The sequence below is a fragment of the Nerophis lumbriciformis genome, linkage group LG12 (genome assembly GCF_033978685.3).
Source record: "Nerophis lumbriciformis linkage group LG12, RoL_Nlum_v2.1, whole genome shotgun sequence".
NCBI classification, from domain to species: domain Eukaryota; kingdom Metazoa; phylum Chordata; class Actinopteri; order Syngnathiformes; family Syngnathidae; genus Nerophis; species Nerophis lumbriciformis.
The window spans coordinates 4,782,615-4,841,000 of record NC_084559.2 but is presented as its reverse complement, the minus strand read 5'-3'; the positions used below and the strand labels follow the sequence as shown (position 1 = coordinate 4,841,000).

Genomic DNA, 58,386 nt, shown 5'->3' with positions numbered 1-58,386 from the left:
AACACCCAACTGTGCCCAAGATCCAGCCTCCGGGGTGATGATTTTAGGTTGTCCTGAAGAATTTGGAGGTAATTCTCCTTTTTCATTTACTCTCAGTAAAGCACCAGTTCCATTGGCAGCAAAACGGGCCCAGAGCATAATACTACCACCACTACAACACCTTCAAACACCTCAACACCAACACCCCCACATCCCCGGATTGTAAATAACCAAGTGTAAATAATCAAATGTATTTCTAATGTATATACTTGTTCTTATACTATCTGAACTCACTATGTTCTCTGCTTGATGTACATATCCTACCAAGTCAGACCTACACTGTTTCAATGTCCATTTCTCAGATGATGCAATTGTTGATGACTGAAGTGCTGATATCAACCAAACCCACCTCATCCCACCCCCCGGATTGTAAATAATTCAATGTGTATACTCTGATGATTAACTTGTGTGATGACTGTATTATGATGATAGTATATATTTGTACCATGAATTGATTAACGTGGACCCTGACTTAAACACGTTGAAAAACTTATTGGGGTGTTACCATTTAGTGGTCAATTGTACGGAATATGTACTGAACTGTGCGATCTACTAATACAAGTTTCAAACCACCACCATGCTTGACGGTAAGTATTGTGTTCCTGGGATTAAAGGCCTCACCTTTTCGCCTCCAAACATATTGCTGGGTATTGTGGCTAAACAGCTCAATTTTTGTTTCACCTGACCATAGAATTTTCCTCCAGAAGGTCTTAACTTTGTCCATGTGATGTCAGATGAAACAAAAATTGAGCTGTTTGGCCACAATACCCAGCAATATGTTTGGAGGAGAAAAGGTGAGGCCTTTAATCCCAGGAACACAATACTTACCGTCAAGCATGGTGTTGGTAGTATTATGCTCTGGGCCTGTTTTGCTGCCAATGGAACTGGTGCTTTACAGAGAGTAAATGAAAAAGGAGGATTACCACCAAATTCTTCAGGACAACCTAAAATCATCAGCCCGGAGGTTGGGTCTGGGACGCAGTTGGGTGTTCCAACAGGACAATGACCCCAAACTAGGGATGTCCCGATCCAGGTTTTTGCACTTTCGATCCGATACCTATATTGTTTTTGCATTTCCGATCCGATACCGATACTGACCGATACCGATACTGACCGATACTGGCCTATTCGAGCATGTATTAAAGTTTAAAGTTATTTAGCCTACTTAGTTGTCAGAATCATGTTGAAAAGGGTTTTAGTACTCTTGATAACAACTAGCCAGCTGAATTAGGGGAGTTTGAATAATACACAATGGTTGGTAACAAGAAACTGACCTGTTTATTCAAGGATAAACACAAAATAGACAAAATTATACATGACAAACAGAAATGGCATCATTGAAACTAGGGCTGGGCGATATGGCCTTTTTTTAATATTGCGATATTTTAAGGCCATATTGCGATACACAATATATATCTCGATATTTTGCCTTAGCCTTGAATAACACTTGATGCATATAATCACAGCAGTATGATGATTCTATGTGTTTTGATTGATTGATTGAGACTTTTATTAGTAGGTTGCACAGTGAAGTACATATTCCGTACAATTGACCACTAAATGGTAACACCCCAATAAGTTTTTCAACTTGTTTAAGTCGGGGTCCACTTAAATTGATTCATGATACAGATATATACTATCAGATATATACTATCATCATAATACAGTCATCACACAAGATAATCACATTGAATTATTTACATTATTTATAATCCAGGGTGTGGAGGGGGGCGCCGGATGTAAGTGTCAAAAAGACAGCCAAAAGAGTTTGATATGAGAATAAATCTAAAGTTAAAATATAGGGTAGAAATGCACCCATTTGCAGGAAATGTAGTCTTGATTTTCAAAATTTTCTTTCAAGGCTTGCATGTCTACATTAAAACATTCTTCTTCATACTGCAATAATATTGTACTTTTAAACTTTCATGCAGAGAAGGAAATCACAACTAAAAAAATCACTATTTTTTTCATACGGTGTTGATGTGGAAATTTTTGCCTCGGCATTTTGATGGTGTGGGCGTGTGGCACCGAATGGAGATAAGCGTCTCGACAGACATTACAATATTTGAACAATGATGACGAAAACTGTTTTCTCTGTCGTGTCCGTGTGTCGAAAATTGTTATGCGCTTATTTTTTTATTAGATTTTGTGCGTGGCACAGATTTGCTATGCGCAGAGGACGTTTAAACAGTGCACAATTGCACAGGCGAGCACCTTAGAGGGAGCGTTGCTCGCACGGCTGCGCTAGCATCACAGCTAACGTTAGCCATGCTGCTACCTCTCTGCTCGGGGAGGATGTATACGTATGTGACGTATGACGTGACAGTATGTGACGTGTGTCGTGACAGTATGTGACGTGTGTAAGAAGGTGCACTTGCTGTCTGTGAGAGGGAGACACAGGAAAGAGTGAGAAGAGCCTGTCGTGTAATGCTAGCAGCTAAAAGCAACTGCGTGAGAATTCACAGACGTGGATATGTTGAAGGTGTGCTGGAAAATGCGGAACAGAAATTACGGAGCAGCAGAAAAGTGGAATGTATTATTTAAATCGGTGCGTTGGAAAACACGGATCGGAGTTGTTTTTTAAACTGGATCTGGATCAGCATTTTCCCATGCCTTGCAGATATGCAATTTTTGGCAAATATCGGCAGCCGATCCGATCCAAATATCGGATCGGGACATCCCTACCCCAAACACACGTCAAAAGTGTTAAAGGAATGGCTAAATTAGGCTACAATTAAGGTTTTAGAATGGCCTTCCCAAAGTCCTGACTTAAACGTGTGGACAATGCTGAAGAAACAAGTCCATGTCAGAAAACCAACAAATTTAGCTGAACTGCACCAATTTTGGTGGTCAAAAATTCAAGCAGAAGCTTGTGGATGGCTACCAAAAGCGCCTTATTGCAGGTAAACTTGCCAAGGGACATGTAAGCAAATATTAACATTGCTGTATGTATACTTTTGACCCAGCACATTTGCTCACATTTTCAGTAGACCCATAATAAATTCATAAAAGAACCAAACTTCATGAATGTTTTTTGTGACCAACAAGTATGTGCTCCAATCACTCTATCACAAAAAATAAGAGTTGTAGAAATGATTGGAAACTCAAGACAGCCATGACATAATGTTCTTTACAAGTGTATGTAAACTTTTGACCACGACTGTATGTAGGAATATCTATGCGTCCCTCTACTCATCTCCTCATTGTTCTACTCCTGAGCTTGATCATTTTTTTTGCCAATCCGGACTTGCCCTCGGTTGATCGGTCTGCTGCGGTAGAGTTAGAGAACAGAAAACAGAAAATCTTCGGGACCAGATGGCCATCCTCCAGAATTTGGCATAAGCTAGCTCCCCTTTTATTGGACATGTACAATGAATCGTTTGAAATCTAGCCGCCTTGCTCAAACACTAAACCAAGCTTTAATATCTCTCTCCTCTTGGAAAAAGGCAAGGACCCTTTTTTGTACACTTTGAGCTGTGAGTACCACTAAATACTTAACACCACTCTCTACCAGGAGCTAAAACCAATTTTTCTGCAAAATCGACTTATCGTTCACATTTCACTGTTGAATATCCCGTTTTACTTCAGAAAAGAGCCGTGCTGTCTTAATGACACAAACAGACAAATCCATCGGGACCAATCAGCGCAGCAAAATATGATGACGTCATCCAACATCAGCAGCAATTAGAGATGTCCGATAATGGCTTTTTTGCCGATATCCGATATTGGCTTTTTTGCTGATATCCGATATTGTCCAACTCTTAATTACCGATTCCGATATCAACCGATACCGATATATACAGTCGTGGAATTAACCCATTATTGTGGCTAATTTTGTTGTGATGCCCCGCTGGATGCATTAAACAATGTAACAAGGTTTTCCAAAATAAATCAACTCAAGTTATGGAAAAAAATGCCAAAATGGCACTGCCATATTTATTATTGAAGTCACAAAGTGCGTTATTTTTTTTAACATGCCTCAAAAAAGGCAGCTTGGAATGAGGGACATGCTCTCCCTGAGAAAGCATGAGGAGGTTGAGGTGCGCGGGGTTTAGGGGGGTGTATATTGTAGCGTCCCGGAAGAGTTAGTGCTGCAAGGGTTTCTGGGTATTTGTTCTGTTGTGTTTATGTTGTGTTACGGTGCGGATGTTCTCCCGAAATGTGTTTGTCATTCTTGTTTGGTTTAGGTTCACAGTGTGGCGCATATTTGTAACAGTGTTAAAGTTGTTTATACGGCCACCCTCAGTGTGACCCGTATGGCTGTTGACCAAGCATGCATGGCATTCACTTGAGTGTGTGGAAAGCCGTAGATATTATGTGATTGGGCCGGCACGCAAAGGCAGTGCCTTTAAGGTACGCCCCCGATATTGTTATCTGGGTGGAAATCGGGAGAAATTCGGGAGAATGGTTGCCCCGGGAGATTTTCCTCCGGGAGGGGCACTGAAATTTGGGAGTCTCCCGGGAAAATTGGGAGGGTTGGCAAGTATGACTGCTCTGCACTTCTCCCTACGTCCGTGTACCACTCCGTACAGCGGCGTTTTAAAAAGTCATCAATTTTACTTTTTGAAACCGACACCATACCTGCCAACTTTTGAAATCAGAAAAACCTAGTAGCCAGGGTCCAGGGGCCGCAGGCCCCGGTAGGTCCAGGACAAAGTCCTGGTGGGGGGTTCAGGCTTCACCCCCCGACGCAAAATGATTATTAGCATTCAGACAGGTTAAAATGTTGCTAAAACCATCACTTTTCTATCAGTCACAGTGACTTTTCAAAACAAAAATATTACAGCAAAAATCATATGGGTTGATTGACATGTTTATTCTGTAAGCTAACTTCAATAGTTTAAAATTATTTTGACAGTTAATGCCAGTTATCCTGTCAACCTTTCACAAGACTTCAATTTGTTAATTGAAAGTATAAACAGTATAAACACTTTTTACAGTAAACAAATGGTAAAACAGTACTAAACAATTCCATTAAAAAAAAAATTGGTGTCATTATTAACTTTCTGTCCAAGCTTGTATAATCTACTGCCTTGTTCAATTGTAAAAAATATTCTGTGCCTAAAATTCACATTTCTATCACAATTATCATACTGTAAACATGGTAAGCTAACTTCATTAAAATTAATAGTCCTGTCAATAGCATGGAATTACAATTCAAATGTAGTTTTTTTGTAAGCCTTTCAAAAGAATTCAAAATATGAAAAATTAATGAAAATTAATTTAAGCCATCAGACACTTGAAAAGTGGCACATCACATCTCTAATGTAATCATTTTAACTTTTCAACAGAAATAGCACTGCAAAAATATTAAGGACATACTTCTGTATTTTGGTAGTTATGCTGTCAACATTTAACAAGATTTCTTCAACTTGGACTTGAAAGCATAAATAGTATAAACACTTTTAACAGTATAACAGTACTAAACAATTCCAATAGATAACATTGGTGTCATTACCTTTTTGTGGCTAAAATCCGAAAAACGTTGAAAGTTTTCCACTTGTATCGCTAGCAACGGCATTAGACTTGTGTTTTTTTGTCCCAACGTGGTCTTTTACATCGCTAATTCCTCCGTGTCTGATCGAAAAATCTTGTCTGCACAAGGTGCAATTCGCGTAGTTTTCACCCTTTTTGGAACGGATAATTATTCCCGGATAGGCTTTTGAATATTCTTCACGGAATGACTGCAGTTTTCTTTTCGGTTTAAGACTCGTTTGCGATTTTTCTCCGGCTGATTCCATGATCGTTCGCTCGTTTGGAAACAATGGCAACTGGTGCCTCGTGCTTGGCAGCAGTGCTATAAATAGCCTCGCGCATGGCATTCGGAATGGCTCGATAGGAAGTTACGGGAAGCAGTGTCGATTGTCATTGTTGTTACGCGATTTCGTGAATAAAATTTAAAAAAAATTTTTTTTTTTTAATTAATGAAAAACCGTATTTTTTATCACTGCAACCGTAACCCGGAATAGGTTGATGAAAACCGTACTAATTACGGGAAAACCGGAGTAGTTGGCAGGTATGTAAATTAACAATTCAAGGAGTTTTATTTGTCAAACTCGCATTTGCAAATATACGGTACGAAATTTGGACTCAGGCAAATAGTAAGAAGGCAGTAATAAATAGGCAGTAAAGGAGAACAGTAATAAATAACAAATAGAAAATAACAGAATAATTAGTTTATTCTTGAATTTTTTTTTTTTTTATCAATTCAACCTTAAATGCACGTTGTCCATCATCTTCTTGAAAAATTTATGTTTTTAGTGCATGTTTTTTTCAAGCCTAAAGTATATTAAAAACACTGAAGTAGGTTATCATTATCCATGCGTCATAGGGTTCATAACAGGGTTACGGGCTGTACTAAATTGTACTGGACATGGTAGACTGTTGTCGTCACAAAGCTGCTCAGATGTTTCCTGATGTGATAAAAAAGCCTTTTTCCCCGATGGGAAGAACATTCCTGCCCAACGCCTAAACTCACATGCCACCCTGCGACAGTCTGTCATTCCGCAGCTTCTTTGTGCGACCCGCAGATACACTCGTGACTGCAATGTGTCACCGAAGCCGGGAAGGAATACGCTTTTCCCGCGTCCGCCACACATCTGCCAGGCTGACACTTGACAGGCGTGCTCTTATCTGCTGCATTGTTACACTGACGTCGTAACAGACCATCGCATCTTCCTGATGACCCAACCAAGGTTTGGTAATGGCCTACAGCGCGCAGACTCGCACACACAAACACACACTTGCAGGCTTGCAAACGAGAAACGTTCCATCAGAAATGTGGCTAGGGGATTTTGGAAATATTCCATAGTTGAAAGCATGTCCTTCCAATGGCCAACGTTAAACAGAAATATGATCGACATATTTCGACAGAAGAGGACTCCAGTAGTCTAGTAGTAAGCATGTCAGCCTTATAGTCTGGAGATCCCGTCACTAGGTCTGAAGAACAGGTTGTCATTTGATTTAACCTAGCAGGCAACTTGCAAACAGGGAAACGTTGCACAGATGATAGCAGTGTATACCAACTTGCACAGCACTACAGAGTTGACCTAAAAACAGAGAATGTTCTGGTGGAAAGAAACTTTCTTGCCTGGAAAACGGGGGCTGGATGTCCACCCAAAGATATGTTGTCTGTGCACAACCTCTTTGGTTCACTATTTTTGCTCTTGCAAGATTGTTTTGCTTACATCTTGTTGTTACTGTATTAGAATTACACAGCAAATACTGAAATAATCAAAATGGTTGAAAAGCAATATTGTTAGTCTTCTGTTATTACTGTAATAGTAATTTAAAGGGGAACATTATCACAATTTCAGAAGGGTTAAAACCATTAAAAATCAGTTCCCAGTGGCTTATTTTATTTTTCGAAGTTTTTTTCAAAATTTTACCCATCACGCAATATCCCTAAAAAAAGCTTCAAAGTGCCTGATTTTAACCATCGTTATATACACCCATACTTGCCAACCTTGAGACCTCCGATTTCGGGAGGTGGGGGTGGGGGCGGGGCGGGGCGTGGTTGGGGGCGTGGTTAAGAGGGGAGGAGTATATTGACAGCTAGAATTCACCAAGTCAAGTATTTCATATATATATATATATATATATATATATATATATATATATATATATATATATATATATATATGTATATATATATTATATATATATATATATATGGATAGATATCTACATCCTGAAAATATGCAAACCAAACTGTGTTTGGATAATTGATACTTCAAACTTGCATAAATAAATATTAAGGAATATAACATAACTTGGCTTCTGAGAGTTTCAAAATGTAATGAATAAAATGCTAAAGTTGTTGATAAACAAGCAATTATTTTAATAATTAAATATGGTCATTTTAAATGAATTATTATGATAATTTAAAATCTATTATTTCAAATATGTTTATTTTAATGTATAATTCTATGGCTGGATGTAATAAGGAGTCAGGAAAAAATACAAAGAAAAATAAAATTAATTTTGATGTTTTTAGCAAAATATAGTAAAAATGTATTTATTTATTTTTTTTAATTAATAAATATATTTATTTTTAGGTAAGATAAACATAATAATACAATTTATCTCTAGTCTGGATCATTTAGTTCTTGTCACCCTGTTGTCCTCCTGTCATGAAAAAAGGCTGTCCTCACTCAGGTCCGCATGGAGCTGGAGGGGGCGTAGCCTCCAGTTCCGGCTGAAAACCGGGAGATTTTCGGGAGAATATTTGTCCCGGGATGTTTTCGGGAGAGGCGCTGAATTTCAGGAGTCTCCCGGAAAATCCGGGAGGGTTGGCAAGTATGTATACACCCGTCCATTTTCCTGTGACGTCACATAGTGATGCTGATACAAACAAACATGGCGGATAGAACAGCAAGTTTATAGCGACATTAGCTCGGATTCAGACTCGGATTTCAGCGGCTTAAGCGATTCAACAGATTACGCATGTATTGAAACAGATGGTTGTAGTGTGGCGGCAGGTAGCGAAAACGAAATTGAAGAAGAAACTGAAGCTATTGAGCCATATCGGTTTGAACCGTATGCAAGCGAAACCGACGAAAATAACACAACAGCCAGCGACACGGGAGAAAGCGAGGACGAATTCGGCGATCGCCTTCTAACCAACGATTGGTATGTGTTTGTTTGGCATTAAAGGAAACTAACAACTATGAACTAGGTTTACAGCATATGAAATACATTTGGCAACAACATGCACTTTGAGAGTGCAGACAGCCCAATTTTCATCAATTAATATATTCTGTAGACATACCCTCATCCGCTCTCTTTTCCTGGGGGTCTGGCGGCAGATTTCTTTGACTTTATCGTTGGAAATGCATCTGCTTTGAGGGTCGCAGGATATCCACACATTCTTGCCATCTCTGTCGTAGCATAGCTTTCGTCGGTAAAGTGTGCGGAACAAACGTCCAATTTCTTGCCACTTTTGCATCTTTGGGCCACTGGTGCAACTTGAATCCGTCCCTGTTCGTGTTGTTACACCCTCCGACAACACACCGACGAGGCATGATGTCTCCAAGGTACGGAAAACAGTCGAAAAAACGGAAAATAACAGAGCTGATTTGACTCGGTGTTTGTAATGTGTTTGAGAAAATGGCGGATTGCTTCACGATGTGACGTCAAGTTGTGACGTCATCGCTCCGAGAGCGAATATTAGAAAGGCGTTTAATTCGCCAAAATTCACCCATTTAGAGTTCGGAAATCGGTTTAAAAAATATATGGTCTTTTTTCTGCAACATCAATGTATATATTGACGCTTACATAGGTCTGGTGATAATGTTCCCCTTTAAGGCATTTAGACCACAGGTGTCAAACTGAAGTCCCACAGGCCACACCTGGCCAGTAGGGATGGGTGATATGGACTATCACAACAACCTGCCATTTATGGTGAAAACAATAACAGTGAAGATTAAAAAAAAAAAAACACAGATGGAACTCCACCTTTCTGACTATGAGTCTGTCAGTGCATCCAATTGTCAGAGCCCCCAAAAACGACTCTAATATAACACTAAGGCTATTAAAATACATCAATTAAGTTTAAGTAGCACACGTAAGTAGCACACCTGTACTGCAAAGTTGTAGTAGTGTGCTTTGCTTATCATACGGTATGGAAGTTATTTTTCTGTCAGCAATATTATAGACAGTATTATTATGAGTTTTATATTAAAGGCCTACTGAAATGATTTTTTTTTATTTAAACGGGGATAGCAGATCCATTCTATGTGTCACACTTGATCATTTCGCGATATTGTCATATTTTTGCTGAAAGGATTTAGTAGAGAACAACGACGATAAAGTTCGCAACTTTTGGTCGCTGATAAAAAAATGCCTTACCTGTACCGGAAGTAGCGTGAAGTCACAAGTTGAAAGTCTCCTCACATTTCCCCATTGTTTACACCAGCAGCGACAGCGATTCGGACCGAGAAAGCGACGAATACCCCATTAATTTGAGCCAGGATGAAAGATTTGTGGATGAGGAACGTGAGAGTGAAGGATTAGAGCAGGACGCATCTTTTTTCGCTCTGACCGTAACTTAGGTACAAGGGCTCATTGGATTCCACACTCTCTCCTTTTTCTATTGTGGATCACGGATTTGTATTTTAAACCACCTCGGATACTATATCCTCTTGAAAATGAGAGTCGAGAACGCGAAATGGACATTCACAGTGACTTTTATCTCCACGACAATACATCGGTGAAGCACTTTAGCTTCGGAGCTAAAGTGATAGCATCGTGCTTAACTGCAGATAGAAACAAAAGAAATAAGCCCCTGACTGGAAGGATAGACATAATTAAGATCAACAATACTACCAAACTCTGGACCTGTAACCACACGGTTAATAATGCTGTTGCTAACGACGCCATTGAAGCTAACTTAGCTACGGGACCTTGACAGAGCTATGCTAAAACCATTAGCTCTCCACCTACGCCAACTCTCATCTGCTCATCAACACCGGAGCTCACCTGCGTTCCAGCGATTGATGGCGCGACGAAGGACTTCACCCGATCATCGATGCGGTTGGCGGCCCGTAGACGGAGGAAGTCAACCCAGACAGGTGAGGACAGCGGTGCAGTGGCGGGCGTTGTAGCTTTCAACAACACCCCGGCCGCCATCAGAGTCGGCAAGAAGCATATATTTCCCCAAAGTTACGTACGTGACATGCACATAGCGACACACACAAGCGATCAAATGTTTGAAAGACAAAGCTGTACTCACGGTAGCGTGTCTGCTATCCAACTCAAAGTCCTCCTGGTTGTGTTACTGCATCCACCGCGCTAATACACGATCCCGCCTACAAGTTTCTTCTTTGCAGTCTCCATTGTTAATTGAACAAATTGCAAAAGATTCACCAACACAGATGTCCAGAATACTGTGGAATTTTGCGATGAAAACACAGCTGTTTGTATTGGGATACAATCCGAATACTTCCGTTTCAACCCTTGACGTCACGCGCAAACGTCATCATACCTAGACGTTTTCAACCGGAAGTTTCCCGGGAAATTTAAAATTGCACTTTATAAGTTAACCCGGTCGTATTGGCATGTGTTGCGATGTTAAGATTTCATCATTGATATATAAACTATCAGACTGCGTGGTCGGTAGTAGTGGGTTTCAGTAGGCCTTTAAAAATCAATCAGATAATGTTACGATGTGACTTCAGTGTGAAATCTCCCGCGCTCTGGTCGCATTATGGCGATATCATAGTTGCATCATAATTGCATCATAATTCACCAAAATAGACGGTTACAAAACAAATAGTTGACAAATGAGCTGAAACAGGCGAAAATAATGTCTTAGGAACTCACGTCAATCAATGTTCCACCACTGATCGCCAACACGCTCTTCAGAGCAGCCATCAAGGCAAATGTTCCCAAAACTGAGGGAGACATCTCCTTTCATAATCTTCTCTGCGGTTAAAAAAATGTTGACTTTGATTGCACAGAATCCTTGAAATTGCCACAAATGCGCCAGTACTGAAGACGACTAGAATTGAAGCATGCCTACTTCCGGGTTTACTTCGGTAAACTGGAAGTGCTGCGATCTGGCTTGACCAGATACTCTTTTTAACTGCATTTCAGATATTAAGTCCTGGATGGCAGATAACTTTTTACAGCTTAACCAGGACAAGACTGAAGTCTTGGTCATCGGCCCTGAGACCCTTAGAGAGAAACACATATCAAAACTACAATCATTGTCTTCAACTCCACCACTAAAAGTGAAAAATCTGGGCGTCGTTTTCGACTCTGACCTTAGTTTTATACCACATATAAAAAAATATAATAAAAATAAGTTGTTATCATTTTAAGAATATCGCCAGAGTTCGCCCAATTCTCTCTCAGGGCAACACGGAGACGCTAATGCATGCTTTTATTACAAGTTGTATAGATTATTGTAACGCCCTGCTTTCTGGTCTTCCTAAAAAGGCTATTGCACCTTTACAATTACTCCAAAATTCAGCGGCACGTGTCCTGACGAAGACCAGAAGGCGGGCTCACATTACACCAGTTTTAAAATCTCTGCATTGGCTCCCCGTGTGTCTCAGGATAAATGTTAAGGTTCTTCTTATGGTTTATAAATATTTTTATGGTATTGGGCGTTCTTATCTTTCAGATTTGCTTTTAACCTATGAACCTTAAGAAACTCCGGCACTAATCTCCTAATTATTCCCAAAGTCAGGACACAAAGTCACAGGACGGCATCTTTCCACCATTATGGCCCCCGTCTATGGAACAGCTTGCCGGAGGACCTAAAGGCTGCGGAAAACGTTCATGTTTTTAAGAGCAGGCTTAAGACCCACCTTTTTGATTTGGCTTTCACCTGATATTAATTATTTTATTGAAGTAATTTGTATTTTACTTTTTATCCTATTATTTATGCAAGATTGTATTTAGTTATATTTATTTACTGTATATGTATATATATTATTTTTTTTCTATTAATCTTCATATGTCTTACTTGTATTTTATTCTTTATCTCTACACATGGTTTTTACTATTTTACAAGTTTTATTATTTTTATTTACCAAGATCTCTCAGATGAGCCATCTGCCTCAGGGGTTATCGGCCTGGTGCAGATGGCTCCTGTGATAGTGTTTACTCACATGTCTCCTCTGTACTCAGTCATGCAATCATTGGTCCATATAGTTGCATATGTGTGTATGTTGTGTGTGTGTTTGTGTTTGGTATCTGTGTCCGTGCGTACGTATGTGATAATGGGGGATATGGGTCATCGGGGTATTGTTTTTAACTTTGTAAACTAGAGATGTCCGATAATGTTTTTTTTGCCGATATCCGATATTCCGAGGTTGAGGTGGGCGGGGTTTGGGGGGGGGGGGGGGGGGGGGGGGTTGGTGGGAGCGGGGTGTATATTGTAACGTCCCGGAAGACTTAGTGCTGCAAGGGGTTCTGGGTATTTGTTCTGTTGTGTTTATGTTGTGTTACGGTGCGGATGTTCTCCCGAAATGTGTTTGTCATTCTTGTTTGGTGTGGGTTCACAGTGTGGCGCATATTTGTAACAGTGTTAAAGTTGTTTATACGGCCACCCTCAGTGTGACCTGTATGGCTGTTGATCAAGTATGAATTGCATTCACTTAAGTATGTGTAAAAGCCGCATATAGTACGTGACGACAGGTTGTAGAGCAGTGATTTTCAACCACTGTGCCGCGGCACACTAGTGTGCCCTGAGATATTGTCTGGTGTACCGTGGGAAATTATGCCACTTCACCTATTGGTCCAAAAAATATTTTTTGCCAATCAATAATCATAATAATGTGCCGTTGTCTAGTGTCTGTGCTGTGTAGAGCTTGACAATCCCAATATGCAGAGCACAGCGGGAGACAGCGTGCCGGTAAAAAGGTATGTAACGCTTAAACCAAAAATTGATACAAAAGGCAAGTCCCGCTAGAAAAAGGCACTGAAGCATAGGGATGGCTATGTAAAACAAAAGTAAAACTGAACTGGCTACAAAGTCAACAAAAACAGAATGCTGGACGACAGCAAAAACTTACACCGTGTGGAGTAAAGATGGCGTCCACAAAGTACATCCGTACATGACATGACAATCAACAATATCCACACAAAGAAGGATAGCGTATGCACAACTTAAATAGTCTTGATTGCGAAAACAAAGCAGTTGCGGGCAATAGCACTCTAAGGAAGGCGTGAAGCCAGCTACAGGAGAACACCAACAAAACAGGAAGGGTCACCAAAATAACAGCACAAGACAGAAACTAAAGCACTACACACAAACAACAACAAACTCAAAATAAGGCACGACAACCTGGTGGAGTTTCATTTTTTTAACCTTTTCTGCTGGTGGTGTGCCTCCGTATTTTTTTTATGAAAAAAAATGTGCCTTGGCTCAAAAAAAGGTTGAAAAACACTGTTGTAGAGGACGCTAAAGGCAGTGCCTTTAAGGCACGCCCCCAATATTGTTGTCCGGGTGGAAATCGGGAGAAATTCGGGAGGGGCACTGAAATTCGGGAGTCTCCCGGGAAAATCGGGAGGGTTCGGCAAGTATGCCCTACGTCCGTGTTTCACCGGATATGTACCGCTCCGTACAGCGGCGTTTTAAAAAGTCATTCATTTTACTTTTTGAAACCGATACCGATAATTTCCGATATTACATTTTAAAGCATTTATCGGCCGATAACATCGGACATCTCTATTGTAAACCACTATGCATTGCATTTCTGTTATGTATGAAAAGCGCTTTATAAATAAAGCCTGATTTGATTTGATTTGATTTGATGACCTTGCTAAGGTAACATTAAAAACGTGGACTGGATTTTCAGTACAGTAATGCGGGCGCTACTGATGGAACAGATTGGATTGGATAATAAGCGCTGACAAAGGGTCTTTAAATGATTTATAATCATAATGAATAATGACAGGTTATGTTGTTATTTACTCATATTGAATTTTTTTGTAAAAAAATAAAGAATACAAACTCACACCAAATTATTTAGGGGAGCTTAATAATTTTAAAATAGGCCTAAGGATGGCAATGGCATACCTGCCAACTTTTGAAATCAGAAAAACCTAGTAGCCAGGGTCCAGGGGCCGCAGGCCCCGGTAGGTCCAGGACAAAGTCCTGGTGGGGGGTTCAGGCGACGCAAAATGATTGATTGCATTCAGACAGGTTAAAATGTTGCTAAAACCATCACTTTTCTATCAGTCACAGTGACTTTTCAAAACAAAAATATTACAGCAAAAATCATATGGGTTAATTGACATGTTTATTCTGTAAGCTAACTTCAATAGTTTGAAATTATTTTGACAGTTATCCTGTCAACCTTTCACAAGACTTCAATTTGTTAATTGAAAGTATAAACAGTATAAACACTTTTTACAGTAAACAAATGGTAAAACAGTACTAAACAATTCCATAAAAAAAAAAATTGGTGTCATTATTAACTTTCTGTCCAAGCTTGTATAATCTACTGCCTTGTTCAATTGTAAAAAAATACTCTGTGCCTAAAATTCACATTTCTATCACAATTATCATACTGTAAACATGGTAAGCTAACTTCATTAAAATTAATAGTCCTGTCAATAGCATGGAATTACAATTCAAATGTAGTTTTTTTGTAAGCCTTTCAAAAGAATTCAAAATATGAAAAATTTATGAAAATTAATTGAAGCCATCAGACACTTGAAAAGTGGCACATCACATCTCTAATGTAATCATTTTTAACTTTTCAACAGAAATAGCACTGCAAAAATATTAAGGACATACTTCTGTATTTTGGTAGTTATGCTGTCAACATTTAACAAGATTTCTTCAACTTGGACTTGAAAGCATAAATAGTATAAACACTTTTAACAGTATAACAGTACTAAACAATTCCAATAAATAACATTGGTGTCATTACCTTTTTGTGGCTAAAATCCAAATTTAGCAACGGCATTAGACTTGTGTTTTTTTGTCCCAACGTGGTCTTTTACATCGCTAATTCCTCCGTGTCCGATCGAAAAATCTTGTCTGCACAAGGTGCAATTCGCGTAGTTTTCACCCTTTTTGGAACGGATAATTATTCCCGGATAGGCTTTTGAATATTCTTCACGGAATGACTGCAGTTTTCTTTTCGGTTTAAGACTCGTTTGCGATTTTTCTCCGGCTGATTCCATGATCGTTCGCTCGTTTGGAAACAATGGGCAACAGGTGCCTCGTGCTTGGCAGCGGTGCTACAAATAGCCTCGCGCATGGCATTCGGAATGGCTCGATAGGAAGTTACGGGAAGCAGTGTCGATTGTGATTGTTGTTACGCGATTTCATGAATAAAACTTAAAAAAAAAAAAAAAAATTTAATTAATGAAAAAACGTATTTTTTATCACTGCAACCGTAACCCGGAATAGGTTGATGAAAACCGTACTAATTACGGGAAAACCGGAGTAGTTGGCAGGTATGCAATGGTGTCAAACCTAACAAATAAAAACAACACCAAGAGTGCGTTGGCTCGGTGGAGGTTGGTCGACGCCGCCCGTGATGATGACGCCAACTACCATTGGTGGTCACCTGATCGTGTTAGCTTGTTGGCTAGGATCCCTGTTGACTTTGCTACAATGCACTTTTTTTTTTTTTTTTACTTTATCTTCTCAGGCCTGTTATCTGTTGTTTCGTTCCTGGCAGGACGTTGCCTCATTGTTTTCCTTTTTGCTCTAAATTCTCAGTCTTCTGCTCAACACTCATAGGACACACACTTGTTTCAGATTGCAAGAAAATGGAATTTGCGATAGGAGTTGAACCATTTTGAGTGTAACTGCATTTGACATCAAACCATACAAGTAATACTCAGCTGTGCAAACGTTGACTTTTAGTATAATGTATTCCTTGCAATATAGACATTATGCACGGGTCGTATTGCCAGCAGTAGGTTAAGCTTGTTCTCACTGAAAGTTGGCCTCTACTAGTCACTGGTTTTGTTCATTGTTTTTTGTTTTGGTCAGAATATGGGGTATGGAGCAGGGTAATAACCAGGAATTGACAAATACCAAAAGGTCAAACATTTTAAAGACTGAAATCATGGGTATTACCTTGAGCAAAACAATTAACAACTCACATTTTTAATTACTATGCTGAGTGTTTTAAACCGTTTTAACAACATTAAAACATAAGTTTAAAAAATGTACACCATTTCAACTTCGACATGCAATCAAACCCAGGACTCTCTACTTTGGTAGTTTCAGTCCTAGTGATGCGCACCGTGAGAGCCATCTGAGAGAAATGTTGTATTATTTTCCTTCCTTAGTTTTATTTCTTTAAACTTCTTCCTTCATTTAGGTTTGTAAGACTGAAAATATAAACTATAACATCCATTGTGTAGTTTACATAAATATTGTCCGTTGTGTATTTTACATAAAATATCATTTTTAGTGTTAATACATGCACACAATAAACTACAAATATTTGCACCTATAGAAATGACACAACCGTAGACATCTTATAAGTAGACGCAGCATGGAGCGCTACTGCCTACTGGCGCTGACGAGACGTGGGGCCGCCATCTTGGAGTGGTGATCCGCTCCACTCAGTGCAATTCATTTGGCAGGAGCAATGAACTGTCAGCACATTTAATCATACTTGCCAACCCTCCCGAATTTTCCGGGAGACTCCCGAAATTCAGCGCCTCTCCCGAAAACCTCCCGGGACAAATATTCTCCCGAAAATCTCCCGATTTTCAGCAGGAGCTGGAAGCCACGCCCCCTCCAGCTCCATGCGGACCTGAGTTAGGACAGCCTTTTTTCATGACGGGAGGACAACAGGGTGACAAGAACTAAATCATCCAGACTAGAGATACATTGTATTATTATATTACCTAAAAATAAATATATTTATTAATTAAAAAAAACTAAATACATTTTTACTATATTTTGCTAAAAATATCAAAATTAATTGTATTTGTATTTGTATTTTTTCGTGACTCCTTATTACATCCAGCCATAGAATTATTAATTAAAATAAACATAATTGAAATAATTGATTTTAAATTATCATAATAATTCATTTAAAATGACCATGTTTAATTATTAAAATAATTGCTTGTTTATCAACAACTTTAGCATTTTATTCATTACATTTTGAAACTCTCAGAAGCCAAGTTATGTTATATTCCTTAATATTTATTTATGCAAGTTTGAAGTATCAATTATCTAAAGACAGTTTTGTTTGCATATTTTCAGAATTTAGATACCTATATATATATATATATATATATATATATATATATATATATATATCTATATATATATATATATATATATATATATATATATATATGTATGAAATACTTGACTTGGTGAATTCTAGCTGTCAATATACTTCTCTTCCCTTAACCACGCCCCCAACCACGCCCCGCCCCACCCCCGACCACGCCCCCACCTCCCGAAATCGGAGGTCCCAAGGTTGGCAAGTATGCATTTAATTCATCTTACCTCACTGAATACCACTGATTTTCACACACTTTTTTTGTCATACGTGTAGCTATGATAAAGGACACGTGTTTTGGCGTGTTTTATTATTCATAGTTTGCTTAACAGTAATAGAATCTTCTTATATGCTATAAGTGACCAGACGTCCGAGATCAAAACTGGGAATATAATCCCAGAGAAGGGGGAAAAAAACGGTCAACTATTTTTAAATTGAAGAAACAATATGATTAGGTTATATATACATGCGTATATCCTACATAAACAATGTATGAATACATGAGATATCTATATATCTTAGGAACCTATAGATTGTATCTCTGTTGCTGCAGTAGCAGAGAGTTTATTCTGTTTTGACACTTTGTATTGATATTTTCTATTACATTCTTCCCTTAAATGATAAGTGATTGTTTTATATGTATTTTTTATGTATGTCGCTTTGGATGAAAGCGTCTGCCAAATACTTAACCTCTTAAGGCCCAAGCTGTTTGTTTACATGCTTTTTTTATTTCTCTTTGCTATTTGGGTTTATTGGACCCTAATTAGAATAAAAACTAAGAATCATCTTTTGATATGATGTACTTAGTCCATAAGTACACAAACGTGTACTTCATGTTTAGTGACATGCTAATTCTTATTTTTACACTTTTTTCCCCAAATTTCATTGTATGTTATACTTTTCTGACACCACTACATGGCAGTATAAGTGTCCACATAAGCGGCCATAAGACCCCAATTCAGTAGTGTACACAATTTTGGAAATAAGAGCTAAAAGGTGCTGTCCACGCATGTGGCCACTAAGCCTTTAGAGTAAACATATATTAACACCTGAAAGTCTTTATATCAGCTAAAACCACCAATCTGTTTCACTGGATTCAGAATAAAACCAAATTCTGTCTTACCCAACAATGTTAGTATTTGAATATTGTAACTTGAAGATGTATTCCTGGTTACAATTATACTGTTTAAGTATTGTCTTATACTTTGCCTAAAATGAGAATGCATCATAATCAGTGGCGGCTGGTGAATTTTGTTTTAGGTGTCACAATCATTTATTTCAACTTCATGTTATTCAAGTATGACATTTTTTAATTCAATTAATTTCATTGACAAGCAATTCTATTATGGTCATACTCTTGTTTGCTATTGAAGATCTTTGCTCCTTCTCAACTCTGTGGTAATATTCTTTTCACAAAATACAACCAATATTCATGTTCATGTTAAATCTTACTTGTGAAAGGTAATCCCCCGATTCCTATTTTCAACAGTCCGCTCATTTAAGCAGGAAAACACCATCTTTGTTTTCTACCTGTCAACTGTCAGTTTAGGCTGCTCGCCGGCTCCTCGTCACCACTTCAAGATGGCGGCCGAATTTCTCGCGTCACAGCAGCTAATGCTGCGTCTACTTATAAAACAGTCACACACAGAAACATTGTAAGTGACTCATCACTATTAGCGTTGTCGCCCTCTGCTGGTCAAATTTAGCACTGCATATATTAAACTAGGTTTGATCGTTACTCTCAGACAAAAACAAAACAACACAAGCACAAATACAAAAAGACATCACGAAGTCAGCAATTTCGATACAAAACAAACTAAATATCATTATGTACAATATCTACTCACAAATGTTTGACCAAGTTTTCTGATGAAGTTTATATGCCGGGACTTCTGCTATTGTTGCTGCTTGTCTGGATCTACAGTATGTGTCCGTCGCTTAAAAGGTCCGCCAGAAAACAACGACTCGAGCACTTGGTCGGGGTAGAACAATCATACTTTGTTGTCCAGTCGTTCTTAAAAGTCCGATTTTTGCAATTTATTTAGATTTTTTCCCCCCCAAGTTTGAATAAGTAGTCTTCTTCTACTTACCTTACTGCTGCTTCTTTGTGACACATATGCCTCGCTGCTGCCTCCTGCGGGTGGCGAGAATACTGCATACAGCATCAACCCTAGTTTGAATGGGTACATTTATAGCTAGAATTCACTGAAATTCAAGTATTTCTTATATATATATATATATATATATATATATATATATATATATATATATATATATATATATATATATATATATATATATATATATATATGTATGTATATATATATATATATATGTATGTATATATATATATATATATATATGTCAGGCTTGTCCCTGACAGTTTGACTATGTTTTAGTTTTTTTCTCTGTTTGTCTTAGTTTCCTGTCAGCGCTTTTATTTTGTCTTCATTTCCTGAGTGTCTCCCTGAGTGCTGCTTCCCCTCAGCTGTGGCTGATTGGCACCTGGCCACACCTGGTGTCAATCAGCCAGCTACTATTTAAACCTGCCTTCTCCTCCAGTCATTGCTGGATCATTGTCGTTACTACCTGTCGTGTCGTTGTTTGCTGTATGCTGTCGTTAAGCTATTCCCTGGATCCTGACTCCTGTTCCTGCTTCCTGTTTTCTGGTTCGTGTTTTCATTTTCTTATTTTTGAACATTAAAAACATGTTTTCCTGTACCAAGCCTGCTGCCATCTCTGCATCTTGGGGTTCGTTAACTACAAACTCTGACATAATGATCCAGCCTGTTAACACGTTCCCCGCGGAGATTTCCATGGCGGAGAGGCTTAACAAAGCATTAGAATTAATGGCTAAATTGAAGAGGAGTTCGGCCGCATTTCAAGCCCTCTCCCACCCATCCCTTTCGTCTGTGGGCCTGTCTGGGGACGTCTGGGATCCGTCCCTTGAGGGGGGGGCTAGGAGTGGCTGTGCAGCTGGGGAGGCACAGCTACTCCTCAACCCAGTGGGTCTGCAACAGACGGCGCCATCCTCTTCGGTGGACCAGCAGACGCCACCATGCAGTCTGGTGGGCCAGCAGACGCCACCATGCACTCCGGTGGGTCTGCAACCTACGACGCCACCATGCAGTCCGGTGGGCCGGCAGACGCCACCATGCAGTCCGGTGGGCCGGCAGACGCCACCATGCAGTCCGGTGGGCCGGCAGACGCCACCATGCAGTCCGGTGGGCCGGCAGACGCCACCATGCAGTCCGGTGGGCCGGCAGACGCCACCATGCAGTCCGGTGGGCCGGCAGACGCCACCATGCAGTCCGGTGGGCCGGCAGACGCCACCATGCAGTCCGGTGGGCCGGCAGACGCCACCATGCACTCCGGTGGGTCTACAACCAACGGCGCCACCATCCTCCTCTCCGGTGGGCCAGCAGCAGACGGCGCTACCATCCTCTTCTCCGGTGGGCCAGCAGCAGACGGCGCCACCATCCTCTTCTCCGGTGGGCCAGCAGCAGAGGGCGCCACCATCCTCTTCTCCGGTGGGCCAGCAGCAGAGGGCGCCACCATCCTCTTCTCCGGTGGGCCAGCAGCAGAGGGCGCCACCATCCTCCTCTCCGGTGAGCCAACAGACGCCGCCACCATGCACTCCGGTGGGCCAGCAGAGGGCGCCACCGCCATCCTCCCCGGTGGGCCAGCAGAGGGCGCCACCGCCATCCTCCCCGGTGGGCCAGCAGAGGGCGCCACCGCCATCCTCCCCGGTGGGCCAGCAGAGGGCGCCACCGCCATCCTCCCCGGTGGGCCAGCAGAGGGCGCCACCGCCATCCTCCCCGGTGGGCCAGCAGAGGGCGCCACCGCCATCCTCCCCGGTGGGCCAGCAGAGGGCGCCACCGCCATCTTCTCCGGTGGGCCAGCAGAGGGCGCCACCATCGTCTCCGGTGGGTCCTCTCATGCCGGCGGTCGAGCCGCCTCGCCAATTGCGGCAGCGTTCAACTCGCCGTCGCCACCTAACTCTTCCCCGCTGGTTGCGGGGACACTTGGCCTGGTGGCCCACCTCCTTGTCCTCCCTCCACCCTCCCGTGACTTTGGACTGTTTTTTGGGGGGGGTGTTCCTAGAACGTCTGGTATCCGTTATAGGAAGGGGGGCTACTGTCAGGCTTGTCCCTGACAGTTTGACTATGTTTTAGTTTTTTCTCTGTTTTTCTTAGTTTCCTGTCAGCGCTTTTATTTTGTCTTCATTTCCTGAGTGTCTCCCTGAGTGCTGCTTCCCCTCAGCTGTGGCTGATTGGCACCTGGCCACACCTGGTGTCAATCAGCCAGCTACTATTTAAACCTGCCTTCTCCTCCAGTCATTGCTGGATCATTGTCGTTACTACCTGTCGTGTCGTTGTTTGCTGTATGCTGTCGTTAAGCTATTCCCTGGATCCTGACTCCTGTTCCTGCTTCCTGTTTTCTGGTTCGTGTTTTCATTTTCTTATTTTTGAACATTAAAAACATGTTTTCCTGTACCAAGCCTGCTGCCATCTCTGCATCTTGGGGTTCGTTAACTACAAACTCTGACAATATATATATATATGTATGTATATATATATATATATATATATATATATATATATATATATATATATATATATCCATCCATCTTCATCCGCTTATCTGAGGTCGGGTCGCGGGGGCAGCAGCCTAAGCAGGGAAGCCCAGACTTTCCTCTCCCCAGCCACTTCTTCCAGCTCTTCCCGGGGGATCCCGAGGCGTTCCCAGGCCAGCCGCGAGACATAGTCTTCCCAACGTGTCCTGGGTCTTCCCCGTGGCCTCCTACCGGTCGGACGTGCCCTGAACACCTCCCTAGGGAGGCGTTCGGGTGGCATCCTGACCAGATGCCCGAACCACCTCATCTGGCTCCTCTCGATGTGGAGGAGCAGCGGCTTTACTTTGAGTTCCCCCTGGATGACAGAGCTTCTCACCCTATCTCTAAGGGAGAGCCCCGCCACCCGGCGGAGGAAACTCATTTCGGTCGCTTGTACCCGTGATCTTGTCCTTTCGGTCATAACCCAAAGCTCATGACCATAGGTGAGGATGGGAACGTAGATCGACCGGTAAATTGAGAGCTTTGCCTTCCGGCTCAGCTCCTTCTTCACCACAACATAAAAACATATATATATATATATATATATATATATGTATATATATATGTATGTATGTATGTATGTATATATATGTATATATATACTATATATATGTATATATATGTATATATATGTATATATATGTATATATATGTATATATATATATATATGTGTATATATATGTGTGTATATATATATATATATATGTGTATATATATATATGTATATGTATGTGTATATATATATATATATATGTATGTGTATATATATATATATATGTATGTGTATATATATATATATATATATATATAAAAGAAATACTTGACTTTCGGTGAATTTTAGCTATATATACATATATTTATTTTATTTTATATATATGTATGTATATAAATAAAATAAATACTTGAATTTCAGTGTTCATTTATTTACACATACACACACACACACACAACACTCCTCTCTACTCATTGTTGTATTTGAAAGTGCAATGCTTTGCAGCCAGTAGCACAGCCTTTGAAGGAGCATAGGTATGGGCAGCATCTGTGAAATTTAAATTTGCAGGAAAGGAGTGAGTTTAGGGTTGAATTGTCCATCCTCGTTCTATTCTCCGTCACTCGTCGTCGCCATGATTACCTCTTCTCCGTTCTTCTGCTTCGTCTCCTTCTTGTTGTGTGTGCAGTTGTGCACTCTCCAAAAGCCGTAGATGTTATGACGTGACTGGGCCGGCACGCTGTTTATATGGAGGAAAAGCAGACGTGACGACAGGCTGTCCTCACTCAGGTTCGCACGGACCCGGAGGGGGCGTGCCTTAAGTCAGGGTGGAAATCGGGGAGAAATTCGGAAGAATGGTTGTCCCGGGAGATTTTTGGGAGAGGCACTGAAATTCGGGAGTTTCCCAGAAAATTCGGGAGGGTTGGCAAGTATGCCCAAAACACGACTCTAAAATAACACTAAGGCTATGAAAACTACATCAATTAGGTTTCGGTAGCACACCTGCACTGCAAAGTTGTAGTAGTGTGCTTTGCTTATCATACAGTATGGAAGTTATTTTTCTGTCAGCAATGTTATTCACAATATTATTATGAGTTTTATATTACAAATCAATCAGATAGTGTTATAATGCGACTTCAGGGTGGACTCTCCCGCGTTCCGGTCACACAATGGAGTATAATGATGACGCTTATCATAAACTTAAAGGGGAACATTATCACAATTTCAGAATGGTTAAAACCATTAAAAATCAGTTCCCAGTGGCTTATTATATTTTTTGAAGTTTTTTTCCAAATTTTACACATCACGCAATATCCCTAAAAAAAGCTTCAAAGTACCTGATTTTAACCATCGTTATATACACCCGTCCATTTTCCTGTGACGTCACATACTGAAGCCAACACAAACAAACTTGGCGGAAAGAGCAGCAAGCTATAGCGACATTAGCTCGGATTCAGACTCGGATTTCAGCGGCTTAAGCGATTCAACAGATTACGCATGTATTGAAACGGATGGTTGTAGTGTGGAGGCAGGTAGCGAAAACGAAATTGAAGAAGAAACTGAAGCTATTGAGCCATATCGGTTTGAACCGTATGCAAGCGAAACCGACGAAAACGACACGACAGCCAGCGACACGGGAGAAAGCGAGGACGAATTCGGCGATCGCCTTCTAACCAACGATTGGTATGTGTTTGTTTGGCATTAAAAGAAACTAACAACTATGAACTAGGTTTACAGCATATGAAATACATTTGGCAACAACATGCACTTTGAGAGTGCAGACAGCCCAATTGTCATCAATTAATATATTCTGTAGACATACCCTCATCCGCTCTCTTTTCCTGAAAGCTGATCCGTCCAGTTTTGGAGTTGATGTCAGCAAGCCAGGGAAGCTAGGGTCGATAGGGGGTTTAGCTCGCTCGTCTGCGGGAACAAACTGCCGCCATTGCTTGCCGTGCTACCGAGGTCCTTTGTCCCTGAATTGCTCACACACTCCGGCAGATTCAATGGGGGTCCGGCGGCAGATTTCTTTGACTTTATCGTTGGAAATGCATCTGCTTTGAGTGTCGCAGGATATCCACACATTCCTGCCATCTCTGTCGTAGCATAGCTTTCGTCGGTAAAGTGTGCGGAACAAACGTCCAATTTTTTGCCATCTTTGGGCCACTGGTGCAACTTGAATCCGTCCCTGTTCGTGTTGTTACACCCTCCGACAACACACCGACGAGGCATGATGTCTCCAAGGTACGGAAAACAGTCGAAAAAACGGAAAATAACAGAGCTGATTTGACTCGGTGTTTGAGAAAATGGCGGATTGCTTCCCGATGTGACGTCACGTTGTGACGTCATCGATTCCGAGAGCGAATATTAGAAAGGCGTTTAATTCGCCAAAATTCACCCATTTAGAGTTCGGAAATCGGTTAAAAAATATATGGTCTTTTTTCTATTGACGCTTACATAGGTCTGGTGATAATGTTACCCTTTAAGTTCTCTATTGAGAACTTTGCCCTTGCGATCCATAAATATTATGCGCTTATATGTATTCTGCTGTAATCTTTGAGCCGCAATCGGCCTTAACTTCCATCCATGGTATTGTTACGGTGCGTCAGCTATATGTCAACAACTGTCGTAGATGGGAATCCAGAAATGGTCATTTGTCAATTTTCTTTTTCTTTATTCCAGTACAGTTTTCTTGCTGGAGAAACTTCCAGAAACTATTTTAAAACATGGATGAACACTCTATGTATCTGGCTGCAAAAAGCCAAAACATGTCTCTTCCGCACAGCAGCCAACAGTGGGATTCCACAGTCACCTAACTCTAAAACAAGAATATTTTAAAGTTTATATTAGTTGATACAATATTATAAATGACTGTTAAGTGGGAGCTTGCTGTTCTCCCGACATTAGCCGCTGAATTGCCCTTTGCAGCGCTTCGTTACGTCTCTGAGCTTGGTCTCGGCTGCTCTCCGTGCTTCGCAGACATGCTTCCAAAGATGCTACACGGCGGCGCTCTGCCTCAAGAGTGGATTGGAGCTCAGCGACTGTCTTCCTCAGCTTCTTTATCTCCTGCTGAAGACTGCAAGACACAAGAAATGGAAGGGTCAGATATATAAATATACATATACATCAAGAAGAAAATGACCCCTGTGGAGCCCATCAACATCCAGGGCCGGTAGGTAGCAGTAGTGGGGCAGGACAAGTACCTGGGAGTCCACTTGAACAGCAGACTGGACTAGAAGGACAACAGCAAAGGTGTATACAAGAAGGGCATGAGCAGACTCTTTTTTTTATTTCCCGGGCGAGAACCATGGACTCGGACTTGGAGGTGCTGATTCTCATCCCAGTCGCTTCACACTCGGCTGCGAACCGATCCAGTGAGAGCTGAAGATCCTGGCCAGATGAAGCCATCAGGACCACATCATCTGCAAAAAGCCGAGACCTAATCCTGCAGCCACCAAACCAGGTCCCCTCAACGCCTTGACTGCGCCTATAAATTCTGTCCATAAAAGTTATGAACAGAATCGGTGACAAAGGGCAGCCTTGGCGGAGTCCAACCCTCACTGGAAACGTGTCCGACTTACTGCCGGCAATGCGGACCAAGCTCTGACACTGATCATACAGGGAGCGGACTGCCACAATAAGACAGTCCGATACTCCATACTCTCTGAGCACTCCCCACAGGACTTCCCGGGGGACACGGTCGAATGCCTTCTCCAAGTCCACAAAGCACATGTAGACTGGTTGGGAAAACTCCCATGCACCCTCAAGGACCCTGCCAAGAGTAAGGAGCTGGTCTACCATTCCACGACTAGGACGAAAACCACACTGTTCTTCCTGAATCTGAGATTCGACTATCCGGCGTAGCCTCCTCTCCAGTACAGCTGAATAGACCTTATCGGGAAGGCTGAGGAGTGTGATCCTACAATAGTTGGAACACACCTTCCGGTTCCCCTTCTTAAAGAGAGTAACCACCACCCCGGTCTGCCAATCCAGAGGTACCGCCCCAAATGTCCACGCGATGCTGCAGAGTCTTGTCAACCAAGACAGCCCCACAGCATCCAGAACCTTAAGGAACTCCGGGCGGATCTCACCCACCGAAGATCTAAAACCAATCTAAAAATCTAAAACCAACCCCAAATCATAATACACTATATTGCCAAAAGTATTTTGCCACCCATCCAAATGATGAGAATCTGGTGTCCTAATTACTTGGCCCGGTGTATAAAATCAAGCACTCAGGCATGAGGACTGTTTCTACAAACATTTGTAAAGAATGGGCCGCTCTCAGTGATTTCCAGCGTGGAACTGTCATAGGATGCCACCTGTGCCACAAATCCAGTCGTGAAATCTCCTTGCTCCTAAACATTCCAAAGTCAACTTCATTATAAGAAAAGTGAAGAGTTTGGGAACAACAGCAACTCAGCCACCAAGTGGTAGGCCACGTAAACTGACAGAGAGGAGTCAGCGGATGCTGAAGCGCGTAGTGCAAAGACATTCTGCCAGTTGCTACAGAGCTCTGAACTTCACGTGACCTTCCAATTAGCCCACGTACAGTACGCAGAGAGCTTCATGGAATGGGTTTCCATGGCCGAGCAGCTGTATCTAAGCCATACATCACCGAGTCCAATGCAAAGTGTGGGATGCAGTGGTGTAAAGCAGTGGTCCCCAACCACCGGTCCGGGGACCGGTACCGGTCCGTGACGCATTGGCTACCGGGCCGCACAGAAACATTAATTGATTTATAAACTACCACATTTTCTCAGACTTAACTTTCGCCTGTCCTACTAAATACACCAATAAGCCTGTTAGTAGATGTATTTTACAACTCCATTGTACTAGTACATGGGACAATGCACATCAATGGATATATACCATTTGTGCCAGATTGTGGGCAAAGGCTAATTTACACGTAGAAAGCCGGTCAGTGAAAATAATGCATACATTAAACCGGTCCCTGGTGGAAAAAAGGTTGGGGATCACTGGTGTAAAGCACGTTGTCACTGGACTCTAGAACAGTGGAGATGCATTTTCTGGACTGATGAGTCACGCTTTTCCATCTGGAAATCTGATGGACAAGTCTGGGTTTGGAGGTTGCCAGGAGAACACTACATTTCGGACAGCATTGTGCCGAGTGTGAAATTTGGTGGAGGAGGATTTATGGTGTGGGGTTGTTTTTTTACAGGAGTTGGGCTTGGCCCCTTAGTTCCAGTGAAAGGAACTTTGAATGCTCCAGGATACCAAAAGATGTTTGACAATTCCATGGGATGGCACTTCAACGGATGGATCGGTTCGCAGCCGAGTGTGAAGCGACTGGGATGAGAATCAGCACCTCCAAGTCTGAGTCCATGGTTCTCGCCCGGAAAAGGGTGGAGTGCCATCTCCGGGTTGGGGAGGAGATCTTGCCCCAAGTGGAGGAGTTCAAGTACCTCGGAGTCTTGTTCACGAGTGAGGGAAGAGTGGATCGTGAGATCGACAGGCGGATCGGTGTGGCGTCTTCAGTAATGCGGACGCTGTATCGATCCGTTGTGGTGAAGAAGGAGCTGAGCCGGAAGGCAAAGCTCTCAATTTACCGGTCGATCTACGTTCCCATCCTCACCTATGGTCATGAGCTTTGGGTTATGACCGAAAGGACAAGATCACGGGTACAAGCGGCCGAAATAAGTTTCCTCTTCCGGGTGGCGGGGCTCCCCCTTAGAGATAGGGTGAGAAGCTCTGCCATCCGGGGGGACCTCAAAGTAAAGCCGCTGCTCCTCCACATCGAGAGGAGCCAGATGAGGTAGTTCGGGCATCTGGTCAGGATGCCACCCGAACGCCTCCCTAGGGAGGTGTTTAGGGCACGTCCGACCGGTAGGAGGCCGCGGGGAAGACCCAGGACACGTTGGGAAGACTATGTCTCCCGGCTGGCCTGGGAACGCCTCGGGGTCCCACAGGAAGAGCTGGACGAAGTGGCTGGGGAGAGGGAAGTCTGGGCTTCCCTGCTTAGGTTGCTGCCCCCGCGACCCGACCTCGGATAAGCGGAAGAAGATGGATGGATGGATGGATGGATGGGCACTTCAACGTCATATGTGAGTAAAAGCAGATGGCCAAATACCTTTGGCATTATAGTGTACGACCTCTTTAAGACACCCTCCATTTTTTACAGACACGAACAACAGTGGCACTCCTCACCTGTCAAACTGCTGGCTGTCTTTCCTCTCATCAGTACCACTTTCTATCATGGCGTCAGGTTGAGAGTCACTGTTCCTTTTTTGGGAATTAGCAGGATTGGAACCTTTGCTCTCCTTGAACCCGACTTCTCCCACCTTGGTGCTGGTCGGTGAGCCTCTAGAAAAAGATTCTGGACTTCGAAGGTCCAAGACTTTAAAGATGTCCTCTGATAACGTACTACTCTTCTCATCCACCATCTCCTGGACGCGACTCCAGCGGTTGATGGCGCTGGCCTTTGCCGCCATCCCCGTGAGCGGGCAGTTAAAGGTGGGCAGGGTTTGGGTGCGCTTCCGAGTACTTCCTTGCCAACTCTCGGAAGGCGACGGAAGAAGAGAGTCTTGTAGGACATCTGGAGCGCCGCTGTTTCCTCTTCCTGGAGCCGAACTGTCGTTACACCCGGACACAGAGCTATCGTCCATCTCGGTGGACTCCCAGCCCACGAAGCTACGTGGAGAGTTCTTCTGGCTCTCGGCCTTGTTGCCAGGTGAGGGAGGAAGAACATCTTTGCTGAGAGGAAACAGAGTCTCATGTTGCCTGATCATCACCGTCATCAACTTGTGGATCTGAGGAGTTGCTGTGAAGAAAAGTAAACGTGATCACAATTTTGATCAATTCCTAAAGAGCCCATGTTAGAATAATTTTATCTAAGTTATCACTTAAAATGAGTTCTGTTGCGTTTTGGACCAGTTGTTTCTCCCAGGGAATTCAAGTCACAAGTCGCTCCCAAGCTCTTTACGACACTTAAAGCTGAGTAGAAAAACCACCAGAGACAGAATAGGTATTTTGTAATATATTTGCAAAGCTTTGCATATATATATACATTTAGACCAGTCCAGCATAGAACATTCTATCGCGCCGCCAAGATGGTCTGTCCTCCCGACAAAAACCCTCTCCCCTCTTAAATCTCTCTAGTCAAAACACATGCACATTATCTCTCTTTCTTACATTCCAAAGCTTCAAGGTTAACACACACAGTTTACTTGCAGACAAACAGAAAGAGAACAAATTGAAAAACACGAGCTGTTTTCAAATATGACTATGAAATAAAAGAAGTAACACTTAAATTCGGATATATGTAAATATCTGCCTCCGACAATTCCCAGCGAGAAGACCAAAAGCTGTCTTTGAACCTACCAAGAAGGCTTGTAAAACTCCCCTGTGTAGGATGGAAAGCAACATGAAGGGGTTTCTGTTTTCTTTCATGTATTGTAATCAACAGAAAGATATTGTTTTAACACAAGGACTACAAAGCGGAGAGAAGGCAGGATCTGCCCAAGTTCCAGACGACCTCTTTTTGAACCTCCTTTTTTTAACTGTTTTACGAACCTCTTTTTTGAACTCTTTTACGACCTTTTCTGTGAACTGTTAACGACCTGTTCTTTTTGAACTGTTCTGTAACCAAAGGCAACGCTGTTTACGACCCACGTCCCTTTGGAAGCAGCTGTTGCCATGTGGTCAGAGAAAGTCCAAATAAAGGAGGAAGCGTACAATCTTTCTGTTATGATCCGCTGCCCGGATCATATTTCTGTTTGGGTTTTTGGATCACGTGTGTTTTCTGTTAGTCTTGGACTCATTTTGTTCCTGTCTGTGCACCTTTTGAGTTGGTTACCATAGTTACATATTAATTCCACCTGCCGCTTGTGTTTCTGACGCGCACCTGTTGTAATCACTGACATTATTTAAGCCTGCCTTTTCCAGTCAGTCAGCCTGGTTTCTTTATTTGCGTCACGCGACTGCTACGTAAGTTTTTGCTTGTCTCCTAGCCCCTGCTAAGTGTCATAGTCTTTGCTAAGTTGTAGCCTTAGCTTCCGGTGCGCTCGGCACCTTTTCCAGTCGGTTTGTTTTCTGTTTTGTACCTGTTTTGTGTTGTTTTATTATTAAATCAAGTGTTACCTGCAAGTCCTGTCCGGATTCGTCCTTTGCATCTTGGGAGAACAAAACCCCGCATGATCATGCGCCCCGATCGTGACACTTTTGCCAGAGCATGCTGAGACACTGTACAAGAGTACAGACCAGACGTTTCTCCTCAAATTGAGCCAAATTTAATTCTATCTCTGTTTAATTCTTTGCTTCTTGTCTTGTTTAATAGATGTCATCAGTGTTTGAACCTGACAAGCCCGTTTAATGCTGGCAAAATTGGCACTTGTTCTATACTTCAGGACCTACAAATGATGTCCACAGGCAGAGTTCCCCCAAAATAGACATAGTAGTGATTTTAGGTTGTTTTTTTAACGAGTTTCAGCACATTAGCTGCAAAATTGGATCAGCCTGCGGACGTCACCTACAGAAGACTGGAGGCAATTCTTTTTGTAGCGTTTTCATCACAAATCTCAATTGTTTTCTGCAGAATTTGAAGGAATTAGCAAATATGTCTGCCGGATGTACAAACCCCGAAACCAGTGAAGTTGGCACGTTGTGTAAATGGTAAATAAAAACAGAATACAATTATTTGCAAATCCTTTTCAACCTATATTCAATTGAATATAGAAGTAGATACTAATGATTTCAAAGTGAGTTATCCATCGAATTGTGCAATATAAAAGTAGAAATAGATTTCATGGTCAAATTTTTTAGATTTGCTGTGGTTTTTACAGCATTTTTCTCTAAATGAAAAAAACTGAATTTTTTTTTGTTACTGTAATAAACTGCGGTGCCGTTTTGGCATTTACAGTAATACACCGAAAAAATCTACCGTTGTTGATTTGCGGTAAAAACACATAAAACAAACAGGCAGCTCGGGTGCTAAAATGTTACTGCAAAATTGCAGTTTTTTTCAATTTAGAGTAAAAAAAAACGAATGTAAATTTTACAGTAAAATTCTGGCCGCCTTTTTTACCATAAAACAGCACTACTGTTTTTCCATTTACAGTAATATACACTACATTTTGAGGTGAAATTATTGCAACTTACCATATTTTTTTACATTTTAGTAGTTTTTAAAAAATCTACTAATAAAATGCATAGAAAAATTGTGTAATAATAGTATTCACTGTAAGATGGGCCCTCTGTAGCCAAACTGTTGGAATAATTATGTGTAAGTTATCACACAACTCTTATGCTTAAAGGCCGTTGCTATAGTTATTATCAATTGTGCTGAAGTTGTACTTTTCTATCTGTGCAAAGCGAGTCGTCTCGTATCAGTGTTTGTGTCCAGAACCGGCCTGCTGTCTGCCAAGGCCGAACATCGAGTACCGTGACGCAGACAAAGCAGAAACAGGGCGATATCACGAGTGTCAGCGCATTTGCATTTCTGAATAATCATATATTGTTGTCCCCCCCCACCCCCCTTCCTTCAGCGGCAGCCTCAGTGATGTAACCAGGGACCTCCCAAATAAATACAGGAGCACGTGGGCTGGACTTTAGAGCGTAGGTTGTTTCTGTAACTACAGTACAGCCCAAAACGTCTCTCCTCATTGAGCAAAATGTAACTCTGTCTCTGCATGATTCCTTGCTTCTTGTCTGTTTAATAAATGTCATCAGTGTTTGAACCTGACACAAACATAACTGCGATGTGGCCCTCAGCGAAAACCACTTTGACACCTCTGGTTTAGGTAGAACCTCAGACCAGGATAGGAACTCATTGGTATAAATGAAATGTTCGCACCCTCCATCACTGAGAAGGGGTCTTGTATTTGAGGTTTGAGCAGGTTGATTCCCATCACAGTGGCCAAGTTTTCCACACTCATCTTGTTGACTTTGGAATTCAGCTGCACCTCAAACAAGAACCTAGTGGGCAACAACACACACCGTTGAATGCGTGTGCAGATATTGTGCACGACATGTCTCGATACTTTGTGACGCAGCGTTAGCTCACCGGCAGACATAACTTAGAAGATTGTAGTTGACCCTGGGGAGGAGGGAGATCTGTTCCTCCAACTTCTCTTGACCCTAAACGCAACAAAAAGAAACATGTGTTATGCAAAGTGCCATCCATCCATCCATCCATCTTCTTCCGCTTATCCGAGGTCGGGTCGTGGGGGCAGCAGCCTAAGCAGGGAAGCCCAGACTTCCCTCTCCCCAGCCACTTCGTCCAGCTCTTCCCGGGGGATCCCGAGGCGTTCCCAGGCCAGCCGGGAGACATAGTCTTCCCAACGTGTCCTGGGTCTTCCCCGTGGCCTCCTACCGGTCGGACGTGCCCTAAACACCTCCCGAGGGAGGCGATCGGGTGGCATCCTGACCAGATGCCCGAACCACCTCATCTGGCTCCTCTCGATGTGGAGGAGCAGCGGCTTTACTTTGAGCTCCCCCCGGATGACAGAGCTTCTCACCCTATCTCTAAGGGAGAGCCCTGCCACCCGGCGGAGGAAACTCATTTCGGCCGCTTGTACCCGTGATCTTGTCCTTTCGGTCATAACCCAAAGCTCATGACCATAGGTGAGGATGGGAACGTAGATCGACCGGTTAATTGAGAGCTTTACCTTGCGGCTCAGCTCCTTCTTCACCACAACGGATCGATACAGCGTCCGCATTACTGAAGATGCCGCACCGGTCCGCCTGTCGATCTCACGATCCACTCTTCCCTCACTCGTGAACAAGACTCCGAGGTACTTGAACTCCTCCACTTGGGGCAGGGTCTCCTCCCCAACCCGGAGATGGCATTCCACCCTTTTCCGGGCGAGAACCATGGACTCGGACTTGGAGGTGCTGATTCTCATCCCAGTTGCTTCACACTCGGCTGTGAACCGATCCAGTGAGAGCTGAAGATCCTGGCCAGATGAAGCCATCAGGACCACATCATCTGCAAAATGCAGAGACCTAATCCTGCAGCCACCAAACCGGATCCCCTCAACGCCTTGACTGCGCCTAGAAATTTTGTTCATAAAAGTTATGAACAGAATCGGTGACAAAGGGCAGCCTTGGCGGAGTCCAACCCTCACTGGAAACGTGTCCGACTTACTGCCGGCAATGCGGACCAAGCTCTGACACTGATCATACAGGGAGCGGACCGCCAAAATCAGACAGTCCGATACCCCATACTCTCTGAGCACTCCCCACAGGACTTCCCGAGGGACACGGTCGAATGCCTTCTCCAAGTCCACAAAGCACATGTAGACTGGTTGGGCAAACTCCCATGCACCCTCAAGGACCCTGCCGAGAGTATAGAGCTGGTCCACAGTTCCACGACCAGGACGAAAACCACACTGTTCCTCCTGAATCCGAGGTTCGACTATCCGGCGTAGCCTCCTCTCCAGTACATCACGGTACACGGTTATGCAAAGTGCACGGACACAAATAGGTAGTGCATACAAGACGTGCAGACTAGACAAGTTCGGACTCAATATACTTCAGTTTTGTTGGAGTCCAGCAGGTTGGTGCAGTCCAGGAAATCCTGGTACTGAGTCCATGGTATCGCAGGCTCTGGCAGCTCCCGCAAGTACAGCTTCAGCAGTGACGCTACAGTGTGGACATCTGTCTCACTGTGGGAGACAAAACATTCAATAAAAGGAGACTTAAATTGTGTTTTTCCTTGTCTTTGACCTGTAAATGTCGTCACAATACCGGATATTCGTGTTAAATGATGCCAAAGCTGGCATGTTGTGTAAATGGTAAATAAAAACAGAATACAACGATTTGCAAATCCTTTTCAACTTATATTCAATTGAATAGACTGCAAAGAAGATACTTAACGTTCGAACTGGAAAACTTTTGTTATTTTTTCGCAAAATTAGAATTTGATGCCTGCAACATGTTTCAAAAACTGTCCAGCATTGATTTTCACTTTGATCACGTATCCTTCTGCAAAAGCTGTCTTTGAAACCTACCAAGAAGAAGGCTCGTAAAACTCCACTATGTAAGGGGGAGAGCCACATGAAGGGTTTTCTGTTTTCTCTCATGTATGGTAATCAACAGAACGATATTGTTCTAATCCAAGGACTTCAAAGCGGAGAGATAGCAGGATCTGCCCAATTTCCAGACGACCTCTTTTTGAAGTATTTTACAAACTCTTTTTGAACTATTTTACGAACCTCTTTTTGAAGTATTTTACGAACTCTTTTTGAACTATTTTATGGACCTCTTTTTGAAGTATTTTACGAACACTTTTTGAACTATTTTATGGACCTCTTTTTGAAGTATTTTACAAACTCTTTTTGAACTATTTTATGGACCTCTTTTTGAACTATTTTACGAACTCTTTTTGAACTGACCTTTTCTGTGAATTGTTTACGATCTTTTCTGTGAACTCGTAAAACTCCACTGTCTAAGGCAGAAAGCCACATGAAGGGTTTTCTGTTTTCTCTCATGTATGGTAATCAACAGAACGATATTGTTCTAACCCAAGGACTTCAAAGCGGAGAGATAGCAGGATCTGCCCAATTTCCAGACGACCTCTTTTTGAAGTATTGTACAAACTCTTTTTGAACTATTTTACGAACTCTTTTTGAACTATTTTATGGACCTCTTTTTGAACTATTTTACGAACTCTTTTTGAGCTATTTTATGGACCTCTTTTTGTAGTATTTTACAAACTCTTTTTGTACTATTTTATGGACCTCTTTTTGAACTATTTTACGAACTCTTTTTGAACTGACCTTTTCTGTGAATTGTTTACGATCTTTTCTGTGAACTCGTAAAACTCCACTGTCTAAGGCAGAAAGCCACATGAAGGGTTTTCTGTTTTCTCTCATGTATGGTAATCAACAGAACGATATTGTTCTAACCCAAGGACGTCAAAGCGGAGCGATAGCAGGATCTGCCCAATTTCCAGACAACCTCTTTTTGAAGTATTGTACAAACTCTTTTTGAACTATTTTATGGACCTCTTTTTGAACTATTTTACGAACTCTTTTTGAACTATTTTATGGACCTCTTTTTGAAGTATTTTCCGAACTCTTTTTGAACTATTTTATGGACCTCCTTTTGAACTATTTTACGAACTCTTTTTGAACTGACCTTTTCTGTGAATTGTTTACGACCTTTTCTGTGAACTTTTTACAACCTTTGTCCTTTGGAAACAGAGGTGGCCATGTGGTCGGGGAGGGTCCAAAATACAAGAAGGAGGCGTGCGATCTTTTGGCAGAACGTGATGACACTGTACAAGGGTACAGATGTGCACGTTTCTCCTCACTGAACCACATTGAATTCTGTTTCTGTTTGATTCTTTGCTTCTTGTCTTGTTTAATAGATGTCATCAGTGTTTGAACCTGACATAAGGTGAGAAACACGATTGAATCTAAGACAGAACTCATAGTTTTCCGCTTGACTCTTCCCTGCCATCTCCCTCTCTGCTCATCACCAACAACACCTTTTGGAAGAGATTATTGATGAAAACCAAGATACCATTGTACAAACCCCAAAACCAGTGAAGTTGGCACGTTGTGTAAATGGTAAATAAAAACAGAATACAATGATTTACAAATCATTTTCAACTTATATTCAATAGAATAGACTGCAAAGACAAGATATTTAATGTTCCAACTGGAAAAATGTGTTATTTTTTGCAAATATTAGCTCATTCGGAATTTGATGCCTGCAACATGTTTCAAAAAAGCTGGCACAAGTGGCAAATAAGTTGAGGAATGCTCATCAAACACTTATTTGGAACATCCCACAGGTGAACAGGCTATTTGGGAACAGGTGGGTGCCATGATTGGGTATAAAAGTAGATTCCATGAAATGCTCAGTCATTCACAAACAAGGATGGGACGAGGGTCACCACTTTGTCAACAAATGCGTGAGCAAATTGTCGAACAGTTTAAGAACAACATTTCTTAAACAGCTATTGCAAGGAATTTAGGGATTTCACCATCTACGGTCCGTAATATCATCAAAAGGTTCAGAGAATTTGGAGAAATCACTGCACATAAGCGGCTGAGCCATGACCTTGAATCCCTCAGGCGGTAGGTACTGCATCAAAAAGCGACATCAGTGTGTAAAGGATATCACCACATGGGCACTTCAGAAAACCACTGTCAGTAACTACAGTTGGTCGCTACATCTGTAAGTGCAAGTTAAAACTTTACTATGCAAAGCCAAAGCCATTTATCAACAACACCCAGAAACGCCGCCGGCTTCACTGGGCCCGAGCTCATCTAAGATGGACTGATGCAAAGTGGAAAAATGTTCCGTGGTCTGACGAGTCCACATTTCAAATTGTTTTTTAGAAACCGTGGTTTAGCTTGTTTCTCAACAAGCTATTGCAAGGAATTTAGGGATTTCACCAGCTACGGTCTGTAATATCATCAAAAGTTGAACAACTTAAGCCAGTGTTTTTCAACCTTTTTTTGAGCCAAGGCACATTTTTTGCGTTGAAAATATCCGCAGGCACACCACCTGCCGAAATCATAAAAAAAAACGAAACTCAGTTGACAGTAAAAAGTCGTTGTCGCAATTGTTGGATATGACTTTAAACCATAACCAACTATGTATCAATATAGCTCTTGTCTCAAAGTAGGTCTACCGTCACATCACGCCATTTTTTGCTGTTTTCCTGTGTGTAGTGTTTCAGTTCTTGTCTTGCGCTCCTATTTTGGTGGCTTTTTCTCTTTTTTTGGTATTTTCCTGGAGCAGTTTCATGTCTTCCTTTGAGCGATATTTCCCACATCTACTTTGTTTTAGCATCCAAGAATATTTCAGTTGTTTTTTTCCTTCTTTGTGGGGACATTGCTGACTGTCATGTCATGTTCGGATGTACATTGTGGACGCCGTCTTTGCTCCACAGTAAGTCTTTGCTCCACAGTAAGTCTTTGCTGTCGTCCAGCATTCTGTTTTTGTTTACTTTGTAGCCAGTTCAGTTTTAGTTTCGTTCTGCATAGCCTTCCTTAAGCTTCAATGCCTTTTCTTCGATCCACTCACCTTTGGTTTATTTTTGGTTTAAGCATTATATACCTTTTTGCCTGCATTTTGCCTCCCGCTGTTTCCGACATCTACAAAGCAATTAGCCACCGGCTGCCACCTACTGATATGGAAGAGTATTACACGGTTACTCTGCCGAGCTCTAGACAGCACAGACACTCAACAACAACACATCATTTGCAGACTATAATTACTGGTTTGCAAAAAATATTTTTAACCCAAATAGGTGAAATTAGATAATCTCCCACGGCACACCAGACTGTATCTCACGTTGAAAAACACTGACTTAAGCTGTACGTCAAGCAAGAATGGGAAAGAATTCCACTTCAAAAATGTGTCACCTCAGTTCCCAAATGTTTACTGAGTTATAATAATAATAATAATAATATGTTTTATTTGTAAAAAGCACTTTCCATTGAGCAAACAACCTCAAAGTGCTACAGTGTATTAATAAAATAAATAAAAAGCCAATAAAAATAAATAAAAATAAAAACTAGAACTAGCACGCATATATCTAAAAAAAAGGTTGTTGTTTTTTTAAAAAAAAGAAGGGTTTTTAAACAAAAAAAACATTCACAGTCTGTGGTGCCCTCAGGTGGTCAGGGAGAGCGTTCCACAGACTGGGGGAAAAAAATGAAGTTTCTCAGTGTGAACATTAAATATCTTTTCTTTGCAGTCTATTCAATTGAATATAAGTTGAAAAGGATTTGCAAATCATTGTATTCTCTTTTTATTTACGAATTACACAACGTGACATTTTCACTGGTTTTGGGGTATCTAACAAGACGTCGTCTACACACACAAACCATGCTGAGCCATACTTCTTTCATTCATTCATTTTCCAGCGTTCAGGATCACGGTGAGCTATGCACCCTGGGTTGGTCAATCCCCGGCGGGGACAAGAGGTAGATTCACTTGTTTGAACTATGTCACTCTATCTTGGCCATTTATTTAAGAAACGCAAGCTGTGGGGGGGGAAAAGGTTATGGTATTGTGTAGGCAGGCTTCCTCTTGCGTGCCCACCTGAACAGGATGTGGTGTGAGAAGAAATCGAAGTCGCTCTGCATTTCTCTCGAGGTACTTTCTGGTGTGTTAACTGGGGAGAATGTCTGGGTGTGTGTGTGTGTGTGTGTGTGTGTGTGTGTGTGTGTGTGTGTGTGTGTGTGTGTGTGTGTGTGTGTGCGTGTATTTCTACCCTTCTTGAGACATCAAGAAGGAAAAGTAGCTTCCATATGAGGAGGTGTGAACAAGTGATGACATAAATCATGGTCCCAATAACATTGCATCTAACAGAGAATGTCTCATTTGCACCCCCTGGTGGTGAAATCTATCAAAATGAGGGTGGTCCCAAAAAGGAGGGATTTTTCAAATTGACTGTGTCGGTTTTAAAAGTGCTCCCCCTCTGGTCAACATATGAAATAACAAGTGTGTGTAAAAATTTGAAGTGTGCCCCCTTTCGCCAAAAGTAATTAAAAACATAAAAGATATGTATATAGAGACATACTGTAATAACTTGAAATAAATAATGAAGATTCTAAATCAATTACAAAAATAAATAAATTAACTCAAAGCAGTCTTTTTCTCACAATGTGTTGTCTTTTTTCTTATAAAATTGGGAAAAAGTTCTCATATTCTTTCTGTTTCTGTAATATTGCAATATTTTCTTGTGAAATTAATACTTTTAAAATGTAAAATTATTTCTTTTTAATGCAAAATGGTAACATTTGTTGTATAAAATTCCGACTTTTATCACAGTATTGCCATTTTTTTGTTGTTCTTGTAAAATACTGAGATTTTTTGAGTAAAATTATGACTTTTGTCATCATTTTGCCAAGTAAAATTCTGATTATTATTATAATATTGGCGACATGTTAAAGTGTTCTTATAAAATTGTGACTTTTTATAAAATTGCCAAAATTTCAAGCTTTTCTTGTAAAATTCCGACTGTTATTGAGTAAATGCCAACTTTTATCATAATATTGTACACATGTTCAGTTTTTCTTGTAAGATGTTGACTTCCGCTAAATAAAATTATGACTTTTATTATAATACTGCCAAAATTCTAAATTTTTCTTGCGAAATTGTGACTTTTTTCTTGTGAAATTCCAACTAATTTTTCACAACAAGCTTTTTTATATTTGCATAGTATGTATATATTATTAATGTTGTAAATACACATCTTTATATATCTAGAAAGGGTGGTCCTAAAGAGGGAGGCATTTTCCCGAGGTCTCAAGAAGGTAACAAATACAAGAATATGCGTGTGTGTGTGTGTGTGTGTGCGCATTTGTGTGTGTGTTTGTATTTCTAGCCTTCTTGAGACATCAAGAAGGAAAACTAGCTTCCATATGAGGAGGTGTGAACAAGTGATGACATAAATCATGGTCCCAATAACATTGCATCTAATAGAGAATGTCTCATTTGCACCCCTGGTGGTGAAATCTTTCAAAATGAGGGTGGTCCCCCTCTGGTCAACATATGAAATAACAAGTTTGTGTACAAATTTGAAGTGCGTCCCCTTTGGCCAAAACCAATTTAAAAAGTTAAATAAATATGTATATCGAAACATACTGTAATAACTTGAAATAAATAATGAAGATTATAAATTAGTTACAAACAAAAAATTCAAAAATAAATAAATGAACTAAAAGCAGTCTTTTTCTCACAATGTATCAACTTTTTTCTTATAAAATTGGGAACAATTTCTCATGTTCTTTCTGTAATATTGCAATATTTTCTTGTGAAATTAATACTTTTTTAATTTAGAATTATTACTTTTTAATGCAAAATGGTGATATTTGTCATATAAAATTCTGACTTTTATCACAGTATTGCCATTTTTTTGTTGTTCTTGTAAAATAGTGACATTTTTTGAGTAAAATTATGACTTTTGTCATCATTTTGCCAAGTAAAATTCCGATTATTATTATAATATTGGCAACATTTTAAAGTGTTCTTATAAAATTGTGACTTTTGTCGAGTAAAATCACAAGTCTTTTTTTAATAAAATTGCCAACATTTTAAGCTTTTCTTGTAAAATTGCGACTGTTATTGAGTAAAATTCCAACTTTTATCATAATATTGCACAAATGTTCAGTTTTTCTTGTAAGATGTTGACTTCCGTTGAGTAAAAATACGACTTTTATTATAATACCGCCAAAATTCTAAGTTTTTCTCGGGAAAGTGTGACCTTGTGAAATTCAACTAATTTTTCACAACAAGCTTTTTTATATTTGCATAGTATGTATATATTATTAATGTTGTAAATACACATCTTTATATATCTAGAAAGGGTGGTGCTAAAGAAGTAGGCATTTTTCAGGTCTCAAGAAGGTAACAAATACAAGAATGTGTGTGTGTGTGTGTGTGTGTGTGTGTGTGTGTGTGTGTGTGTGTGTGTGTGTGTGTGTGTGTGTGTGTGTGTGTGTGTGTTCTTGTACTTGTACCCTTCTTGAGACATCAAGGTGTGAACAAGTGATGACATAAATAATGGTCCCAATACAGAAAACCATTGCATCTAAGAGAGAATGTCTCATTTGCTCCCTGGTGGTGGAATCTATCTAAATGAGGGTGATCCCAAAAAGGAGGGATTTTTCAAATTGACTCTGTTGCAAGTCTTGTGTATTCTTTGTAACTTGTTTGTGTGTGCTATGGCTATTGAGGTTTTTTTTTCCTGGTCTCAGTCTGGAGTCCAGCTTTAGACTGAATTTTTTTTTTTACCCCCATCAATGTTTACCTGTTTTATACCTTTTTAAGGAGCGCCTGAAATTGGCTGGTGCTCCTGTTTTGTCTCCCTATAATGTTTATCTGCTCTTGAGTGGGACTGTGCTGAAAACTGTGTGTCGGTTTTAAAAGGGCTCCCCCTCTGGTCAACATATGAAATAACAAGTGTGTGTAAAAATTTGAAGGGCTCCCCCTCTGGCCAATATATGTTATAACAAATGTGTGTAAGAAATTGAAATGTGCCCCCTTTGGCCCAAATGAATAAAAATAAAAACAATCATATAGAGACATGCTGTAATAACTTGAAGTAAATAATGAAGATTAAAAAACAATTCAAACAAAAAAGCTAAAAGCTTACCTTTTTTATATTTGCACAGTATGTATATATTATTAATGTTGTAAATACAAATATTTATATATCTAGAAAGGCTGGTCCTAAAGAGGGAGGCATTTTTCCGGGGTCTCAAGAAGGTAACAAATACAAGAATGTGTGTTTGTCTGTGTGTGTGTGAGTGTGTGTGCGTGTGTGTGTGCGTGTGTGTGTGTGTGTGTGTGTTCTTGTATTTGTACCCTTCTTGAGACATCAAGGTGTGAACAAGTGATGACATAAATCATGGTCCCAATAACATTGCATCTAATAGAGAATGTCTCATTTGCTCCCTGGTGGTGGAATCTATCTAAATGAGGGTGGTCCCAAAAAGGAGGGATTTTTCTAATTGACTCTGTTGCAAGTCTTGTGTATTCTTTGTAACTTGTTTGTGTGTGCTATGGCTATTGAGTTCTTTTTTTCCTGGTCTCAGTCTGGACTCCTCAGCCTTAGACTGAATATTTTTTTTACTCAAAAAGTTCCGTCGGTAAAGAGGCGTGTGCATCACCTGGGGAAAGACGGCCTCTCTCCCGCATCGAAGGCATCTCTGAACTGTTTGACAGAGTTGTCTTGTCCAGGCAGGCGGAAGATGCCTTCCTCGTTCAGACCGTGTTCTCTGATGTACTCTACACACTTCTGGACTAGGATCGGCACCATGTGGCAACCAAAACGCTTCTCGTACGTCACGGTGTCCGTGAGGCTTTTACCGAACACTCCTGGGACACAAAAAGAGAGACACTTAACCAAATAAAGAGCAGGAAAAGTCATGATGTAATGTGTGTTTATTATGATGTCATCTTTCACTAGCAGTTACGTGCACAGTACAGTAGTACTTTGGTTTTCAAACACCCCGCCTTTGGTTTGTTTGGTTGATTTAAAAAAAAAAATCAAACTGCAGTGAACTTGGTACGTTGTGTAAATGGTAAATAAAACAAATGTCAACAAATGCGTGAGCAAATTTTTGAACAGTTTAAGAACAACATTTCTCAACCAGCTATTGCAAGGAATTTAGGGATTGCACCATCTATGGTCCGTAATATCATCAAAGGGTTCAGAGAATCTGGAGAAATCACTGCACGTAAGCAGCTAATCCCGTGACCTTCGATCCCTCAGGCTGTACTGCATCAAAAACCGACATCAGTGTGTAAAGGATATCACCACACGGGCTCAGGAACACTTCAGAAACCCACTGTCAGTAACTACAGTTGGTCGCTACATCTGTAAGTGCAAGTTAAAACTGTACTATGCAAAGCGAAAGCCATTTATCAACAACACCCAGAAACGCTGCTGGCTTTGCTGGGCCTGAGCTCATCTACGATGGACTGATGCAAAGTGGAAAAGTTTTTTGTGGTCTGACGAGTCCACATTTCAAATTGTTTTTAGAAACTGTGGACGTCGTGTCCTCCGGACCAAAGAGGAAAAGAACCATCCGGACTGTTATAGGTGCAAAGTTGAAAAGCCAGCATCTGTGTCAACAAATGCGCAAGCAAATTGTTGAACAGTTAAAGAACAACATTTCTCAAACAGCTATTGCAAGGAATTTAGGGATTTCACCATCTACGGTCCGTAATATCATCAAAACGTTCAGAGAATCTGGAGAAATCACTGCACGTAAGCGGCTAAGCCCGTGACCTTCGATCCCTCAGGCTGTACTGCATCAAAAACCGACATCAGTGTGTAAAGGATATCACCACATGGGCTCAGGAACACTTCAGAAACCCACTGTCAGTAGCTACAGTTGGTCGCTACATCTGTAAGTGCAAGTTAAAACTGTACTATGCAAAGCGAAAGCCATTTATCAACAACACCCAGAAACGCTGCTGGCTTTGCTGGGCCTGAGCTCATCTACGATGGACTGATACAAAGTGGAAAAGTTTTTTGTGGTCTGACGAGTCCACATTTCAAATTGTTTTTAGAAACTGTGGACGTCGTGTCCTCCGGACCAAAGAGGAAAAGAACCATCCGGATTGTTATAGGCGCAAAGTTGAAAAGCCAGCATCTGTGATGGTATGGGGGTGTATTAGTGCCCAAGACATGGGTAACTTACACATCTGTGAAGGCACCATTAATGCTGAAAGGTACATACAGGTTTTGGAGCAACATATGTTGCCATCCAAGCATGGACGCCCCTGCTTATTTCAACAAGATAATGCCAAGCCACGTGTTACATCAGCGTGGCTTCATAGTAAAAGAGTGCGGGTACTAGACTGGCCTGCCTGTAGTCCAGACCTGTCTCCCATTGAAATTATGAAGCCTAAAATACCACAGACTGTTGAACAACTTAAGCTGTACATCAAGCAAGAATGGGAAATAATTCCACCTGAAAAGCTTCAAAAATGTGTCTCCTCAGTTCCCAAACGTTTACTGAGTGTTGTTAAAAGGAAAGGCCATGTAACACAGTGGTGAACATGCTACTGTGACAACTTTTTTGCAATGTGTTGTTGCCTTTAAATTCTATTTTAATGATTATTTGCACACAAAAAAAAGTTGTTTCTCAGTGTGAACATTAAATATCTTGTCTTTGCAGTCTATTCAATTGAATATAAGTTGAAAAGGATTTGCAAATCATTGTTTTTATTAACCATTTACACAACGGGACAACTTTTGAGGTTTGTACATGTAAAGGCAGAAAAACTGTCCTGCTTTGTTTTGTTTTGTTTTTTTAATGCATTTGCATAACTATGCACATTCCTTCTTGGAGTTTGGATGGAATAAGTCTAAAAATGTTGAAGTAACATTTGAAAGGGAACCTCCACTCGGAACGCCGACGACTTTGCGCAGCGTGCGGACCCACTCCACCATGTCAGTCTGAGAGTTGGCCATGAACACATAATGGCATCGCTCTTTTTCTCCATTTGTACCTGCGAGACATAAAGAATCATGTGTGGGTATTAACAGCACATCCATCACACAACCATACTTGCTAACCTTGAGACCTCCGATTTCGGGAGGTGGGGGGAGGGGGTGGGCGTGGGCGTGGTCGGGGCGGGGCGGGACGTGGTTAGGGGCGTGGTTAAGAGGGGAGGAGTATATTTACAGCTGGAATTCACCAAGTCAAGTATTTCATATATATATATATATATATATATATATATATATATATATATATATATATATATATATATATATATATATATATATATATATATATATATATCATACTTGCCAACCTTGAGACCTCCGATTTCGGGAGGTGGGGGGCGTGGTCGGGGATGGGGGCGTGGTTAGGGGTGTGGTTACGAGGGGGGAGTATATTGACAGCTAGAATTCACCAAGTCAAGTATTTCATACATATATATATATATATATATATATATATATATATATATATATATATATATATATATATATATATATATATATATATATATATATATATATACATCCTGAAAATATGCAAACAAAACTGTGTTTAGATAATTGATACTTCAAACTTGCATAAATAAATCTTAAGGAATATAACATAACTTGGCTTCTGAGAGTTTCAAAATGTAATGAATAAAATGCTAAAATTGTTGATAAACAAGCAATTATTTTAATAATTAAATATGGTCATTTTAAATGAATTATTACGATAATTCAAAACCAATTATTTGAAATATGTTTATTTTAATGTATTAATTCTATGGCTGGATGTAATAAGGAGTCCCGAAAAACTACAAATAAAAATACAATTAATTTTGATGTTTTTAGCAAAATATAGTAAAAATGTTTTTAGTTTTTTTTTTTTTTAATTAATAAATATATTTTTTTTTAGGTAAAATAAACATAATAATACAATGTATCTCTAGTCTGGATGATTTAGTTCTTGTCACCCTGTTGTCCTCCCGTCATGAAAAAAGACTGTCCTCACTCAGGTCCGCATGGAGGGGGCGTGGCTTCCAGCTCCGGCTGAAAGTCGGGAGATTTTCGGGAGAATATTTGTCCCGGGAGTTTTTTGGGAGAGGCGCTGAATTTCGGGAGTCTCCCGGAAAATTCGGGAGGGTTGGCAAGTATGATGTTATTGATGTTATAGATGGCAGTATTGTTCTGTTTAAGAGTGTCACAACATTGCTGTTTACGGCAGACGAACTGCTTTACGGTAGACAAAAACAGGACTGCTGTTGTTGTGTGTTGTTACCGCGCTGGGAGGACATTAATGAAACTGCCTAACAATAAACCCACATAAAAAAAAAAACAAGAACTCGCCCTCGATCCTTCTACAGTTATAACGTGTTTGGGCAGGCACGCTGTTTATATCGTGGGAAAGCCCAGGGCTCCCACTAATTCAGCGTTATAGTAAGTTGCATTCTTCATGCATTGTAGCTGGCGGACAACCAATATAGACACAGAGCTAACATTTCGACATCAGTGGCATTAATCGGAATAACGTAAGAGATGACCACTGCACTAGATGGTAAACAGTGTGCAGCTACGGAGTTTATGGATCCAACAAAAGCATTTGGCACATGAAATAAATTAGATCGGTATGGCATCAAAGGGTTGGTCTTGCACTTGTTAAGAAGTGATCTAACTTAAATAGGAAGCAACACGTGGAGCTAGGCCAGGGGTCGGCAACATTGAAAGAGCCATATTGGACCAAAAATACCAAAAAAAATCTGTCTGGAGCCGCAAAAAATTAAAAGCCTTATATAAGTGTTATAATGAAGGCAACACATGATCTAAGTGTCTATATTAGCTATATTAGCCTACTATCAAGTAGGCTAATAGTGACAGAGAATAGAACAAGGATGGACAATTCAACCCTTAACTCAACAATGAGTAGATGAGTGTTATGTGTGTGTATATGTGTAAATAAATGAACACTGAAATTCAAGTATTTATTTTATTTATATATACATATATATATATAATAAAATAAATCAAAATGACGATGTGTCGCAGGCTGACGCAAATCTTCGTTGACAGAAATGTTGAAATGTAATATTTATTAGACCCATTTTTACAACATTGGAAAACATTGGTAAAACAGAGGCTTCTCAGAAGGTGAGATAACGCCTGGAAATTACTGGCTTTTAATGACCAAATGTATAGATGTGTGTGTCCAAGTTAAAGAAAACGTCATTGGGTTTATTACAATCTTTGCAAGCTGTGTTACGTTTGCTGTGGTCTGGAACAACATGGCACATAAACAAATATCAGAAATGCAGCCAATATTACATACAGATAATGTGTCATGAGACATGCAAATATGAATTAAATACACAGAGGACATAAGTAAATGAGCTCAAATATAGCTACAAATGAGGCACAATGATGCAATATGTACATACAGCTAGCCTAAATAGCATGTTAGCATCGATTAGCTTGCGGTCATGCACTGACCAAATATGCCTGATTAGCACTCCAACAAGTCATTAACATCAACAAAGTTCATCTTTGTGCATTCACGCACAGCATAAAAAGTTTGGTGGACAAAATGAGACAAAGAAGTAGTGGCATAAAGCATGTCTTGTCTGTGGCATCTTTGAAGAAAGTTGTACATGTAAACAAACTACGGTGAGTTCAAGGACCGCCAAAATTAGTAGGACAAAACGGCAGCACTTGCCAAATACTCTCATCAGAGAATCATTTTTTAATATAAAGAGTGAGATTTCTAACAATTAGGGAGGTTTGTATCATGTTGTCTACCTACAAAAACTCTAATAAAAGAAAAATATATTTTCCCCCCCATCTTTTTCTATCATCATACATTTTTGAAAAAGCTCCAGGGCACTAGGGCGGCACTAAAGAGCCGGATGCAGCAGGTTGCAGACCCCTGAGCTAGGCGAACGTATGTCTACACACTACATATATCTTGTGGCGTTCCCCAGAGGTCAATACTGGGACCAAAATTGTTCAATCTCTACACTGCAAAAACTGAAATCTAAGTAAGATGAAATATCTTAAATAAGGGTGATATTTGCTTATTTTCTGTCTGATAAGATAATTCTTCTCACTAAGCAGATTTTATATTATAGAGTGTTTTACTTGTTTTAAGTGTTTTGGTCCTAAATGATCTCAGTAAGATATTACAGCTTGTTGCTGAGATTTGATGACCTATATTGAGTAAAACATGCTTGAAACTAGAATATCAACTGTTGCAAAGCTGTGTCATCAACACTCACAAGTATAAAACTACTTTTTTGAAGTAATCATTTCTTATTTCAAGCATGAAAAAAAAAAAAATCATGACTTTGACACAATTGTGTCTCATAATTAAAAGAGATGACAGCCAAATGGACTTTGCTGTTTTATTTTCAATGAAACAATAGAAAACACGTAATCATATAGTAGTACAATTGGCACAGTACAGTAAACTGACAGTTAATATTTAAACATTTAACATTTCAAACAATTTTGAACAGAAATAGTTCATGCACATTCAGATAAATTCTTCAAAATGACAATTAAAACATTTTTGGCCGGGCGGCGCACTAATTGACTGAAAGAGCACGCACTTGGCGCGATGATGTCATGTTATCCATGGAAAAATGCATTTTTAGACAATATGATTTGCCTGAGCGGCTAGGAGACCCCGAGAGTAACAAGCGGTTGCCTTGTTGCCTTTCCATTAAGAACAATAAATTAGTTTTTAGTATAAGTTTGCTGGTTTCAAGAAATGTAATGCCGAGCGCATATCATTATGTCAAGATAATGGCACTAGCGTTTACTTCATTTAAGAATATTTTTCAACATATTGAGCAAAAACGTCTCTTTTTTTTTTCTACCAAGAAAAGTGCACTTGTTATTAGTGAGAATATACTTATTTTAAGGTATTTTGGGTTCATTGAAGTTAGCTCGTTTTACTTGTTTTGGAAAGTCTTGACAAGCCACGTGTTTTTGTTCTATTGGCAAATAATTTTGCTTAGTTCAAATATAATATCCCTCATTTTTGTATTTTTTTTCCTTGTTTTTGAACATTGACTTTTTAAAGTTAAAGTTAAAGTTAAAGTTAAAGTTAAAGTACCAATGATTGTCACACACACACTAGGTGTGGCGAAATTATTCTCTGCATTTGACCCATCACCCTTGATCACCCCCTGGGAGGTGAGGGGAGCAGTGGGCAGCAGCGGTGGCTGCGCCCGGGAATCATTTTTGGTGATTTAACCCCCAATTCCAACCCTTGATGCTGAGTGCCAAGCAGGGAGGTAATGGGTCCCATTTTTATAGTCTTTGGTATGACTCGGCTGGGATTTGAACTCCCAACCTACCGATCTCAGGACGGACACTCTAACCACTAGGCCACTGAGTAGGTTTGCAGTGTGGTTTATGAAGAAAAGTCCAAACCCTTGATTTACTGAATCTAAAATATTGGAATTCACTGATGTGGTGCATTTGCAAACAGCTAAAAGTATGCACAGTAGGCACAAAAGTGCAATAATTCTTCTCAACAAAAGAGGAGAAAGATGTTCTTACTAGAGAAAATGCTTACTTAAAACAATTGTATGCACGTCCAACAGCTAAAACACAGTGACGTGCGGTGAGGTTGATGGCTGGTGAGGCACTGACTTCATCACAGTCAGATTTACAAACATATGAACCCTAAAGAGTATCTTATTCACCATTTGATTGGCAGCAGTTAACGGGTTATGTTTAAAAGCTCATACCAGCATTCTTCCATGCTTGGCACTCAGCATCAAGGCTTGGAATTGGGGGTTAAATCACCAAAAATTATTCCCGGGCGCAGCACCGCTACTGCTCCCCTCACCTCCCAGGGGGTGAACAAGGGGATGGGTCAAATGTAGACGACAAATTTCATTACACCTAGTGTGTGTGTGACAATCATTGGTACTTTAACTTAACTTTAACTTTACACATACAAACTGTAGCACACAAAAAAGCACATTTAATAAAAAAAACGTTATTATGGTCTTACCTTTACTTATAAATTAAGTCCATGCGCCGCAACTAAAGCCCTCACTTCAACTTTCCACGTGCAAGATTGAATCTATTTAAAAAAGTGTAACCGAGGGTTTATAAATGTCGCCTATACTGTATGAAACTACAAAATAACAAACATGGAGGTTCCAGTTTACACGAGGACCACTTTATTTACCTTCTTTCAAAAACCTCCGCAACGTGTCATCACTTCCGCTCTTAGCGCCTTCAAAATAAGAGCTCAAGGCATATACTGTATAACAGCGCATAACAGGAACTTAACATCACAAAGAGGAAAGCCCATGAAAATAGGTTACAAAAGTTATTTAATAAGAAGCCAAAAAATGCAAAAACAATAATGTTCGTGTTGGAGGAGTTGTGAATTAGGTACACCTGCAGTCTGCAGGTGTACCTAATGTTGTGGCCCTGCAGTCATTCACAACTCCTCCAACACAAACATTATTGTTTTTGCACTTTTTGGCTTCTTATGAAATAACTTTTTTAAATAGATTCAATCTTGCACATGGAAAGTTTAAGTGTGGGCTTTAGTTGATATAATAATTCTACGGCGGGGGTGCAGGAGGCGGGATTACTGGAGCCTCAGCCAGTGCGTCTTTTGCAGCCGTTTTATGATTGCTCAGCACAAGAAATACGTTACACACATACAGTTGTTGACAAAATACACTGTACATTATATACCTCAGCTAACTAAACTATGGAAATGTATAATATAGTTCATATAGCAATACAGTCTCACTGCACAGCAGGCCAGCAGTTAGCCGAGTCCGCAATCCATGTTGAGGCCCTGAGTGACGTGCCTCAACTGGCTGCTGATCACCGCACCGCCTCTTCTCAGTATTTGAACGGCAAATGTGAAAATTCAGCGATTTTGAATAAAAATAATCTAAAACTGGTGAAGTTAAATGGAAAACAACTTTATAGTATAATCACTGGATACATATAACAATTTAATTAATTGTTTTTCTTTTTAGGGCCTCACCTGCCTCTAGTGACTGCACGTCACAGTTAAAACAACCACCATCCATGTATCTATCTGTAGTAAAATTACGCATCCCTTGTTTTGTTTGTGCAAAATAAAAAAGTTGCCTCATATTAGATTGCATACAATTTGGGTATAAATACTAGAGTGTAGCTGCAGTATATAAATATTACCTGGTACGATTTCAAAGATGTATTTCCCATTGTCGTCAGAGTTTGCGGGCAGTTCATTGATCTTACAGAACTGCAGCTGGATGAAGCCCTGTAAAACACATATTGAAACCACGATCTTGTAGCATTCCATATATCCTTCAAAGTAACCGGACTGAATGTCGATTCCTCACCAGGACCGTGGTCTCTCGGTCATCTTTGTGGTAAGTCAGAGTGCTGCCTCTCAGCACAAAGTAGCGCTGCTGCCAGTTCTTCACCAAAGACCTTTGTTGTTTTTTGAGCCAGCCGGCCTTCAGAGGTCTCTCCATGGATTTAGAGACGCGGCGTGAGCCAGGACCTGGGGTTCCCTCGGCAGGTAGTATGCTCTTGGACCGGGCTAAGATGCATCAGAGGGAAAAAAACATCACAGAAACTTCTTCGCTAAACGACTGCTTCCTCTTTTCACCCTGAACATGCAATATTTTTAGGATCTTCGGTTTTAACCCTCAGAGTGGGTAGAAACTGCTGACCAAGTTCCTGTTGGGGCTGCCAGCACAGAGCTGCGAACCATACAAAGGTCTCGAGATGACACGGAGTGCAGGTGCGGACACAACAAAGTGCAGTGACGATAGGACGGACGGTACATCTGAGCCAAGGCCGGTTTATGCACTTGTTCTTTATTCAGTGTGACTTGGTAAGACGACTACAGTATAGAGAAAAAGTAGGGCCTCGCTAGGGTAAACGGGAAGTGAGAACGGCACTTTGAAGGCCTCCACCTACACGTTTGAATAGTCTGTGGTCTCACACAAAGTCATATATGGTAAATGGGTTATAGCTCTTTTCTACCTTCAAGGTACTCAAAGAGCTTTGACACTATTTCCACATTCACCCATTCACACACACATTCACACACTGATGGCGGGAGCTGCCATGCAAGGCGATAACCAGCACCCATCAGGAGCAAAGGGTGAAGTGTCTTGCTAAAGGACACAACAGACGTGACTAGGTTGGTAGAAGGTGGGGATCGAACCAGGAACCCTCAGGTTCATGCCGTCAACATGTACAACATTCCTTGTCTCTTCTTTTAATTGGACGTTCATTGTTAAAGGGGAACATTATCACCAGACCTATGTAAGCGTCAATATATACCTTGATGTTGCAGAAAAAAGACCATATATTTTTTTAACCGATTTCCGAACTCTAAATGGGTGAATTTTGGCGAATTAAACGCCTTTCTAATATTCGCTCTCGGAGTGATGACGTCACATCGGGAAGCAATCCGCCATTCGTCAAATCAGCTCTGTTATTTTCCGTTTTTTTTCGACTGTTTTCCGTACCTTGGAGACATCATGCCTCGTCGGTGTGTTGTCGGAGGGTGTAACAACACGAACAGGGACGGATTCAAGTTGCACCAGTGGCCCAAAGATGCGAAAGTGGCGAGAAATTGGACGTTTGTTCCGCACACTTTACCGACGAAAGCTATGCTACGACAGAGATGGCAAGAATGTGTGGATATCCTGCGACACTCAAAGCAGATGCATTTCCAACGATAAAGTCAAAGAAATCTGCCGCCAGACCCCCATTGAATCTGCCGGAGTGTGTGAGCAATTCAGGGACAAAGGACCTCGGTAGCACGGCAAGCTACGGCGGCAGTTTGTTCCCGCAGACGAGCGAGCTAAACCATACTTGCCAACCTTGAGACCTCCGATTTCGGGAGGTGGGTGGTGGGGGGTGGGGGCGGGGGCGTGGTCGGGGGTGGGGCGGGGAGCGTGGTTGGGGGCGTGGTTAAGATATATATATATATATATATATATATATATATATATATATATATATATATGTCTTAATAAGGTTATCCAAAAAATAGTGCTCGATACCGTAGTAGAGCGCAATATATGTATGTGTGGGGAAAAAAAGTCTTGTGATTTTTTTCCCACACATACATATATATATATATATATATATATATATATATATATATATATATATATATATATATATATATATATATATATATATAAGAAATACTTGACTTTCAGTGAATTCTAGCTATATATATATATATATTTGTATATATATATATATATATAAATAAAATAAATACTTGAATTCCAGTGTTCATTTATTTACACATATACACACACATAACACACTTTAACATAACACGCACTCTTTTACTATGAAGCCATGTTGATGTAACACATGGCTTGGCATTGTCTTGCTAAAATAAGCAGGGGCGTCCATAGTAACGTTGCTTGGATGGCAACATATGTTGCTCCAAATCCTGTATGTACCTTTCAGCATTAATGGCGCCTTCACAGATGTGTAACTTACCCATGTCTTGGGCACTAATACACCCCCATACCATCACAGATGCTGGCTTTTCAACTTTGCGCCTATAACAATCCGGATGGTTCTTTTCCTCTTTGGTCCGGAGGACACGACGTCCACAGTTTCCAAAAACAATTTGAAATGTGGATTCGTCAAACCACAGCACACTTTTCCACTTTGTATCAGTCCATCTTAGATGAGCTCAGGCCCAGCAAAGCCGACGGCGTTTCTGGGTGTTGTTGATAAACGGTTTTCTCCTTGCATATGAAAGTTTTAACTTGCATTTACAGATGTAGCGTTAACACTCATCTACTCATTGTTGAGTTAAGGGTTGAATTGTCCATCCTTGTTCTATTCTCTGTCACTATTTCAGAACACACACATTATACAAATATACATTATAAAATCAATAAGAAAACGGGAGCTCTAATTTGGGAGTCTGAATTAGGATCAGAAGTTCCTATACAAACATTGCGCACTCACGTCGCCTTTTTGTATTGATTACTGCAGCTGTGCACTGGATTCATTCACAAATACAAACTACAACTCACAAACACTTTAGAGTTAGGCTCCACCATCAGAATGTGTACTTAAACTTATAAAGATCACATGGATATTATTCAGTGAGTTGATTCACCAAAACTAACCTGTTATACAGGAGGAAAAAGCACACAGGAAGTTTCAATTGTTCACAGACCTGTCGCGCTCATCAGAATGACAAGACACTTCCGGTCTGCAGGTGATAGCATTCAATTGGGAAGAAACGCCCTACTGCCCCCTACTGACCAATGTGAATACTGATAAATGTGTAATGACAGCTCCAAAAACAAATTCAAACCACAAAATACAATAAATAAATCAACACAAAAATGTGACACATTATGGGTGGGTCACATATGCATGTACAGTAGATGGCAGTATTGTCCTGTTTAAAAGTGTCACAACATTGCTGTTTACGGCAGACGGACTGCTTTACGGTAGACGAAAACTTGACTGCTGTTGTTGTGTGTTGTCAACACGTCACTCAGGTCCGCATGGAGCTGGAGGGGGCGTGGCCTCCAGCTCCGCCTGAATTTCGGGAGTTTTTCGGGAGAAAATTTGTCCCGGGAGGTTTTCGGGAGAGGCGCTGAATTTCGGGAGTCTACCGGAAAATCCGGGAGGGTTGGCAAGTATGAGCTAAACCCCCTGGATGTCTTGGCTCACACCGTCCCTTATGCCACCGAAGATGATCAAGAGAAGAATATCGACCCTAGCTTCCCTGGCCTGCTGACATCAACTCCAAAACTGGACGGATCAGCTTTCAGGAAAAGAGCGCGGATGAGGGTATGTCTACAGAATATATTAATTGATGAAAATTGGGCTGTCTGCACTCTCAAAGTGCATGTTGTTGCCAAATGTATTTCATATGCTGTAAACCTAGTTCATAGTTGTTAGTTTCCTTTAATGCCAAACAAACACATATCAATCGTTGGTTAGAAGGCGATCGCCGAATTCGTCCTCGCTTTCTCCCGTGTCGCTGGCTGTCGTGTCGTTTTCGTCGGTTTCGCTTGCATACGGTTCAAACCGATATGGCTCAATAGCTTCAGTTTCTTCTTCAATTTCGTTTTCGCTACCTGCCTCCACACTACAACCATCCGTTTCAATACATGCGTAATCTGTTGAATCGCTTAAGCCGCTGAAATCCGAGTCTGAATCCGAGCTAATGTCGCTATAGCTTGCTGTTCTTTCCGCCATGTTTGTTTGTGTCGGCATCACTATGTGATGTCACAGGAAAATGGACGGGTGTATATAACGATGGTTAAAATCAGGCACTTTGAAGCTTTTTTTTTAGGGATATTGCGTGATGGGTAACTTCACGGTGGAAAAGGGGTTAGTGCATCTGCCTCACAATACGAAGGTCCTGAGTAGTCTTGGGTTCAATCCCGGGTTCGGGATCTTTCTGTGTGGAGTTTGCATGTTCTCCCCGTGACTGCGTGGGTTCCCTACGGGTACTTCGGCTTCCTCCCACTTCCAAAGACATGCACCTGGGGATAGGTTGATTGGCAACACTAAATTGGCCCTAGTGTGTGAATGTTGTCTGTCTATATGTGTTGGCCCTGCGATGAGGTGGCGACTTGTCCAGGGTGTACCCCGCCTTCCGCCCGATTGTAGCTGAGATAGGCTCCAGCGCCCCCCGCGACCCCAATGGGAATAAGCGGTAGAAAATGGATGGATGGATGGGTAACATATTGAAAAAAACTTCGAAAAATAAAATAAGCATATATGTTGCCATCCAAGCAACGTTACCATGGACGCCCCTGCTTATTTCAGCAAGACAATGCCAAGCCCCTTGTTACAACAGCGTGGCTTCGTAGTAAAAGAGTGTGTGTACTAGACTGGCCTGCCTGTAGTCCAGACCTGTCTCCCATTGAAAATGTGTGGCGCATTATGAAGCCTAAAATACCACAACGGAGACCCCGGACTGTTGAACAACTTAAGCTGTACATCAAGCAAGAATGGGAAAGAATTCCACCTGAAAAGCTTCAAAAATTGGTCTCAGTTCCCAAACGTTTACTGAGTGTTGTTAAAAGGTTTTGGAGCAACATATGTTGCCATCTAAGCAACGTTATCATGTTCGCCCCTGCTTATTTCAGCAGGACAATGCCAAGCCACGTGTTACAACAGCGTGGCTTCGTAGTAAAAGAGTGCGGGTACTAGACTGGCCTGCCTGTAGTCCAGACCTGTCTCCCGTTGAAAATGTGTGGCGCATTATGAAGCCTAGAATAGCACAACGGAGACCCCCGGACTGTTGAACAACTTAAGCTGTACATCAAGCAAGAATGGGAAAGAATTCCACCTGAAAAGCTTCAAAAATGTGTCTCCTCAGTTCCCAAACCTTTACTGAGTGTTGTTAAAAGGAAAGGCCATGTAACACAGTGGTAAAAATGCACCTGTGCCAACTTTTTTGCAATGTGTTGCTGCCATTAAATTCTAAGTTAATGATTATTTGCAAAAAAATTAAAAATAAAGTCTCTCAGTGGGAACATTAAATATCTTGTCTTTGCAGTCTATTCAATTGAATATAATTTAAATAAATACATTTGAAAAGGATTTGCAAATCATTGTATTCTGTGTTTTTTTACCATTTACACAACATGCCAACTTCACTGGTTTTGAACGATAAACAACTTTTTAACAATAATTAAACATAATAAAAGCAGAATAAAAATAGGACATGTCTATCTTTTTACATACTTTGTTGGTCCCATAATCCCCCGCACACAAGCTGTCGATAACAATGTAACGTAAATGTTGCATCAGGACTTGCTTTATCTATGATCAGTCTGCATGTCTGCCTGTTGTGACCTCAATGTGTGGGAAGTTAAAACTATTGCATAAAAACACTATATATATTTGTCCTCGAAATATAGTATGAATTTTTCCATTTAGAGTATTTCCATTTGATTTTTAAAAATGTGCTTATAATAATAATGCAACTTGCAAGCTTCTGTAGTAGAAAAACTGTGCAACATTTTCTTTCTTCTATTTCCATCACAATTGCATTCGACGCTTCTTGATTTGTTCAAAAATGTTTTGGTTGATTTTCTTTTCCTGCGGTCAGTGAACGCAGCACGGGCCGGGCTGTACTTACCTATTCGTGCTGGGTCAGCTTTGAAGGTGCTGAAATCCCAGTTGCGACGCAGTTTCAGAGACATAGTCCTCAATGTCTAGTAGAGGTCAGAGTTAATTGTACACACACACACACACACACACACATTGACATTCACACACACACACACACACACACAGTAAAGTAAACTATCTCAAATCGCACTTCCTGCTTCCTGTGTGCTCATCTTTGTTGTGTTTTTTTCAAACTTTCAAAACACTCGTGTTTCCTCATGCCGTCTTTCTTTGCTTCCAGACTTGTTTTGAAGAAATGTTTTTTTTGTTGTGTAAATGATAAATAAAAACAGAACACAATGACTTGCAAATCCTTTTCAACTTATATTCAATTGAATAGACTGCAAAGACAAGATATTTAATGTTCACACTGACCATCTTTGTGCAAATAATCATTAACTTAGAATTTAATGGCAGCAACACATTGCAAAAAAGTTGTTTTACCACTGTGTTACATGGCCTTTCCTTTTAACAACACTCAGGGAACTGAGGAGACACATTTTTTAAGCTTTTCTGGTGGAATTCTTTCCCATTCTTGCTTGATGTACAGCTTAAGTTGTTCAACAGTCCGGGGGTCTCCGTTGTGCTATTTTAGGCTTCATAATTTTCAATGGGAGACAGGTCTGGACTACAGGCAGGCCAGTCTAGTACCCGCACTCTTTTACTACGAAGTCACGCTGTTGAAACACGCTGAAATAAGCAGGGGCGTCCATGGTAACGTTGCTTGGATGGCAACATATGTTGCTCCAAAACCTGTATGTACTTTTCAGCATTAATGGCGCCTTCACAGATGTGTAAGTTACCCATGTCTTGGGCACTAATACACCCCCATACCATCACACATGCTGGCTTTTCAACTTTACACCTAGAACAATCCAGATGGTTCTTTTCCTCTTTGTTCCGGAGGACACGTTGTCCACGGTTTCCAAAAACAATTTGAAACGTGGACTTGTCAACACTTTTCCACTTTGCATCAGTCCATCTTAGATGAGCTCGGGCTCAGCGAGCGGGTGTTGTTGATAAATGGCTTCCGCTTTGCATAGTAGAGTTTTAACTTGCACTTACAGATGTAGCGACCAACTGTAGTTACTGACAGTGGTTTTCTGAAGTGTTCCTGAGCCCATGTGGTGATATCCTTTACACAGTAATGTCACTTTTTAATGCATAACCGCCTGAGGGATCGAAGATCCGTAATATCATCGCTTACGTGCAGTGATTTCTCCAGATTCTCTGAACCTTTTGATGATATTACGGACCATAGATGGTGAAATCCCTGAATTCCTTGCAATAGCTGGTTGAGAAAGGTTGTTCTCAAATTGTTCGGACAATTTGCTCACGCATTTGTTGACAAAGTGGTGACCCTCGCCCCATCCTTGTTTGTGAATGACTGAGCATTTCATGGCACCCACCTGTTCCCAATTAGCC

The 58,386-nt window shown here is 40.9% G+C and overlaps 1 protein-coding gene across 1 annotated transcript; it reads right to left on the bottom strand.

Moving 5' to 3' along the window:
• Positions 1-25,603: 25,603 nt before the first annotated feature.
• Positions 25,604-57,066, bottom strand: LOC140679213 (rho GTPase-activating protein 25-like). Its single transcript, XM_072914199.1, has 10 exons — positions 56,930-57,066; positions 51,162-51,364; positions 50,992-51,079; positions 44,709-44,819; positions 42,467-42,674; positions 34,360-34,492; positions 32,890-32,963; positions 32,680-32,801; positions 29,037-29,649; positions 25,604-25,944 (listed from the first exon to the last, which is right to left on the bottom strand). The coding sequence occupies exons 1-10, from the start codon at positions 56,991-56,993 to the stop codon at positions 25,743-25,745; spliced, it is 1,818 nt and encodes a 605-aa protein (XP_072770300.1). The 5' UTR covers positions 56,994-57,066; the 3' UTR covers positions 25,604-25,742.
• Positions 57,067-58,386: the final 1,320 nt, after the last annotated feature.

Excerpts from the sequence above, each read along its gene's own strand:
- LOC140679213 (XM_072914199.1), bottom strand. The coding sequence starts at position 56,993 with ATGTCTCTGAAACTGCGTCGCAACTGGGATTTCAGCACCTTCAAAGCT. Across the intron at positions 34,493-42,466 it reads GAGAGGCCGTCTTTCCCCAG|TGAGACAGATGTCCACACTG; the intron begins GTGATGCACACG and ends TGTCTCCCACAG. Across the intron at positions 25,945-29,036 it reads GACAGCCAGCAGTTTGACAG|TCTTCAGCAGGAGATAAAGA; the intron begins GTGAGGAGTGCC and ends TGTGTCTTGCAG.